At 42.5% G+C, this 72,089-nt stretch overlaps 3 protein-coding genes across 4 annotated transcripts; 2 read left to right on the forward strand and 1 right to left on the reverse strand.

Annotated features, from left to right (window-relative positions):
* Window positions 1–11,110: 11,110 nt before the first annotated feature.
* Window positions 11,111–13,727, forward strand: LOC115596769 (zinc finger MYM-type protein 1-like). Its single transcript, XM_030442177.1, has 3 exons — window positions 11,111–12,414; window positions 12,559–12,664; window positions 13,197–13,727. The coding sequence occupies exons 1-3, from the start codon at window positions 11,258–11,260 to the stop codon at window positions 13,725–13,727; spliced, it is 1,794 nt and encodes a 597-aa protein (XP_030298037.1). The 5' UTR covers window positions 11,111–11,257.
* Window positions 13,728–19,270: 5,543 nt separating this feature from the next.
* LOC115596935 (uncharacterized) lies at window positions 19,271–26,099 on the forward strand. 2 transcript variants are annotated; one of them, XM_030442417.1, is made up of 3 exons: window positions 19,277–19,353; window positions 19,426–19,490; window positions 23,868–26,099. In XM_030442417.1, exon 3 carries the CDS (start codon window positions 24,344–24,346, stop codon window positions 25,307–25,309), a length of 966 nt encoding a protein of 321 aa, XP_030298277.1. In that variant the 5' UTR covers window positions 19,277–19,353; window positions 19,426–19,490; window positions 23,868–24,343; the 3' UTR covers window positions 25,310–26,099. The 2 variants fall into 2 exon arrangements, with proteins under 2 accessions (XP_030298279.1, XP_030298277.1); XM_030442419.1 differs by lacking the exon at window positions 19,426–19,490 and having other exon boundaries at window positions 19,271–19,353.
* A 20,731-nt stretch (window positions 26,100–46,830) lies between these two features.
* On the reverse strand, window positions 46,831–49,197 carry LOC115596277 (piggyBac transposable element-derived protein 3-like). Its single transcript, XM_030441174.1, has 2 exons — window positions 49,080–49,197; window positions 46,831–48,443 (listed from the first exon to the last, which is right to left on the reverse strand). Exon 2 carries the CDS (start codon window positions 48,193–48,195, stop codon window positions 47,521–47,523), a length of 675 nt encoding a protein of 224 aa, XP_030297034.1. The 5' UTR covers window positions 48,196–48,443; window positions 49,080–49,197; the 3' UTR covers window positions 46,831–47,520.
* Window positions 49,198–72,089: the final 22,892 nt, after the last annotated feature.

Consider the following 72,089-nt stretch of genomic DNA (forward strand, 5'->3'; position numbering starts at 1 on the left):
AAAACATAGCCAAGTTGGCAAACCTTACATATTTCATGAAAATAACAAATCCCCCTGAAACAAATGATTACCTGTCCAACAGAAAGAGAGCAACCTCTGCATCACTTTTCAAGCCCTTCACATGCCCCAGTTGTCTCCACCGATCAAACGCCGCACCGATGTTGACTCGGTCCGACTTCTTTCTTTATCCAGAGCCTTTTTCTTCGCAGCCTTTTCTGCCTCAGGCTTTCTTTTCCTTGCCTTATTAGCGGGGTGAGCTGTTACAAGTAAGGCTGGCTACATTTTCTCTGTCATTGTAACCAAATGAACGTCTTCTCCTGCAACTCTGTATTTCTGCAGAGGAGTGTGCTGAATATTTCCAGCATCAGTGAAAAGTAACGTGTGCACGTGCGGAGGAGGGAGGGACAGAACGAGACATGAAGGCATCTGACCAATCCGTGCTGTCCGGGCCGGACTGCACGGATTGGTCAGATTTTTCTCAGTCCTGCAGCTGCCACAGAGGTCCGATTATTTTTGTTCCTTTTTCTGAATACATAATGTAGTGACTACTCTCAGGATAGCAGGATCATGTCACCCAGTATAACAAAATGTGTTTCTGAACAACATTACAGACCCTAGCTTTAAGCTAGCTGCTTACCAACACACCAGTCAGGAATCAAAACATCATAAAAATGACTCCAAACCACTAAAAATGTGTTTTGCATGTTCATAAAATATACACAAAACAATTGTGCAAACATATTCCGAAATTCAAGAACATAAATAATCATTTTGTACCTGAAATAGGGAAATATCTCTAGAGATGCTCAGACAACAGCTCATTAAGAATGAAGCATCGTGGTCTAGAGCTCCTCCTTCCAACCTCTGCAGGTGTGACTAATCAATCAAAAGCGCCATCTCTCATAAGGTGCAACAGGCTGATCAGAGATTAGCTTATCTGACAGGTAGGTATATTTATAAACTTTACAGTTTTTAACTGTATATTTTAAATAATACATTTAGCTGCTCTCAAGTGCAAAAATACTTTATAAAGTGATTATATGATTATTATTGTTATTATTATTAATGTTATTATTATTATTATTTACATGAGGTGCAATAGTGCATCAGACAATTACAAAAACATCAACATACAACAGCATACAGAAGGGCAACAGAGGTGATCAGTTCAGTCTCTGAGCGTTGAGGAGTCGTATGGCCTGGGGGAAGAAGCTGTTTTGTAGTCTGGTAGTGACAGACCATATACTACAGTACCTTCTGCCAGAAGGAAGGGGGGAGAACGTGACTCCGATGATCTTTTCGGCCTTCCTCACCACTCGCTGCAGGTTCTTATGGTCCAGTCTGGTGCAGTTTCCGAACCAGGCAGTGATGCAGCTACCCAGTAGGCTCTCAATAGTCCCTCTGTAGAAAGTGGTGAGAATGGGGGGTGGGAGGTGGGCTTTCCTCAGCCTTCTCAGGAAGTGGAGACGCTGCTGGGCTTTCTCCACGGTGGAGCCGGTGTTTAGGGACCAGGTTAAGTTCTCCGACAGGTGGACACAGAGGAATTTTGTGTTCTTCATGATCTCTACTGGGGAGCTAAGGATGTTCAGTGGCTCGTGGTCCCTCTGGGCTCTCCGGAAGTCAACAACCATCTCTTCGGTTTTGTCTATATTTAGGGATAGGTTGTTGACTTTGCACCAGGCTATCAGTTGTTCCACCTCCTCTCTGTATGATGACTCATCATTCTTGTCAACGAGACCCACCACGGTCATATCGTCGGCGAACTTGATGATGTGGTTTGAGTCGTGTAGTGCTGTGCAGTCATGGGTCGGGAGTGTGAACAGCAGTGGACTGAGCACACAGCCTTGAGGTGCCCCTGTGCTCAGTGTGGTGGTGCTGGAGGTGTTATTTCCGATCCGGACTGTCTGAGGTCTCCCCGTCAAAAAGTCCAGGATCCAGTTGCAGAGGGAGGTGTTCAGGCCCAGCAAGCTCAGCTTCCTAGTCAGGTGCATTGGGATGATTGTGTTGAATGCTGAACTGAAGTCTATGAGCAGCATTCTGATGTAAGTGCTAGGTGGAGGGTAGTGGTGATGGCGTCATCGGTGGATCGGTTGGTTTGATACGCGAACTGCAGGGGGTCTAGGGTGGGAGGCAGAATTTCTTTATGTGCCTCAGGATCAGTCTCTCAAAGCACTTCATGATGGTAGTGGTGAGTGCGATGGGGAGGTGGTCTTTGAGGCAGAACACAGGTGACTTTTGGGCACAGGGTTAATGGTGGTGGTTTTAAAGCATGATGGGATAGTGGCACTGCTCAGGGAGATGTTAAAGATGTCTGTGAGAACATCTGCCAGTTGGTCTCATCCTTTGAGCACACTCCCTGGAGTGTTGTCTGGGTCAGCAGCCTTATGCAGGTCAACTCTGCGCAGAGTCTTTCTGACCTCAGCCGTGGTCAGACGTAGCACTTGTTTGCCGAAAGGGTTCTTCCTTGCCACCCCATCGTTTTCTGCTTCAAACCGGCGTAGAACACATTCAGCACATCAGGCAGGGAGGCATCACTGTTACAGGCCGGTGTTGTTGTCCTGTAGTTTGTGATGGCTTAGATGCCCTGCCACAGCTGCCGTGTGTCTCTGCTGTCTCTGGAGTGGGACTGGATTTTCTGGGCATGCGCTAGTTTAGCATCCCTGATAGCCCGGGCCAGTGCTGCCCTCGCTGTGCTCAGAGCCTCCTTATCTCCTGCTCTGAAGGCTATGTCTCTGCCTCTCAGCAGTGCACGTACCTCTGCAGTCATCCATGGCTTTTGGTTGGAGCGTTTGGTGATGGTCTTTATGACAGTGATGTCAGCAATGCACTTACTCCTCCAGGTCAGTGGAGCAGTTGGTAGTTGCTGCCTCCCTAAACATTTGCCAGTCAGTGCACTCAAAACAGTCTGGCCAGGTCTTCATCTGTCTGTTAGCTGGTCTTGAACGTCTGATGAGCGGTCTGTATGCTGGGATCAGCCTAACGGAGATGTGGTATGAGTATCCAAGGTGGGGGCGGGGCTCAGCCAGGTATGCACCGGGTATGGTGCTGTAAACAAGGTCCAGCATGTTCGCTCCTCTCATTGCAAAATCTACATGTTGATGGAATTTTGGAAGCACAGCATTGAGATTTGCATGTTTGAAATCCCCGGCAACAATAATCAGTCCTTCTGGGTGTTTTTGTTTTCAAGATCACTGATGGCCCCGTACAGTGCGGCTAGTGTTAGCTCTTAGCCTGGCACGGACATCGGCTGTCTTACCCCTCTTCAGTCTTCTCTCCCACCGCTTTCAACGTCTCCTCACCCGGCCCTTGCCAGTAGGCGTGCTCTCGCTGTTTGTCTCTCTCGCCGCTTTTCTCTCCTCGCAAAGCGAGCCAAGAGCCTGAAGTCCATGTAATACCTCAGTTGGTAACAGCGCCGGGCAGTGTTTAAGTCCCAGAAGTAGACTGCGATAGTAGTCTTGTATCAGTGTGTTGCAGGTTAGCAGCCTCTTGAGTACCGTTGGTACATTTAAGACACATTATATAATTTAAATACACATAAATAATAATAATAATAATAATAATAATAATAATAATAATAAATAAATAACAATAAATAACACTGTTTTTTTGCTCTCGGGGGGTCGCAGCGAAAGGATCGCGCCGCCGCTGTTGCTGTTGTTCGTTTGCACTGTTTGTTTCTTGGGAAACGTTATTTCATTGCACCATGTACTGTGCCTATGGCTGGAATGACAATAAACCCCTCTTGAATCTTAAATCTTGAAATCTTGAATCTTGTTTTGACCTCTTTCACTGTCTGGCTGGATTTGCTCTATGCAGCTTGATGCAGCTGCTGTAGGCTTCCCTAAAAAACAGAATCGCTACATATACCCTGGAGCAGAGGGGAGATCTGCTTCTGAGACGCTGAAAGGCACATGGCAGAGCAGCCGCAATCAGCTCCAGTGGCCGAGTCGCACCTGTTACCTGAATCATATGGGCCCCCATTGGAATCTGAGGGTGAGGGCCCTGCGATGAGCTGGCGACTTGTCCAGGGTGTACCCTGCCCTCGCATAGAGCCAGCTGGGATCGGCACCAGCAAAAACCCCTGCGACCCCATAAAAGGGATAAAGCTGTTACAGCCATACATACATCTATCCATCCATACCTTCAGCCACAGTGTCAAGTGTCATTGCTGCAGATCAGGAGCAATTTGGGTTTCAGTATCTTGCTCAAGGACATTTCGACATGCAGCTCAGCCTGGAGCTGGGATTTGAACCAACGAACTTCTGATCACTAGCTGACCTGCTCTACCAGATGAGCTACAGCCGCCCGCTACCGTGGTGCCCTATCAAAATACAGATGATTCACAGAAAACTACAGAGGGTGGTACAAGTAGCACACAGAGACAAAATGACACATTAGGAAAACGAGAGCATTAATTAAGTAAAACATCAATCAGCAGTGTTAACCTGTTTTAGTGATGAGTCTTGAGGCATTCTTTCGAACTAGTGTAGTATCTGATCTAAATCTTAAAAGTCATGATAAGTAAGATTATTAAGGTATGTATATTTGTTGTTACACACCAATTATGTAATGTATTATTTTAAAACACATGCCCCAACCAAAAACTGAAAACTACACTGCATGAAAAGTGGGATTTTCGGCCCCGTAAACGTCCGGAAATCTCCCTAATTTTTGGCAGTTAACGACAATTTACAGGCTGTGAACGTGGCGTTTGTCTGTGCCGAAAATTGTTGGAAACGAACCATGACGTCAGTGGAGCTCCAGGAGGTGCGAACAGCTCCAATTTGCATATGAATAGCAGCGAAACCACGCCTGGCCAGAGAATGTGTGGGCTGGCTTGAATATCCTCACTAAGTATTGGATGAAACCACTACTCATAAACAAGCAAAATCGCTCGTGATTGGTCACCCTGGGTCATTATAAATGTAAACCCCAGTGAGAATTATATATATATATATATATATATATATATATATATATATACACATATATATATATATATATATACACATATATATATATATATTAGGGCCGGGACTTTAACGCGTTAATTACGATTAATTAATTACACAAAAAATAACGCATTAAAAAAATTAATGCATTTTAATCGCACTAATTTTCACTGGATGAGTTTCAGGGGTACCGATTATACTGGAGCACCAACAAACGTTCATGCATAGCGTTCATCGTTGGGCAGTAACGTCGCTACAAGTAGCGGTGTTACTAGTTTAACTACATTTCATAGTAGCGTGGTGGTAGCGTCGCTACTTTCTGAATGAAATAGCTTTTCAGTAGCTTAGCTCTTTTATTGACCAAGTAGCGCGGTAGCGTCCACACAAGCTACATTTTTATGAACACCTCTGAAGTTCAGCGCAGCGGAGCTTTCTGTTGCGGTCTGAAATGAAAGGATAAGTCGGTGATGCCACCGCCACACATGGCCGTGTATGTGGAGCCGACAGAAGCACTTCCGTATGACGGTGACATCACGGACTAATCCTTGCATACAACGTCTCTGCTGCACGGGAATACAGACAGGTTAGCTTCAGTGAGTTACGTTACTTGATGGAAAGATGGCAGAGGGTGAGGAGGACGGAGACGAGTTGATCCCGAGGGATGCAAAAGACAAACTTGAATAATAAACAAATACAGTAACAGAGAAACATTACTCTGAATTGGTACTTTTGTAATTTTTAACCAGCACAGGATACAGCAAAAATGCAATTTCTACAAAACCAAAGTATGGTGATTAGTCAAAATGATTAGCTTAAAATGTATGTAGATATAGCTACTACTACAGAGTGGGCCTAATAAAAATACCACTTTTGAAACTGCCATTTATATGAGACACTGGTTGATGGATAGAGTACTTTATTAATCTCAAAGGGAAATTAAAGTGTTACAGCCACTTGACATAAATCAAAATCCAAAAACAATGAGGTAGGTAAAAGAAACAAATACAATAAAAGGCTGAATTATATACAATAACTAAATAGACTAACTCAAATATCAAATATAAATTATAAAGCTGAAACTAGAAGACAAGAGAACCTTAACGAAAACTACAACTATAATATACTATTTGCTGTTTAATTATGTTAATATGCTACAGTGTAGGACACTGTCCATTAGTGTAAGTCAGGTGGATATTGCTGTGGTAGCAAGGTGAATGACTGTCCATGGATGTTAGAATTAAGTGTGCATTGATAGTTGAATAATAAAATATACAAAATAGTGAAAGCACAAATTATTGTTTAATAAACAATTGAACGTAACATTTTTGCCTGCTTATCTGTCTGATTGATAATTTTATTGATCACTGAGATAGCTTTGACTTGGAATGAAGTTGTTCCAATCTAAAAAAAAAATTGCTTTGATGTAGTTAAGCTACTTTTGCCATTTTGCTGTAGCTTAGCTTGCTACATTTCTCTGGGGAGTAGCTTTGGTGTAGTGAAGCTTCATTTAATGTAGAGTAACTTGTAGCTTAGCTCACTACTTTTTTCGAGTAGCTTGCCCAATACTGCGTTCATGACTTCAGACAACAACAATGAACGAAGAAGCAGATGAGACTGCTCTGGTTGGCCCCGTGGATGGGAAATTTTGTTTTAAAAAGCGGATGGATGGCAGCGTAGATAAGAGCACGGTTGTGTGCAAATTATGCAAGAAGGAGTTTGCGTATCACCGCAGCATATCAAGCCTCAGATATCACCTAAATGCTAAGCAACTATTTATTATGTTGTTGTTGCAACTGGCACTTTATGTTGAACTGTTTATTGTTTTGGCCAAGGTTATTTACAGAGAGTTGGACTGAAATTGATTTGTTTAGATCAGCTGTTGGTAAAGTCTGTTATGGCCTCTGAAGATAGATGTTTTCTAATAGTCAGGGTTTCCAATGTTCTGAATGTACATGAAAGTATTGTGTTTTACTTAAAAAACAAAGTGTTATAGTTTACAGAAGGTCTACCTATAGGCTACCTGAATCTCTGAAATGTATTCCTAAATAAGCTATTACTACACTTTATGGCAAAAATTGCACTGGTCTGTTGGTCTTAAAAAAAAAAACCCAAACAATGTTTTGTTGCTTAAGCTTCTGTATTCAGTCATTATTCAAGGGTATACTAAAATCCATGTGAAAAAAATTGCTTCTCTCTGTTCTCAGGTCAAATATTTATATGCGATTAAAATGCGATTAATTCGATTAATTTTTTTTAATCGAGTCCCGGCCCTAATATATATATATATATACACATATATTCACACATATATATATATATATATATATATATATATATATATACACATATATATATATACATATACACATATATATACACATATATATATATACACATATATATACACATATACACATATATATACATATACATATATATATACATATATATATATATATATATATATATATACATACACATATACATATATATATACACATATACACACATATATATACACATATACATATACACACATATACATATATATATATATATATATATACACATATACACATATATATATTTATTTATTATTCATTCATTTATATTTATGATATCATCAAGGACATGAATGAATTTACTGAGGAAAGGAACATTTGCCAGAAAGGTGTTATTTATTCAAAGAAAGAGTTTTATTAGCACAAACACAAACACACAGCATATACAAAGCATAATCTGCCCACACAACAAACGGGAAGCTCACAAGAGGCCCAAAATCCTGCAGCACCGCGAAGTGTCTGTTTTAGCAGACGTCTGTGGTGCTGCCCTGTACTTCGGGATCGCCTCTCATGTGACAGCAGTGTGGCACAGAGCTCGGTGAGCTCCCGGCTGCGAACGGACGGAGGTCGCACAATTCATCCAGACACCCGCCATCTTGTGCCGTCTTCCTCCTCAGACATCAGGTCCATGGCAGCGCACTTCCAAAGGTCCACCTCATCCTCAGCTAGCACACTGTCTCGCTTCCAGCTGCTGTAAAAATAATCAATAAGACGATCAGTACTGCGCGATGCACTGCGTGTGGACACAACACATCTATTATTAAATAGAATAATAGTCACATTGACCAAAGACGGATCCAATCTAATAAATCTTACCCTCCTTGTCCTCTATCGACTCCGAGCTGAACTCCTCACAGCGTCTGCCTGCGATGCAAGATCTGCTTGCTTGTTGTCCTGAGTACTGTCTCGTAATATGTCTTACAGGCAGCTGGAAAACAATTAAAAAGACTGGTATGAATAAAGAAACGTACGTCACAGTAAAATTAAACGAGGGAGAAAACAGTAACATTTACTTACAGACAATGACGTCATTAACGGCATCGTGTAAATCTGGACTTGCAGATGTGGCTCCGAGCTAACAGGAGGTCGCGGCCTTGTTATGAGGCGAGGTTAGTCTGTGAAAACAAAATGCTTGCAGCTATAAACCTCCGTGTCCCTCTGTGGCAGCGAAGCTCCGTCCGTCGGCGTCATTCTTTGTGGCGACCAGGTGTTGTGCCAGAAAACGACTGCTTGCCAAAAAACGACTGACCCCAACGGGAACGCCCATCGGGGGTGTTACTGCAGTCCACAGCATAACTGCGAGGATATGTTGTATTGAGAAGTAGGCTGTCATTCTGTCATACGCTACAACTTGTCTTTAAATTAACAATCATGAGATGAGTTTTGGTGGTATACTTTTATTGTCGTTGTTGTTTATGCTGCTGCTGCTGTTGTAAGATAAGGAAGCATGAGGCTGCCTGACAAGGTTACAGGGGGCAGTCACTTTTTGGCAAAGCCTTGCCAAAAAGTGTCTGCCCCTGTAACTCAGGAGCGCAAAGGGCAATATTCACAGAATTTTCTGGAGTTATAGTAGAGGGTAACAGGTGTATGTACAGTGAATTTGGTCAGTGTCACCCTTTGCGCTCCTGAGTTACAGGGGGCAGTCACTTTTTGGCAAAGCCTTGCCAAAAAGTGTCTGCCCCTGTAACTCAGGAGCGCAAAGGGCAATATTCACAGAATTTTCTGGAGTTATAGTAGAGGGTAACAGGTGTGTGTACAGTGAATTTGGTCAGTGTCACCCTTTGCACTCCTGAGTTACAGGGGCAGTCATTTTTTGGCAAGGCCTTGCCAAAAAGAGACTGCCCCCTGTAACTCAGGAGTGCAAAGGGCAATATTCACAAAATTTTCTGGAGTGATAATAGAGGGTAACAGGTGTATGCACACTGAATTTAGTCAGTGTCACCCTTTGCACTCCTGAGTTACACGGGGCAGTCACTTTTTGGCAAGGCCTTGCCGAAAAATGACTGCCCCTGTAACTCAGGAGTGGGCGTTCCCGTCGGGAGCAGTCATTTGCTGTGGAGAGACCAGTAACACCCCCGATGGGCGTTCCCGTTGGGGTCAACGGCAAAGCTCCTCCCGTCAGCGCAGGCCTCCTCTTGACAATGGCTAGGCCGCTAGCCTAGCTCCTGCTAGCTAGCTTAGCTTCTGCTAACTAGCTTAGCCGAACTTGATTCGTGTCCATTAAAACACAAACACAAACACTCCGACTGCGATGGAGAGTCCAACTCACACACTCACAGCACGTCGTCTGACAACAGTTTACAGTCTGTTAGTGGTAAAACACGACACTGACGACACACACAGGCCACTGTCAGCTGCTCCTTCTTCCTCGTAACTCACGCTCCGGTCTACCCGGAAGTGTAAAAACTCTTAAAGGTCATGAACTCTCACACGCAATAAGAATTACTTTTAAACTGCTTTTAAAACATTCAGAACCCATGAAATTATAGAAATACTTTTTTTTTATTTATTATTTTTTTTTACATTTTAATATCTTGGTTATCTCAAAATATTTCATGCAAATTTTAACTTCTTAACAACTGGCGTTTTATCTTTAACTTGTTCCCAGGAGAGAGAGAGAGAGAGAAAAGAATAAATAATCTTTTTTACATAACATTGGCCATTGCTAATGACATACACAGTAATAAATCTAGCATACTTTCATTAAATAAATCATTTCAAGCTAAAATATAAGGGTCTATCATTAGGCTATACTAAGCCTCATCTATTTATACCAGAGATTTTCTTAAAATGAAGTTAACACCTTTTAGAAAAAGGTCACCTGGGGTAAAACTCCCCCTGCAACCCTGATTTGCATTTGTATAGTTCACAGCATTTTCATTTACATGTTAAAGCCTCCCCTAGAATCAGGGGGAGGGGGGTCATGGGGGGACAACTGCCAATTTACGTCAGTTTTCAGTGTTGCCTGCAAATTGCCGCTTGCAGTCGCAAACCTGAAATTCCACGTCAATCTACAGTGCCGCATACTGACGAAAATCCCACTTTTCATGCAGTGCTACTTTCAACTTTACATTCTGTATTTCATGATCATATACGTTTCAGGTTGTTTAAACTGTATAATGTACTGACCAGTGGCGGCTGGTCTATAGAGGGCGCTCGGGCGCCGCCCCACCCCTCCCCCATGAGAAGAATCACATAAATGATCTTTGAAAAAAATATGAAAAGTATAAAAAATATATTAATGAGCACGGAAATATTATATAGTTATTGAGTAAAATGTATAATCTGCAATAAAATATTAGATTAAAAATGTTCTACGTTGTCTGAAGTTACTGACTGGTGACGTATTTCCGGTTTGGGGCGCAAAAATTTGCGCTCCGTTTGCCCATTGACTCTCGTTATAAGTTACACATGCGCATTCACTCCTCCTCAATACAACAGATAGGAGCATGTTCGGGCGCAATTAAATGCGCCCCAAAGCATTACCGACCCCAACGCGACAGGGGGCAGTGGAGTGACACGCCCCATCACTTGACAGGCAGCAGCGCGCCGGCCACTCACTCGGGTCGTGACACCAGCGTGCATCGCGCAAGACGACCCATGATGTCGGCAGCAGGAGTTATGGAGAAGGAAAATTCCGTTAAATCACTGAAAACAACACCATTCAGCAGGAAATCACCAGAAGAGAAGCTCAGAGTCATAGAGCTTGGACCTGACCAGCCGGACATTAAAATCCAGCAACAATCCAAAGACAGAGGACGAGATTACACCCGCTCATTTTCAAGGAGCTGGTTCAGCAAGAAGGATTGGCTAACAGCATGCCCTGAAGCTAATGCTTTATTTTGCTTTCCCTGCCTCCTTTTTCAGACGTCAGGATCAGACCCAGCATGGATTCAGACAGGTGTGTCTGATTTAAAGCACTTCTCTGAAAAAGGAAAAAAGCATGAACAAACTAGGGTCCACATGGAAAATGCTTTGAAACTAGCCATGTTTGGTCGAGTCAACATTGGTGAGCAGCTTAATGAAGGCTACAGATTAGGGATCCGTAAGCATAATGAGGAGGTGGACAAAAACAGGCACATATTGTATAAAATAATAGACTGTGTCAAGTTCTGTGGTGCATTTGAGCTAGCTCTGCGGGGCCATGATGAAAGTGAAAGCTCTGAAAACCCTGGTGTTTTTAAAGGATTGGTGGATTTTGTAGCATCACTGGATTCTGTTCTACAGGAGCATCTGCAGACTGCTACTGTTTTTAAGGGAACATCTAAAACAGTACAGAATGAACTCCTTGACTGCATGTTCTCAGTTCTGAGAGAGCACATCATCGACGAGATCAGGAGTGCAGACTTTGTCTCTATCCAGGCTGATGAAACGATGGACATCTCCACTCAGTGTCAGCTGGTGCTAGTGATCCGCTATATTGATAAAGCCCATAATGTGCAAGAGAGGTTTTTTGAGTTTATTCCTCTCCAGAGTGCCACAGCTGATTCCATCGCCACAGCACTTTTGGATAGGTTAAGCTCCATTCTCCCTGATGACAAGAAGAGCAAGCTCATTTCCCAGGCATATGATGGTGCAAGTGTTATGAGAGGAGCCACCGGTGGTGTGCAGAAGAAGGTACAAGATGTGTATATGAATGCACACTATGTCCACTGTTATGCTCACCAGCTTAACCTCATCATGCAGCAGGTGACATCTCACATCCCAGTAGTGAATCAGTTCTTCTCTGACCTGGCTGGATTCTCCGGATTTTTTTCAAGATCTCCAAAGAGAACCAGTGTGCTTGATAGAGTGGTGGCACACAGACTTCCAAGAGCAAGCACAGTGAGATGGAACTTCCATATCCGTGCCGTGAACACTGTGTTTGAGCACAAAGATGACCTCATCCAGTGTTTTGAAACCATCAGGGACTCAGGGGAGTTTGAGCCTACCACTGTGCGGGAAGCTGGAGGGTTTGTGAGGCTACTGGAGGATGATACTTTCAGCTTCTTCCTGAAACTTTTTCATCACATCATGCCTCATGTGGACATTCTCTTCAGCCAGCTCCAGAAGCGGACCATCGACTCAGTCTTTGTCCAGAGAATCATGCAGCAGTTCACAGACAACATGCAAATGATCAGGTAAATTAATATGTATGTTGTGCTGTGTAATATTGATATTGTGTTAATGTCAATGATGCTTAAACAACTCTGATATACTATGATATATTCCTGGTTATTTTACCAGGCAATTAAAGCTTAACTTTTCTCTCTGGCTCTGTTCAGAGATTCCATCCCTAATCTCTGTGGAGAACACAGTGCATCTCAGCAGCAGCTGGCCAAGAAACGCCGCACACAGGGCCCAGGTGAACTTCAGAGGATAGCTGCAGAGGTGAGATAGAAGCTAAATGTTTTTGGTTTGTTTTTCACAATCATAGTGCTCTATTCTGCCCCATATAATTATGGGGGAATTAAGTTTATGTTCCTTTGCTCTGTCCCTATCATAGGGTGTCTGCAGGTCCTCTAAAAGTCATTAAATTGTCTTAAATTTGAAATTGTGAAGTTTAGTTGCCACAAATATTTTATCAAATTTCATTTACCCATCTTTTCATTTCTTTCAGTCAAAATAAGTCAAGCTCTTTTGTGTGAAAGTCCTTTAAACCTACCACTGAAACTAATACTGTATTTATACTTTATACTTCCACTTACCTGTTAGTAAGATATAGATTAACCTAACTTACTCTGATAACCATATTCCTCCATAAATCCTACTTCTGCATGGGACCACACACATAGTACATACCTTTATACTTACCTGCAATTCTTGAATAAAATAGAAGAGAGAGAGAGAGAGAGAGAGAGAGAGAGAGAGAGACTTATATCCATCTCCATATTGTTTTAAATTGGTGCTTTCATTTTTTTAGGTTTGTGACACTATCTTGGGCCATGCGAAAGAGAGGTTCTCCTTCACCAAACACCTGATCAGTGCTACACTGCTGCAGGGAGACAAATTCCAGCAGTACAACAGCCAGTTCCCTGAAGCAGCTCTGAACACCACCGTGGAGGCTTACCCACTGCTGAATAAGAACAAGCTGAAAACTGAACTGTCTCTTATCTACAGCAATGAAGAATTCAAGAACTGTAGTGGAGCTTTGGCTCTGTACCAGCTCTTCATGGAGAGCAATCTTCAGGACACCTTTTCAGAGACTGTGGCTCTGCTGAAGATCCTTATCACAACTCCCATGACTACAGCTGAGTCTGAGCGGTGCTTCTCCACACTGAAGAGAATAAAGACCTTCCTCAGAAACACAATGTCACAGGATCGTCTTAATGCACTGGCCATGCTCTCTAATGAGAAGAAACTGATCAAAGACATCCATGACTTTAACCATAGAGTCACTGAGAAATTTGCATCTCTCAAGGAGAGAAGGGCAAAATTGATGTACAGAAAGTAAACATTGTCAACATTGTTGTGCTCATAAGGCAGTGGAGCACAACAAGCCTCCATTTCTCCTCTGTCTTTCCGTTTCATGAAATCTTTTTTTTTTCTTTTTATACTTTCTTTTTTACTTTTTCATAACACAAACAAGAGGTCGTGTACATACATTCAGTCACATTGAGTGATGCATCCTTTTCTTTCTGCAATCTCAAAATGAAAGTTATATGTTCCATACTGTATGCATCCTGTGATGTCATGTATCATATTTTTCCATTGGTTCAGGGTGGGAGGTTCTCTAAGAAGCCAGCATGTGGTTATTGTTTTTTTACGTGCTGCCATGAGGATCTTTAATAAATATGTCCCTGTTATGCAGATCCTTTGATATATTCCCCAAGTAAAATGAAATTCAAGTAAAGTCAATGTCAAATCCCCAAATCCTCTTTGTTGTAGCCTGTACTTGAGTCCAGAAAGGTTGTAAGGCGGGGCGTTTCAGTAAATCTTATACGTATATTTATGATTTTGGTATAGCCCCCCCTGGAAAAAAAAGCACCAGCCGCCACTGGTACTGACTAATAACTCTTAATACATTTACTATTATTGAATCCCATTGTTTCATTACAAGTTCTCTTTCAAAATAGAAATCTTAAGATATGAATGGGAAGTATTGTTCTTAGGACTGTATTACACAATCTTTTGACTCAAACATATTTATTCATATAACCAGTGTGCGAACTATACCGCGGCTTTCAGCTGGCACACTTACATTTGGGGAGAGACGCTTGCGTGTGCCTCAGAGCAAGGACTTACTCAAAACACATCCATTGTTCAGGTTCAGGTACGAACACTGTGACACTACTGTCAGTTATCACAAGTTCTTCTGAGCTGTGAAGAACTCAACTAGCCCTGTAAATCGGCACACAACAGTAGACACACATGTAATCTGTATGTACTGTCTAGAGCTTGAATTCAGCTCTGTATGCTACTGCTGTAATATGTTTTGTCAAAGGTCATAACAAAAGAAGTTGAAAAAAAAAAAAAAAGAAAAGAAAATGTAAAATGCAAATGACAAGAAAAGATCAGGATGAAGATTTTATCCTGTGGGTAATGGGGGCGGGACTTGATAAGCTTTGGCTTCTCCCGCTTTTCCCTTTCGGCCATGTGTGTTGTATTATTTGAACAATGATGAAATGTGATGTTTATGAATTGACATGCCCGAAATAAACAACATAAATAAATAAATAAATAAAATTATTCCAAGCCTGTACATCTCACTTGCCTTATGTCAGCACATATAAGCACATATCACAACCAACCTCCACACATGCATTGATTCTGAATCAAATCTAAATCAAAACCAAAACATGCCAGTCTGGCTACAAGTAATCAAGTCTGCATCAATATGCGCCAAATAACCTCTGAAATACTATAACATGCATCAACAAACCAATCAATAGCCTCTTTCACACTGCCGTTTGCATGCGGGGATCCTGCGCCAATTCTCCGCACCCTCCTCTGTGTGAAAGTTTCAGATGCGGAGAGGGGGGGAATTTCGCTCCGGCGCTGATCCGCCTCTGGAGGTAGTATCAGGGCCGCATTATTTGTGAGCCGTCCCAGTGTGAACGGATAATCCGGAGGCGCGGAGCGAGGGCGTGTCAGTTGTGCAGTCTGATAACTGCACAGGTCCTTCACTCAACTAAATACAGAGAAATGCCCCAGAAAGCAACTTTACAGGACCGAACAACAGTAACGTAGTAACTGTAACTGTCTTTGGCAACTTATATGAGGAAAACAAATACCACAGCTGTACGTGGAGAAGCGTCTGTCCTCCCACCCGTCCTCCCGACTCTTCCTCATATTTCTGCTCAAAAAACAGCATCTGTCATCGGCAAAAAACTTTAACTCACCAAGTGTTTGTGACGAAAATAAATCACCACGACCGCCAGCTCTCCGGACCGAGACCGAGACTTCAGGGAACTTTCCCCCAGAAAACAGCCTCTGTCCCCTCGAGTGAGTGATGGTGATTATGTATAATTATGTAATTTGGCACGAAAAACCTAACTCCTTCACTTTCCAGGATGTTTGGTGGGTCAGGATCTCAATCACTACACATTATAACAGCATACATATGATTATAAACTGTCTGCGGGTTTGGATTAACAGGGGGAACACCTGGGGAGACACCTACGTCATCAACATGACGTGTACCGTCACGCCTCTTTAGGAGCCGCAGCGCCGGCTTTCTGTGTGAATTACAGACGTGAAGGCGGAGATGCTTCGCTCTGTGTCAATCACCATCGGCGGAGAATTGGCGAACCACCGCTCCGGAGATAATGCGAAGACGCTGTGTATGAAGGGCTAATGACACCACAGACGCATGACTCATTGGTCTTAATAAAAAACGGCCAGGCTGCCTACAAGAGATCCAATCCTCAGCAACATCCTATACAACAAAGCGCTAACAATTAATAAAACAGTTTATACAGATTAGCCCTCACCTTAATAGAAGCGACCACACAGGCCTGGGATCAGCTTCCTTTGCTGTTGGTCCAGAAGCCCATGATTTGGACAGGTGATGACCTGATTTAATCCAGGATGTGATGAAGGGTGCTAGGTTGAATCTCCCCATAGGAGGTCCATTGAGATCCACAAAAAGGAGCGATGAGAGGCTGTTTCTATTGTGGGTCTTGCTGTCAGTGTCATTGAGGGCAGAAAACCCCCCCTCACATACTGATGAGGTGGGGAGTTATGTCCTGCTTGCTGTACAAAGCTTTTCCAATGTTTTGCCTAGTGCTTTATGTCGTAACTTCCAGTCGTGGAACTCATCCACTGCCTCTCTGCTGACTCGCCAAGTTTTTTAGCTAGTGTCCGTACTTCATTTTCTCCATTTAGGATCAATGCGGTGCGCTCCTGGCCAGAAGTGATTATCCAGGGGTTTTAACATGTGGACAAGGTCTGATTTTGGCATTTAAGGCCGTCAATCACAGATTGATAAAACTGACTGATTTTCCCCCTGCCCTCAACAAGTTGAACATCTTTAAACAGGTCCAGGGATGTGCGCTGTTCAGCCTTCAGTGTGGATTTACCGCCACTCTCTTTCATGGCTGTCAGTACATCAGTAGTCTGCTGAATCTGGCTAGTGGCATCCACTAGTGACATGTCTCTCCGCTGAAGTTTCAATGAGAGGCGCTGCAGCTCACGGAATATGTCTTTCATGCAACCTAGGCCCATTAAAAACCCGGAGTGTTTGAGATGTTTGTGTAGCCCCAGGAATTTCTTCTTCTCGGTGTCGTTGCGAGATGTATCCTCGCTTGCTGTCTTGAAGTGGTGCGCTAATGCAGGGTAGTTATTCCAGACTGCTTTTACAGTTTTAAAACTACTCGCCACCCACCTGATAGTGAATACCTGCCCAATTCTCAAAATTTGCATATTGAGATCTGCAGCTGCTTCCTTGAGCAATCGGATGTTCTTTGTGGACTGGTGATGCATAGTGTACAGCTTGGCGATGAAAAACTTGAGTCATGGAAAGCCAATTCAAGGTGCTGGACCAGGCAATGTATGGAGTGAATGTTTGGGAAGTCACGTTTAAGCTTTGCAATCAGTCCAGTGGTTTTGCCGGTGAGAACTGCAGCACCATCTGTGGTGATGCTAATGAGATTGTTCCCGAAAAACTCATCATCTAATCCTGCTTGGCGCAAATTCTGTCTCAAACTGTTGTAAATAGATTTCGCATCTGTGCCTTGTGTCAGTTCTGTAATGTCTAAAAATGCATTGTCCACGTCTCCTTTCCCACTCACATCGCACCATACATCTATGATGTATGCGCTTCTGTGCACCGTGCTCTCAATGGTTATGCTGATTTTTGAATGTATCTCTTTTATGTTTGAGACTAAATTCATCTGCATATGCTGTGCAATATGGCCTATAATTTCAGCACATGACTTTTCTGATTTATGCAGAGTGCCTACTTTTGCGCCATTGAGCTCCTGTAGTTTCAACCTCTTAAACCCTAGGCCTCTGGCTCAGGCCTCTGCGCGAAAATGACATGCCCATAATGAATAGAGTATATCTCTGCAACTACATGGTCTATATGAATAATCTTGGTATCATAATAAAGGTAACACTTGAGAGATTTCAAAAAAGAAAGATGTAACCATTAGTATAGATGTTACTAGGTCAGAGTAAATGAAGATGGAACACAGCATAAATTAAAGTTTTCATTTCTGCCTAACAAAACTGTACACTTTTAGAGTGAATATCCCATTTGAAACATGCAGTTGCAGCCTAAAACCTCAAGCAAATCATAGCAAAAAATCTGAACATTACCTGTGCCAAGACTGATGCAAACAAATTAAAGCTGAGCAAATTTAGAGAGGTTTTAGTAGAGACATTTTTACGGCAGAAATTAGCCATTTAGGCACACTCATCTAAATACTGTTCTAAAAATAGTTTTGGCTTTGTTTTGAAAAATCAACCAAACCTATTATATATATATATATATATATATATATATATATATATATATATATATATATATATTTTCCCATTCAAAGAAACCATACGAAGGAGCTGGTTTAACTGCAACTGGAGCAGATTTAATAATATAGTGTATGTATATATGTAAAAAAAAAATGATGTAGAAAGTGTTCTGCTGTGCCCTCTGTGTTTTGGTGCGTAATGGGGGCGGAGCTGTCAATCACCCACAACAGGTTAGACTTAGCGACATTTTGGGAATCCATTGGTCAATTTGGATGATTGACACCTCTATCAAACTGTCAGAGCCAATAGAATCAAGGTGCAGTCCCCAAATCCATGATAACACTACTAATCCGCGAAACACAAGGAGGCAAATACACTGCAAGGGCCCTACCTAATTTACATTATACGTGTCCTCCTGAAACCGAAACTACGGAAGCCGAGAACGGCCATGGATTTTTCTTATTTTAAATGCACTGTTATCTCGTGATAACGACTTATTATCTCGTAATCTCGATAGAACAAAGGTTGCTTTCTTGTGATAACAACTTATTATCTCGTTATCTCGATTTAACAAAGATTGTTTTCTTGTGATAACAAATTAATTATTTTGTTAACTCGATATAACAAAGATTGTTTTCTCGTGATAACAATATAATTAAGTGTGTGTGTGTGTGTGTGTGTGTTTGTGTGTGAGAGAGAATGAGTCAGTCAGTGTAACAACTGTAAATGACCTTTAATGTGATTATTGTTTATAAGAACATCTTGTTTTCATTTAGTTTACTGATATTCTTTGAAGCCAGGTTAATTATTTCATAAATTATTTTTAGAGGCTAAATGTGGGGCTTTTATTTCGAAAGCGTCTCGCTGTGAACCGAGAACACTGTGTTCTTGTGAATCGTATGTGTCTGCGTGTTGGAAGTGTGCCTGTGTGATGGGGAAACCAGCGTTTCCTCATGTTAATCAGGCTGCTGGCTCTTGAACACACCCTGGTGTTCAGGCCAACCCCTCTGTCCAACCCCTTCCTGATTAGTCTGAGGGCATTTAAGGCACCTGTGGCCTCATTGCTGTCTTTGTCTCTCCCTGGTTATTGTGTGGGCTCCTCTGTCTGAGCTGCTCTCTCCCTCCTGCCTGGTCGTACTGGTGTCTGCATCAATTAGTGAATGACGGTATGTTGTTAAAAGCTGATACATGAGGTGCCTGTGAAATGGTACTAACAAACTTGAATTCTTCTTTTATAGTTTGCCTCCAATGATGTGGATGCTCATTGATAAGCGTGGGTTAGCCCGTACACCTTTTAATAATGGTATGTAATTTTAATTAAGCAGGATAACTGAAATGCCACTTGCTTTAGTACTAACTCAACCTTTTCTGAATTTATAGGTCATTATCAGCTGCTGTTTTGCTATTCTTTAGTTTTGCCTTCATTGATTTGTTTTTGTTCATTTTAGGCTGGACCAACTGGTGTGTTTTTAATTGTTTGTAGTAAAATTTATTTTGCCCTTTTTTTCCTTTTAGTGGCATTAGTCAGCTTATAGAGGAGGCTAGGCACATTAGAGTGGTTCCCTCACTGTTTGTAGTGTTAAAGTTTACCGGGACACAGTTTGCAGTGATGCACAGTTTGGAGTGATTGACGATTGCCGTGAGCACGCGTGGTGGGTAAGTTGTTGCACTCCTGGAACACCTGCTTAAGTAGGCTGCCTCCCTTTAGCTGGCTTCTGTCCACTCTTTTGTTGGTTTTGGAATGTGTTTCAATAAGACACCATTTTACTGTGTTTACAAAAAGAATACTTAAATAAAATTGTTATATTTCCATAATTTGATTCATTTTCCCTGAGTTATTAACCCCCTTCTCCACAGATTTTCATTTATTCATGATTTCACTTCAATTAATACATTTTCCTTTTACTTTGAAAGCACATCTCTGTCTTATCTCAGTCAAACAAACTTGTGTTGTCCAATATGTAACTGAGGTCTTGTCAGATTCCATAAGATATTTCCTGGGGTGAAATTCCCCAGCTGGCGTTGTCAGGCAGTCAGATTTTGGTGACCTCCAACCTACACTCTCACCTCGCCACACCTGCATGGTTTTTGCTGAATGTGATGAAAATGATTTAATTAGCACCTGGCTGATAAAGGGCACAAGCACTTATGGTGTGTCTGAAGGTATGTTCCAGTGTACAAGGTTCCTGTAATAAACACCTTGGACCATCAGTTAGAGAGTCTGACCATCATCCGGCCGGGCATGCACTGGTTCACTTACATTGCGCCGCTGATATAGCTGAAGCCTTGCTAACCGTCCTCTTAGATTACGCACTTTAATGTGTATATTATCTGTGATAGTAAGGCATAATGCTATTTCAGCCTGTGTCAGGCCTTGATTGAAAAGATATGTGACACGGTGATCAATATGCTCCTGCTTCTCTGACATTGCTACAGTGAATGATGTTTCCTGCAATGATTTAATATACTACACTAATGTTTTGTTTTCTTGAGATCCCAAATTAATTATCCCATTATCTCGGGAAAACGGAGGAAATAAAATATATGAATGCATGGCCGTTCTCGGCTTCCATACAAAACCTTTCCTGAACTGTCAGGAATCATTTCAAAGTGACACAGACACATTGGATTAGCCGGTGGAGCGGTGTAATGCACTCGAACACAATTTATAATCACAAAACAGCCAATGTAACACATAATTCATGAATATGTCTTTATAAAGTGATGTTTATTTTTGCTCTTCTTCGGCTGCTGTTTCAGTGAGTTTGGGGCGTAGAGTGGATGAGACTTATACCATTGGAATTTGTAGAGTCCCAGCTTTGATATCACATGCTGTTAGTGTGCTTTTTCTACGTGCTCATTTAGTTGCCTGGTGTCAGAATTGTGTTTCGATTAGGTGAAAATGGTTATCATGACTATTTAGCCGAGCTTCTTCCCGTTAAGTGGGTGTGCTGCATATGTTGCTACATGGTTAGCATGCTCTTATAGGTCGTATGCAACATGCGCAGCTGCCCCCCGTACCGGGGCACCCGGGTTGAGGAGGTTAAAGGAGGGAGCTTTTTATAAGCCAGCCTTTCCTTGGCCACCATATAGGCCATTTCTTCATTTAACTTGGACTTTATCTCAAGTACTCTGTTTGGCAGAACCTCCTTTCTCTTGGTTTTTGTGACTTCAACAACCTTTTTGTGAGCTATGCTATCGCGATGCTAATAGATTTTTTTTACGCAACCCTTTTTGTGTGTGGCTGCTTACATCTCCGTTAATCCACTCTTTTGACAAGTGTGTGCCAATTACCTTTTCAGAAAGCAGAAGAGTTTTTGTTTTCTTTGCAAATTGTTCATCCTAAGTTTCCATCCTTAACAAACAGCCAGGTGTTGCCAGACTTCCATTCTCTCCACTGCTGGCTGGTCCAGTTAGCCGGGAGAGAGAGGCAGGTGGAGTCACCGTCATCAGTGGCCTCTGAGCTGTCGTTAACTCAATCTCCAGCCTCTGTCGGCTCGTCCTGTATCATGGTCACCCCAGGCCCAGCTGTTTTGCGGGCTTTCACCGGCAGCTGTCCCCGCAGGTGCAGCCGTGGTGTCAGTTGTCCTCAAGCTAGCATCTGCTTAAGAACTTGCTTCTTGCTGCTCCTCAGAGTCATTCGTCTTTGACTTCTTTGTAAATCCGAAATTTGCAAGTAGGTTTCCCTGTTTACTTTTAGACATGATGACTGCAAAACATGGCAGTAAATATTATTCAGCACCGAAATTGAGCAGGTCCTGCGGCTCCAGCGCAAATGGTCCAGCTTGGGTCCTTTCCGATGTCTGATTTAAAGTGACGTTTAAGACATAGCGCCCCCACGCTTCAATGGTGAGGACAAGAATTGCATGCAGGCTGGCATATTTATTAAAGTGAAATAGTGATGAATCACCCTCATGCACAAATCATAAAAATAGCTAATTTTACACATGATCCATGATTATGACCATCCACGAAAAGCGGAGATGAGATCCAGTGGCTCCCGAACCAGATCCCCTCCGGCCCGTGGCTGCGCCTAGAAATTCTGTCCATAAAAATAATGAACAGAACCGGTGACAAAGGGCAGCCCTGCCGGAGTCCAACATGCACTGGGAACAGGTCTGACTTACTGCCGGCAATGCGAACCAAGCTCCTGCTCTGGTCGTACAGGGACCGTACAGCCCTTAACAGAGGGCCTCCGACCCCGTACTCCTGGAGCACCTCCCACAGAATGCCACGAGGGACACGGTCGAATGCCTTCTCCAAGTTCACAAAACACATGTGGACTGGTTGGGCAAACTCCCATGAACCCTCGAGCACCCTGCAGAGGGTATAAAGCTGGTCCAGTGTTCCACGGCCAGGACGAAAACCACATTGTTCCTCCTGAATCCGAGGTTCGACTATCGGCCGAATTCTCCTCTCCAGTACCCTGGAATAGACTTTCCCAGGGAGGTTGAGGAGTGTGATCCCCCGATAGTTGGAACACACCCTCCGGTCCCCCTTTTTAAATAGGGGGACCACCACCCCGGTCTGCCAGTCCAGAGGCACTGTCCCGGACTGCCACGCGACGCTGCAGAGACGTGTCGCCAAGACAGCCCCAAAACATCCAGAGACTTGAGGTACTCAGGGCGGATCTCATCCACCTCCGGTGCTTTGCCACCGAGGAGCTTCCGGACTACCTCAGTGACTTCGGCTTGGGTGATGGATGGGTCAACCTCTGAGTCCCCAGCCTCTGCTTCCTCTATGGAAGGCGTGTCAGTGGGATTGAGGAGATCCTCGAAGTATTCCTTCCACCGCCCGACGATATCCCCAGTCGAGGTCAACAGCTCCCCACCTCCACTGTAAACAGTGTTGGTGGAGGACTGCTTCGCCCTCCTGAGGCGCCGGATGGTTTGCTAGAATTTCTTCGAGGCCGACCGGTAGTCCTCCTCCATGGCCTCCCCGAACTCTTCCCAGACCCGAGTTTTTGCTTCTGAGACTACCCGTGCTGCCGCACGCTTGGCCTGCCGGTACCCGTCAGCCTCCAGGTAACACTGTCGCTGCCCACGTGGGCGTTGAAGTCCCCCAGGAGAACGACGGAGTCCCCGGTTGGAGCACTCTCCAGTACCCCTCCCAGGGACTCCAAGAAGGCCGGGTACTCTGCACCGCTGTTCGGCCCATAAGCCGAGACAACGGTGAGAGTCCTATCCCTGACCCAAAGGCGCAGGGAAACGACTCTCTCGTTCACCGGGAAGAACTCCAACACATGGCGAGTGGTGAGCCCACGGGAGGGCGGGCCCACGTTGCTCGTTCGGGCTGCGCCCGGCCAGGTCCCATGGGCACAGACCTGGCCACCAGGCGCTCGCCTGCGAGCCCCAACCCCAGGCCTGGCTCCAGGGTGGGGCCCCGGTGACGCCGATCCGGGCGACGTGCGCGTCCTTGTTGTTCTTTCTGTCATTAGGGGCGAGTGAACCGATCTTAGTCTGACCTGTCACCTAGGACCTGTTTGCCTTGGGAGACCCTACCAGGGGCATTAAGCCCCGGACAACATAGCTCCTAGGATCATTCGGGTGCTCAAACCCCTCCACCACGATAAGGTGCCGGTTCAAGGAGGAGCTAATGGCCTTCTATCCTAGAATTTGTGTATAAACTTTTATCTGTAATGAATGATTGTTAATTGGACAATATGCTTCCTGTGTTTCAGGCAATATGTTGTTGGACGAAGGAATGTCAGACAGGGGAGGAGGAGGCTCAAAAATGAAATTAAACAACTAAAGGCCTTGTTGCTGAAGGAAAAGAAAAATACAAGAAGAGGTACTAGCGTTTGGGAGGGGGGAGAAAATCCCCACGTTCTACAGTGGATGCACTGCTGCTTCATCAAATAGTTAATAACACGATTAGGAAAAGATTGTTACTGCAGGAATCAATAATTGAAGAAATCAGAAATAAATACAAAAACACCAAAAAGGAACGAGAGAGGCAAATTATTGCAAAAACAACAATAGGAAAAATTATCAAGAAATACAGGCTACAGAGGGCTGCGCAGATGACTCTGGGCTTTTCAAAAAAGCGTGGTCAAAGACGAGATGGAGGGCTCATGACTTTTGAGAGAAAGGAAAGCAACAGATTGCCTGCTGATTGCAAGCAGAAAGTAAAGGCCTAAGAGACGACGTCAGTCGGATGACAACAGGACGGAAGCAAACAGTAACTCAAAAGAAAATTAAAAAACAGAAGCGTTTGCTAACCGACACAATTAAGAATCTGCACCAGAAGTTCCTGTCAGAAACTGAACATCAGGTCTCCTACTCTTGTTTCTGCACCTTAAGACCATTTTGGGTTGTGGTACCCACAGAGGCTGATCGTGAAACCTGTCAGTGCAGGACACATGAGAACTTACAGTTCATGGCCAACACCCTGTACATCCAAGGTCTGTCGGCAACAAAACACCTTGAGGAGATGGTAGACACAACAATTTGTGATCCTAAATCCAAACTCTGTGCATATGGTGAGTGTAAAGACTGTGTCAGCTCAACACACACACTGCTGAGACCTCCTACCAACACAGAGATAGCCCTTACTCAGTGGTCTCTGGAAGAGAATGCCAAATTGAATGATGGAGAGGTGTCCGGGAAAAGGTCAATAATAACTGTGAAGACAACTGTGATGACAACAGAGGATGCACTTGCAGGGGAATTTCACGACAGGCTATTCAGATTTAGGCGGCACATCTTTAATATCCGATGGCAGTACGGGGCCTACGGGAAACTGCAAGAAAATCTGAGAAACAATGAATGTCTGCTGCATGTAGATTTCAGTGAGAACTACTCCTGTAAGTATTCTCAAGAAATTCAAGCAGTCCATTTCGGAGGGTCACACCAGCAAGCAACCCTACATACTGGCGTACTGTACACTGCAGCTGATCAGTCACCAGCAACTTTCTGCTCTATCTCACCTTCCAGACGGCATGATCCTCCTGCTATATGGGCCCACCTTGACCCTGTGTTAGACATGGCGAGGGAAAGATACCCTCTTATCAATCACCTCCATGTCTTCAGCGATGGTCCAGCTACACAGTACAAACAAAAGGGCAACTTTTACCTGTTCCCAAAAGAGCCATTCAAAACAGGGTTTAAAGATATCAGCTAGAACTTCTTTGAGGCCAGCCACGGAAAGGAGGCTCCAGATGGTGTTGGGGGTACCCTTAAAAGATCCGCTGACACAATTGTCCGCCATGGAGGAGATATCGCCAACGCAGAAGCCCTGTTCCACAAGTTGAGGAACACGGGCACTTCAGCTGTTGAGAGGAAAGTAAAAGAAATGACTGATGCACCAACGCTTGTGCCTGTCAAAGGAACTATGAAAATCCACCAAGTCCTCAGTTTCTCTCCAGGAACAATTAAATATCGGGACATAACTTGCCTTTGCCAGGCAGACAAAGGTGTACTGGACTGTGCATGCTATGGTCTGAAGGAGGTGAGCCTGGGAGAAGAGGCAAGCCCACATCGCACTGAAGGACCGTCACGGCCTGAGAACATGACAAAAGATAACATTGGTCAGTGGTGCATTATCAACTACGATGGTGAGCCCTACCCAGGAATCATCCTGGAGGTTGAAGATGATATCAAAGTAAAATGCATGCACAAGAATGGAACCAAGAAGTTCTACTGGCCAAGTCCACGAGATGACATTACCTGGTACAGGGATGACCAGGTTGTGTGTCTCATGAAAGAGCCACAACCTTTGAATAAGGGGTCAGTTCAGCTGGAGAAGATTGTGTGGGATTTCCTTGGAAAACACTTAGGTTGCTGGTCTGTTGCATAGTTGTCTCTGTCTGTGTCTGTCTGTGTCCGTCTGTCTGTGTCTTTCTGTCTTGTTGCTGGTTGCTGGTCTGTTGCAAGTTCAGAGGTGAGAGGTGTGAGAAAAAATATTTGCTTCATGTTGGGTGTACAGTGGGGGGGGGGGGGGGGGGCTGTGTTCAAAGTTTCTTTAATGTAATATTTAGTTGTTCACTGGTGTGATGTCCACCCTGTTACTTCCTGTCCACCCTGTTTCTCCTCTGTCTCCTCCTTTTATGTTAATTAAATCAAATCAACAAATATAATGCATGTCTCTGTGGTTATTTGAAGGGAATGAGTTAGCAAAATGAAATTACTTAAAAATGGGGCCAAATTCCATTTATATTCCTTTTAAATCTTAAAGAAATGTGTTGAAATTACACTGTGTCTTAAAACTGAACATGTCTTCTTTAAATATAATGCTTGTTTATGAATACTTTCTTAAAATATCCTTGCAGGATGAAATAAGGGACATTGTAGCTCTTAGAAAATGGAAATATCACTATTACTGTGTATTCAAAACAGTTATTAATAGAAATGAGAATGTCCCGTAACAGGGTGGACATTTAGCCTACATCATGTGTGAAGAATTTGGTAAAAAATATTAAAGTATAATATCCTAAGCTGGACGAATACATTTTTCTTATGCTAATCTAACCAACTAATCAGAGAGTGGCATAAAAGTCACAGACATACAGCCTCAGGATCATATCCTGTCTGCCCCCTTTCAAGTGTCAATTTTCTTATGCTAAATGACAACCAAATTTCTCCAATTACAATAGCAATCTGATCAATATTTATATGCCACAAACGAGTCTCTGTATCACAGTCATGGTTACCCTCTACAGTCCCAAACTTTTACATCAGTCTGCATTGTTTTGTAGCGAAATGTCTTATTCAGATTTTCAAATATGTGCATGGTTTGAAATAAAACAAATCTACCTGCAATTTTTTATTTGATTATTTGTTTGCAAAAGTTAAAATGAAGCAATGCCTTCTGGGAATTTCAAGACTGAATCGAGTAGATCGCATCTGTGTGGTTGTTGGAAGTTGGAGATTGGAAGTTAGAAGTTGACTGTGATTAAGCTAGCAAAAACAATGAACCGAGGCATCAAGCGAAATAAGGGGGGAACGGAGGAAAAGACAGAGAAATCTAAGAGAGCGCTGTTGGCTGAAAAATGCTGCGAACTGACTGATTTGTTTTTAAAATCAAGTGCAGCTTCAGCTAACACTAGCGCTAATACTGCTAGCACTAATGTTAGCAACACAGCTGAGCCAGCACACCAGGGAGAAAGACAGGACAGTGAGGAATACTAACCAGGGGAAATGAGCAAGAGGAGGATGAAGAGGTAGACATGGATAAAGAATGATGGTTTTATTATGGAGCAGCTGGCTGATGATTTATGAATTTGTTTTATGCATTGGGGTTGTGCATTGATATGTCCATGTTCTGGTGCAGTTAAATCTATCTATCTAGCTATCAAAGGTGCGTGTGCACGTCGTGCGTCAAAAGTTCTCTCTGCCCCCCCCCGCGCGCCGGTGGGCCGCTGGTGGGCGGATATGCCAGGGCCGTTTTTTGTTCCCAGTCCGTCACTGTTCAGAACCCATGAAATTATATTTTAATGTCACACATTTTAAACAGAAATTATTTATACATTTCAATATCTCATTTATCTCAAAATATGTCATGCAAATTTTTACTTCTTAACAACTGGCGTTTTATATTTAACTTGGTCTCAGGAGAGAGAAAAAAAATAATAAATAACCTTTTTTACATAACATTGGCCATTGCTAATGACATACACAGTAATTAATTAAATAAATCAATTCAAGCTAAAATTTAAGAGTCTATAATTAGGCTATACTTAGCCTCATCTATTTATACCAGAGATTTTCTTAAAGTGAAGTTAATACCTTTTAGAAAAAGGTCACCTGGGGTAAAACTCCCCCTGCTACCCTGATTTGCATTTGTATAGCTCACACCATTTTCATTTACATGTTAAAGCCTCCCCTAGAATCAGGGGAAGGGGGGTCATGGGGGGACAACTGCCAAGCAAGGCCCATGTCAATTTCCGCCAATTTACATCAGTATTTGGTGTTGCCTGCAAATAGCCGTGAATTGTCGCAAACCTGAAATTACACAACAATTTACAGTGCGAAAATCCCACTTTTCATGCAGTGTTTATAATGGGTGTGTATTGCGTGAGCTAGAGTGTGTAACATCATCACTATAGTGGAGAGCAGCTGGAAGAACTGGAGAAAACATTCTCTTCAGCTTGATTTGGATCCCACGTCTTTTACTTCACATAGACAATATATACATGGAAAGGTAGGAAATCTTGTTGGCTTTCAGGTGATGGTCTTATTTCAGATGTAAGACTTACACTTTTGGCTATGGGAGCCCTGGAGCGACAAGCATTCAAGCAACTCCCCCATAAGCCGCAATGTTAATTTTGAGCCTAAGTTTCTGGAGGAGAACAGACAGTACCTGTTTTGTCTCTCTCTCTCTGCCGCCATCATTTTTAACTCTACAGAAATAAAAAATGACATCACAGAGTTCAGTAATGTCTCCTGTTACTCAATATATACATATTTCGGCGATAACCATTACATTTTCTTCAAAAACTGCAGGAGGTTGGGAGGCGTTTTCCCATTCATTCTTATGGGAACATTTTCAGCTTTGGCCCTGTTAATGCATAATCATATGTGCAGCCAGAGAAACTGTTCACCTTTTTAAGCTCTTTCAGCCCTGTTACTTTTCAGCTTTCATCATGCAGCACATCCCATTAATTAATCAGTACTTCTCTAACCTGGCTGGATCCTCCAGAGATCTACCAGGAGAACCAGTGTGCTTGATAGAGTGGTGGCACACAGACTCCCAAGAGCAATCACAGAAAGAAGGAACTTCCATATCTGTGCAGTGAACACTGTGTTTGAGCACAAATGTGACATCATGCAGTGTTTTGAAACCATCAGGGGATTTTGAGCCTACCACTCTGCGGGAAGCTGAAGGGTTTATGAGGCTACTGGACGATGATACTTTCAGCTTCTTCCTGAAACTATTTAATTGCATTATGCCTTATGTGGACATTTTCTTCAGCCAGCTCGAGAAGCGGACCATCAACTCATGCAGCAGTACACACACTTTTTCTGACTTCAGCGTACATTATTTAATACCAGCGGGAGCAGGCCACCAAGTTATAAAAGAACAGCTGCCTCATCGCAAGGTGTTGCGTGTAGAAGCCCCGACGGCAGCATGTCTCAGAAAGAGAAATAATTTGTGCTACTGTCGGGAAACGGGTCGGATGCAGTTTTAAGTACGACGGGTACGGGGGGGTGCGGATTTGCAAAATAAGACCCATGCAGGACTCTAGTGTACTACACGCGGTATTTGGCTAAGTCATAGTTTTGCCAAGACTAAAGCTTTTGTGCATTAACTTCTACCAGTGTTTCCCCCCTAACTCTGCTTTACTATGCCTCCAACGACCTCCCGTGCCGCAACCGAGCCGAGACCCCTCTCCAGTTCCACCCGCCCGGCGCTCCTCCGAGTGCCGACAGGACTGCCAGCTCTCCGGCGCCCCGGAGCGTGGCTTCCCCGTGCACACCCCCTCCTCCTCTGACTTTGTCCGTGTTACAATAAACACTCCTTGCATCCAGCTACAGCCTCCTGTCCGCTTCTGGGTCTCACCTGTGCTAAAGACACCTAACATTAACAGATCAAAACAGAGTAAACGGCAGCTATCCGATATCAGATCCACACTCCTGCCTATACACTAGAGCGCAGGTGCTTTATCTCTCTCTCCCTCAGAAAGTTGGCAAAGGTATGAGAGGTGAATTGACATCCATTGTTAGAAACCAGGTAGGTAGGATTTCCCTCATGGCCAAAGACAGTGGCCAAAAACTGAATGACAACTTCAGTAGTGACAGTTGGGGCAAATGCTACTTCAGGCCACTTACTATGATAATCAATAAGAGTTATGGCATAGCGACAGTCCCATGCAGCCTGGTAGAAAGGGCCTATAATGTCAATCCCCACTTTCTCCCATGGTCCATTTGGAAGATCCACAGGAATGAGTGGTGCAGGTGCAGTTTTTACAGTCTTGTCTGTATACTGGCATGACACACATGAAGCTATCATATTGTGTACGTAATTGTCCATTTGTGGCCACCAATATGGCTCACAAAGTCTCTGCTTTGCTCGTACAAGTCCTTGGTGTCCTTCATGTGCCAAATCTATCACTCTGGATCTGAGTGAAACTGGAACAATAAAGCGATCTGTGCCCCTCATGATAAGTGAGTCATCAATGGCCAGTTCATCCCTCAAATTGAAATATGGAGCAAGTTCAGGTGTCACATCCTTTCTGCATTTCGGCCAGCCTGTCTGTATCTGACCTCTTAGCTGCGTCAGTTCAGGGCATGTGTCACAGGCTGCAGCGAATTCTGGCAAAGAAACAGCATGTAAAGACTCCTGAAAGACAGCAGCAACCATGTCTGGTACCTCAGAAGCATCTCCTGTAGTGGGAGGTGGAAGTCTGGAAAGGCAGTCAGCCATCACATTTAGTTTGCCTGGATGGTAGGTGACATCGTACGTAAAACAAAGCAGTCTAGCCGACCATCTGGCAATTCTTAGTCCAGCGCGACCAGCACCTTTGGATGTGAGGAGAGATGTAAGTGCTTGGTGGTCAGTACGAAGCATGAAGTGGCGTCCCCACAGGTAGGTTCTCCACTTCTCCACCACCCAAACACATGCAAGAGCTTCACGTTCAATAGTAGAGTACTTTCTTTCAGCAGGCGAAAGAGTCCTGGAAGCAAAGGCAACAGTTCTCTCTGTGTTGTCTGGGTGGAGCTGAGTGAGTACAGCCCCCAGCCTGTGGTCAGACGCATCAGTGGTCACTTGAGTAGGCAGTTCGGGGTCATACAGTGCCAGAGCAGGACTCTCCAGTATCAGTCTTTTGATTTCAGCAAAGCTGGACTCCGCCTCCGCAGTCCAGGTGAACTTCAGGTCAGTAGAGTCCTTGAGAGTGACACGTAATGGTTCAACAATGGTAGCAAAGTCAAGAATGAACTTACTGCACCACGATGCAAGACCAAGGAAGGATCTCAGAGAGCATGTGTCATGTGGGACAGGCGCCTGAGCCACTGCGCTGACTCGATCTTTGTCCGGGTGGAGTCCATCTTTGGATATTGTGTGTCCTAGAAAAGACAAAGATGCCTGATTGAACTTACATTTATGCATATTCAACTTAAGTCCCGCCTCATTCAAGGCATGCAGCACCCTCCGTAAGTTGGCATCGTGATCCTGCTGGGTGGTACCATAACGTATGATATCGTCAAGGTAGGCTTGTACTCCTGGGAGGCCAGAGAGTATGGTAGACATCATTTTCTGGAATGTTGATGGAGCTGACGCAAGTCCAAATGGGACACGACAGAACCGGAAAAGGCCCTCGTGAGTGATAAATGCAGTTATATCACGGCTATCTGGGTGGAGCAACATTTGATGATATGCAGAGGCAAGGTCAATGGTGGAAAAGACAGTAGCCCCCCGCAGATTGGTGAGCAGTTCGTCCATGTGTGGTAAGGGGTAGCAGTCACGCACAATAGATTTGTTCGGCTCTCTAAGGTCAACACACAGGCGAGGCTTTCCTCCACCCCGTCTCTGGGTGACATCTATTGGAGAGACCCATGGAGAAGCATCAGTGTGCTCAATGATGCCCCCGTCTTGTAGATCTTGAAGCTCCTCAGTAACAGCCTGTCGTACTGAGAAAGGAAGCCTCCTCAGCTTCTGCTGAACTGGAATGGCATGTGGTTTCAGTTGTTTTTTGTGCACAAACCCTTTTGCACATCCAATTTCTTGTACCTGAGCCTCTGGAGCAGTTAGTGGCATTGCAATTGGGACTGTTGGCTTAGTGTCAGGGGAGCCCTTGGAATTTGCAGCAGGAATTACTTTGTTACCCTCAATACACATATGCAGAGCAACAAACAGATTTAACCCAAGCAAAGCAGCACCTGACTCAACAACCATAAATGAGCATTTAGCTGAATGTCCCTCATGAGTAACTGTGGCATGTAACTGCCCAATAACTGGTATTTTTCTCTTTTGAGTATGTACACAGTCACAGTAGACTTAGCAAGTTCACATGTAGAAAAGAGATTCTGGTACATGCTCACAGGAAGAATAGAAACAGATGAACCTGTATCAACAACGAGCTCAACATCATGCGAATGTTCATCAGCATCAACATGTACAGTACACTGGATTTTATCCTGCACAGCATTGTCCATGTAAAGCACAGTCAGTTCATTTATCTGTACCTCACGCACCTCTTTTTGACCAGACCGACAAACTTTGGCAAAATGTCCCATTTTTCCACATGAATTGCATGTGGCTTTGGCTGCAGGGCATGATGGTTTATTAGCCAAGTGGCTAGTAGATCCACAGCGATAGCAGAAGCGACGTTTACCGGCATTTGGAGCTGTATCAGGTGCGGCCCTCTGGGCCGTTTTCTTCTTTTCCCGCGGCCGGTTGTTCCGCGGCTGTGATTGTATGGCTCTCACCGGTGTAGCAGCAGCAGCAGCAGTGTTGTCAGAAAGGACGTCGGCGTTGCGTAGTCCGGTCTCGATCTGCAAGGCTAATGTAGTAGCCTTCGCCAGGGTCAGGTCCGATTCCAGCAACAGTCTGTCCCGTATGCGTGTATTGGCAACACGCTCAATCAGTTGATCATGAAGCATCTGCTCCTCCATATCCCCAAACTCACAAGCAGCAGCGAGTTGGCGTAGTGCAGCCAGAAACTCATTTACCGTCTCACCAGGTCTCTGTGCCCAATGACGAAATTTGTGATGTTCTGCAATCACGTTGACTTTGGGAACAAAGTGCTTTTTCAGTCCCTCCACAGCCGAAGCCTAACTATCACCTGTATCCGGCAGAGCATAAAACAGTCTTTGTCCCTCTGTGCCAAGTGCATGGAGATGAACGGTGCGTTTTCTGGTATCAGGCCAGCTATCCCCGGTAGCATCGATAACGAGCATGAAGTTTTCAAACATCTTCAACCACGTAGTAAAAGCGATAGCAGGTTCGCCTGGGCAAGGCATGAAAGGTGCAGGTAAAGGCATGGAAACGGCCATCCTCGTCGCCAAAATGTGGTGTTAAGTATTATTTGTAGGAAAAGATTAGCCAGGAAGCTTCTTCATTCTTGCCCGCTTTATTCACTCTTCTTCTGCCCAACTCTTACAACCACAACTACTGTGCCACTCATATTCCTGCAGCGCCCTCTATGTTCACATCTGCATAGCACAACACAACACGATGGCCTCACAGTAGAATTTTATTTTTGCTTTTGGGATTTAATCAAAGATCATCTCTTATTAATGTATAATGAATGCATAGACAAACAAGAAATGACAACAACCATGAAGCAAGGACTGATAACCTTGATTCCTAAGCCAGGAAAAGATCCTTTAATAATAGAAAACTAGAGACCTGTTTCACTCTCAAATATAGACTATAAAATCTTAGCACAAGTTTATGCTAAACGACTAAAAAAGAATTTAGAAAGGAATATAAGTGAAAACCAAAATGGCTTTATGGCAAATCGTCATATTAGCTCCAATGTCAGATTAGTATTGGATCTAATTGATTATTCAGATTATATAAACTCCAAAGCATTGATGGTCTTTCTTGACTTCTACAAGGCATTTGATTCAATTGAACACTCCTTCATTATACAAACCCTGCAAATTCTTGGTTATGGAGATAAATTTATTAATAACATTGCCATGTTTTATAAAGACATAAATAGTTTGGTTATTCTATATCCCAAAATGTCTCAAAGATTTCTTGTTTCAAGAGGTGTACACCAAGGTTGCCCTATTTCCTGTTTTTTATTTTTGGTTGTTGCCGAACTTCTATTTTTAAATATTTTGTGCAACCCAAATATTCAAGGCTTAACAATCTTCAATTGAGAAGTTAAGATTTCACAGCTGGCCGATGACACGGTTTTATTTCTCAAGGATAAATCGCAGATACAGACTGCACTACAAGTGATGAATTTTCAGAAGCCTCAGGTCTGCCACGATCAAGTGTGAGTAAGTAAGATCTTAAGATCTTATAATTTAGTCATGGCCTGTGACGAACGAATTATAGTTTATGCTGCTGTAGCGTTTGTTGCCTAAGCTCAATGTTCTGGAGAGCTAAGAGACTGGCAGTAGCTGTATAACGTTAAGACTATCATGTTAAGGGCTTTTGGACTTGTGTTTCGTTGTTTGCTCTCGCCATTCTGTTTTGTGTCAGAAGTTCATCTTGAAATGGGACCAGCGCGGCATGCAGCCATGAAGAACTGGACTTTGCCGGTCATAAGTGAAGGTATTCGGAGGAGCCGGCGGATGTCGGATATGACCGAGATGGATCGGAAATGGCCGGAGTTGGCCGAAAGCATTTGATTGACAGGCCTTGTGATGCATATGTGCGTCCCCTGCTGTCACCGCCAGGTGGTAGCACAAATGTTTTTCTTATCCCTTTTTTTTTGGTTTTGTTTTTTGTTTTTGTTTTTTGTTCTTCCTGTGACTTTATAATATTTATCTTTTTGATGGTATGGATACTAACTACCCATATTATCTGTTTGAGATATCATATCATATCCCTGTTCTTTATGTAATATTCTATGTGAAAAACACAGGCGATGTAGGAACATCAGCTTAGTGGAAATTGGGCTGAGTTAAATAACTGACTGCACTCGACCTTGCGGACTCAGGAACATCATAGCCGCATCTGAAGTAAGGTTAAGAGGCCCTAGCAAGGGTTCCTCTTCTGAAGTTGGGGTCTCCACTTTTCTCTTTATCTTGAGTCCCATCTATTTGTTCATGGGAGACTGTGTGTATATAGTTGTGTTCAGGTGTTTGTTTCAGGGGTTTGGGAGACAGCGCAGCAATTTGAGTTTCTTTATTCTGTTTTTTTCTGGTCACAAGGTATGGAGCATGGAGGGAATTAGATTATGGATAGTATGATACATACAGACTTAAGGCAATGACCGAACCTTGCTATATTTAATTTTTTTCAGTTGTCATGACTAATTCTACACTTAAGGTATGTACATGGAATATTAGAGGCATACATCATCCTGTGAAAAGGAAAAAAATATTGACATATCTAAAAAAAGAAGGGGTTGATATAGCACTTCTTCTCGGCAGAAGCCATTAGAATCCACTCCACTGTTCATGGCATATCGGCATTTGTATGCTGATGATGTTAAATTAGCCAAACTACAGCTGCCATTGAGTCAGGGAGGATTGGCACTTTCCAACATCACCCAGGATGACAGGCACTTGAGCAGGCACACCACCAGGGGGGTCTCTTACAACCAACACTCCACAGTGGGGCATCAATTTGCCACAAAGTTGTACCTCTAGCTCCAAGTAGCCGATATAATGGATTGCCAGACTGTTAGTGGCTCTAAGCTGCAGCCGGTGACATGATTGGAGGCACTCCTGGCCCCAAGGCTCTACACGAGCAAATGACCAGGCTGATTGCAGCGCCTGCATAGCATGGGGCCAGGTGGATGACTGCGCTGATGAGAGTTCTGCAACAGGGCAATGCTTTCAGTGAGCTTGTTGAGGCCCTCCTACACGGCTGTACTTCCTCCTTCCACTAACTCACCCCCATACCTGTTTTTCCCCTAAAAACAGGACACTTCTTATCACGGGGCACAAACACCAGCCTCTCTGTTACAGGGACACTGGAAGTAGAAGGGTCAGTAGGTGGCACAAAAGAGGTAGACGGTACAGCACTAGGGCCAGCCTGTTCCTGTCACAAGCGCTCATTATCAGCCTTTAACTGTGCAACCAAATCTCTAAGTTCCTGTGACTCTTCCTCCATGGCTACAGTGAAACTCAAACACCCGCAAACCCTAACCCGCAATCTCACCAAAACTAGCACGAAGATCCACTGGAAACCACTGCTGCTTTGTCTTTTTTAGTTCTCCTAGGTGCCTACAAGAAAAACAACATTAGCGCACCAGAAAAAAACAAAAAACAAAATTAGGGCACAAAAGGAAACAAACAGTAAGGATAATAATAAAACAAAGGAACACACGTCTCTGCCTTTATAGAGTAGATCCTGTCGACAACGCCAGATTGTGGCAGGGCAAAGGCTCTTAATATCAATCTTAGGTTGCTCAACAACGCCATCTCGGGAATTGTACCCAAGGATTTATTTTACAGTGATCAAAAACACAGGTTTGTTCCACTCAACAGGCCAGACACGTGGTTCCCAGTTACAAAAATACTTTATAAATAAAATATATATTCTCACAAAATTGGCATTCATACACAATAATGAAAAAAAGGGAGCCTAATCAGGGGCTGAGGCCTACTGGTGGGGGAAAGAGCTAGTGAAGGGGGAAGGGGACTCAAAGAAAAATAACTTATAGAAAAAGGGATCACCCAGACACACGTGGCAGTCACACACTGAAATCACCAAAATCCAAAGGAGCACAGCACACAAGAGAGAGGGACACCACCACCCACGTCACCAGCACCACCACTATAGGGCTGGGTATCACCAGGTACCTCGCGATACAATACTATCACAATATTTTGCCCACGATAACGATAATATCACGATACAGCGATTCTGCGATAATCGATATATTGCAAGAAATTTCATCCACGATACATCACAATATCTGTGTCACTGAAGAAATTATGAATTTATTGACTGCACTGAATCCATTTCACAGGAATTACAAAACATTGTCAATCCATTTCACATGAAATAAACAAAGAGTATATTGCACAGTGTCTCTTCTTAACACACACACTGACTTCAACTATCATTAAATATCTATATGTGTGGGTTTCAGAGCTACTTAAACCATTTTTTAAATTTTATTTGGTTGTATACCTATGTTTGAATAAAGATAAAGCTGTCCTCCGAAGAGGGGTGGGCCAAAAAAAAAATATATATATTTTTTACATTTTTAAATTTTTTAATATCGATATTTGGCACCAGTGTATCGATAACGTACCTCAAGATGAAATATCGCGATATATCGTAGTATCGATATTTTGGCACACGCCTACACCACTAGCCTGCAGCCAATGAGAAGGAGAAAAAAAGGAATTTATAATGGAAATAATTAACCCAAAACACAATAATTTACACAAAATAAAGCAAGGAACAGTTCACAAAACAAGCTAAACACAATAGCCTAAACTAAATTTACTTAAGCAATAACATAATAAAGAAAACACAAGTCATCCAAAAATAAGGGATTAACTCTTCACAATCATTCAGTTAAAATAAAAGAAATACATAGGTTAAAAGTTCGATGTCAGTAGTGCACCAGGCAAGCCGGTTGTGGCCAAAAGCCAGAAGACAGCAGCACCACCAAGCCAAGGGAGCAATCAGTCACTGCCAGAGGCAAAGCCTGACAAATCAGGAGACAACGTCATGTATCAAAGCAGCAGAGACAACGTTGTGCATGAAAACAGCAAAGACAACGTCATGCATAAATGTGGTAGAGACAAAGCAGCCGCAGCGACAAAACAGCGGCAGAGACAAAACAGCAGCAGTCCCAATCAGCTGGCGGTGGTCACATGATTTGCCACCTGTGGATTTCGGCCAGCTGATGAGCGTTCCAAGACAATAAACATAAAATTAGCATGGCTAAGCTACATGTATCGAGTTTTTGAGAGCTAGATTTAAGGCAGCATACCTGTTTTTAAAGTCAAACCTGCACAGGGAGAGGGAGGGAGTGAGAGACCCACACTGCAGCGGACATCTACCTGCGACCACACTAGCATTAGCTACAGACTAGCATTCAGTGAAACGCAGAGAGAAAGAGGACACTTACCACCGCCCGAGAGAACCAGGCATCAAACGGAGCACGGAGTATGGAGCACTCGGTCGCTGCTCTGCAGTGAAAACACACAGGCTTTAAGCATCAGTGTTGGGCACGTTACTTTTAAAAAGTAATTAGTAATAGTTACTTCTCCCAAAAAGTAACTGAGTTAGTAACGGAATTACTCCACCATAAAAGTAATTAGTTACCAGGAAAAGTAACTGTTGCGTTATTTCTTCCCCCTTTTGAGCTCGGCAGTCATTTTAGCGTACTCGGCATCTACATATGTATTTAGAAAATGTATTTCTGCATGGTGGACCGGCACCTGCTCTCCCCGATATTTTGCCAATGAGTGCTCTGAAGGAGTCTGAGTCAACTGTTGAGAACGGGAGCAAGTTCTCAACAACATACCTGTCTATCATTGCATTCAGTTCAGTCTGTGTCACAAGTTTTTGTGAAGCTGTTAGCGGAGCTCACGTTAGCCACACCTGGCCTGCTATCATCATCAACAGCATCAGCATGTGTAATTAATTAATCGTAATTAACGCGTTAGTCCCGGCCCTAGTGTAAACCGAACATTGCCACTGATTGGCTTAAGAACTCTCACTCAACATTAGAGAGCCAATCATCATCACTTATGTGGTTGTCTCGCCCCTCCCTCCTCCCTCACCGGAGGAAAGAAATCAGCTCTGCAGCTCCGGTGGCTGAGAGCCGAGTCGGATGACAACAGCTTCAATGATCAGCTTCAGTTTGTAACGCGCCACATTTAATAGTCGTAACGGTAACGGCGTTGTAACGATGGAAATAGTAATTAGTTAGATTACCCGTTACTGAAAAAAAGTAACGCCGTTAGTAACGCCGTTTACTCCTCCCAGGCGATTTCACCGATTTGCACCAAACTTTGCATACAGCATCTGTGGACTCTCCTGACAAAAACATATTAAAAGATATTCCAATTAAATAACAGCTTCCTGTACATTTTGCTCAAAACACAAAGTGTTGCATATCTCCTCATTGGTTCGTCCGAATGACATGAAACCCAGGTGACCCCATGAGCAACTAAAAGCTCTGTGAAAAATTATAAACTTCATTTTTCCAACTCCTCCTAGGCCATTTGACCCATTTGCAACAAACTTTGCAAGTACGATCTGTGGACAGAACTTATCAAAAGCTTTCACCTACGTCACACCTGGTGGCACGCTCCATTTTCATGCTTTGCCATAAAACCATCAACTCATTATAACTTCCACATACAATTTGCCATCTACTCCAAATTGCTCAAACATGTAGAGGGTTTTGCCCTGAATGCATCTACATGACCCTGACGGCAGCATGCCCAGACGCACGTGGACTGCGAGGGCCAGTTCATCGCTGCTTGAAGCTTTAATTATTATTGTTGCTGCATTTTCTTTTTCATCACATGTGTCATGTGTAAAAGTGCTTTAAAAGTGCTTTACTTTTTTTTTTTCTTTTTTTTCCACTGTATATTGTATATTTCGGATGTATATATTTCTTTATAACACTGTTGGCATTCTGTGGACAGCAAGGGAAGAATATCATTGCATAACTGAGAACATGTTTCTTTACTGTGCATATGACAATAAACACTTTGAATCTTTGAATCTGTGCAGGACCACACACAACCTGTTAGATTCTAGTAAATTAAAATGTTATCAGACCCATATATCAACTTGTATGTATTCTCCTGTGTTGTTAAATATGACATCATCATCAACCTCCATTTTACATGAATGTAAACTAACTTACAAGCAGTGGCGTGCACAGACTTTTTGAAGGGCAGGGGCGAAAAGAAGGGCACTTAAGCGCGCATTTTGGCTCCCAAGAGGACACTTTAGCGCGTGTTTTGGCTCCCAAGAGGGCAGTTTATCATGTTTTAACCAGCCAAGGGGGCAGTTTAGTGTGTTTTGCCAACCAAGAGGGCACTTTAGCATGCTTTTTTGGCTCTCAGGAGGGCACTTTAGCGCGCGTTTTGGCTCTCAGGAGGGCACTTTAGCGTGCGTTTGGTTCTCAGGAGGGCACTTTAGCGCGCGTTTTTTAACAATCGGGCCACGAGGGGGGGTGACTGCCCCCCCTGCCCCCCCCTTGTGCACATCACTGCTTACAAGACAATTGCTTTCAAGCTTGATCCTACCGGCATTTACACTGTCAGCGCTTCACATCTGTACAGGTGTCATTGCAAGAATCCTCACATCCTGCTTACAAGAAATGTTTGTGTTGTTGATAGTCTACATAAATAATTCAGTGACTAAAATTTTTAAAACATTTTGTCTGTTATCAAATAAAACCTTCAAAATCAGACATCAGCCGTGGGTCTTTCAGTTGGTGGAATGGAACTGAGGCACCTGGCTCTAAACTGTTCATTAACTGTGTTTGCATGCATTTGGGCAAGTCGGGATCAAGTCAGACACAAATCTAACTTGCATGCTTCGTGTGATGATCACCGGCGATCAGTTCTGCACAGGCCTTGCTCATCCCAAACAACAATAAGGAACAGAGAGCTGTAGCTAATTCCAGCAGGTTTCACAGTTGTCTATTAAATACATTCCAAAAGCTGGGACCATTTAATATCCAGAAATGTCCTATAATATAAAGTACCGCTGACGATCTGAGTCATAGTTAAACAGTTAACTTTTTTTCTGTAAAAATATTCCCATTTCTCATTGCTTAAACTAATTTGATTTTTCACATTTTTGCTGAACTGCCTTTGCTCTCTGGAGCATTTGAAATTGATTAAGATTGGGTTTGGAAGGCATCGTTTGGCACATGACGATTTGCTTAAAATTAAAAATTGAGACCACAAACAAAAAGTGTTGTCTGGTCCTTCGATTTACTGCATCTGATATGTTAACTATAGACATAACAGTAATTACTGACAGTTGTATATTGACTTTCACTACAATATTTTGAATCAAGGTCGACTTACAAGCTTTTTAGTCATACTCAAAACACAGTAACATTTATTGCATACAGTTATGACACAGGGCAGGGTACTACTACTATTACTAGGGTACAGTGTTGGGGAGTAACGAATTACATGTAACGACGTTACGTAATTTAATTACAAAATGTACGTAATTGTAATCCGTTACATTACTGGGAGAAAATATGTAATTAAATTACAGTTGCTTTTGGAAATTTCAATGATTACAACTTAAGTTACATTTGAAAAATCGCCGCAAAAGCTTGGATTTATCAAATAGTTTTTTGCCCCCCTGGATTCATGTTTGTTTTTAGTTATTTTCATATCAACATCCTCCTGCCAAAACTGACGCTTGTGATTGGCTCTGTCTGGTCATGTGCCATTCGACTCAACCTACAAACCGCACGGCAGCAGTCAGACTCAGCAGCAACAGTGTCGGCGGCGCACAAGATGTTCCTGGGCTGGAAATACAAAAAACACTTCATACAGACAGAAGCCAGGCTTCCCTGTATTACAAAGGTAGCTCTCTTTTAACCCGGCTAGATCACCATGGTAACTTATGCTTAGCTCATAACCTGGCCCCGACCAGGTTCTGTTCAGAGTTTAATCATAAAATCGGCTGTAAAAGCGCCGCTGTTTCACTATTTAACTCATTTACAACTGGCGTCACCTTTACTTTGAAAGTCCAGTGGAGCTGGATCAGAACATTTGTACGGAGGGAGAGATCGCGCTGATCCGCTGCTGTTGACTTTCTCTCTGAGCGTCTCCGCCTACAGATGTTCAGCTGAGGGGATACGCTGCTCAGCTGTTGATCCGACTCGCGTCAGGAGGTCATTTATTAGATTACTTTTATATACAGTCAGTCACCACTGAAAGAAGTTGTGCGCTCGCAGCAGGACAGATAATTTAACTTAATGTGGCCATGAATAAATTAATTGTTTCGCCTGTTATGTGTTGCCCAAACGCAAATCTTGAGTAGTCTACTCTGTTTTCTCACATTTAAAAAGGTCTTTGTACAGAGACAACATGAGATTTGCTTGTAGCTACAGCACCTAAAAAACCCACTGTAACCTATTTTCATACGCACACCAGCCTCGCTTTCAATAAAACACACAATGGCATTTTATAATTGCGATCAGTGAAATATATGAAAACAATATAAAACACAGTTTAACACAACAGTTGTTGTTGCTCTAAAGCTTCATATTTAAAAGCAGCTCAATGTAGAGCTGTCAGAAATTAAAATCAGCCTCCTCTTGTCATATTTGCAGCAACAATGTTGCTTCAGGCTGTGATCAGGCTTTTTTGTATCGCTCATACTCTCTCAATTAAAACAACCTGCTCCTCTTGGCTGAAATCAGCCCGTTGTCGCTCCATTTAGTGAGGAAGTGAGCCTCCTTTGCAGCACAGGCCTAAGGTCAGACTCATAATATATGGTTGAACCTTTGAACTGAAAGGTTTATCACACGAAAGGTCTTAAAATGTGAAAATGGTTAGCAGTTGAGAGATTTCATTCAAAATAAAGAAAAGTAATCATAATGTAATCAAATGTAATTAGTTACATTACTTTGAGAAAGTAATTGAAATAGTTACACTACTATTACATTTTCAACAGAGTAACTTGTAATTGTAACCAACTACATTTCCAAAGTAATCTTTCCAACACTGCTAGGGTACTACTAAGAGAATGTTAGGAAACACAACCGCAACACACAACATTTAATAGCCTACTTAATAGGGATGCTGCTGGATTCAGTTTTCAATTTTCAATTAAGCCTACACTTACTGGTAGCTGGGATCTTCTGAGACAGAGGTCTGGCACAGCATGATTCAGCAGGGAGACACCAGTACATTTACTTGCTTTCTAATGCCATCTACTGGAGAAAAACAAATATGCACTTTCCTCTGCACAGCCTCTTTTAGATCTACAAGCAGTATGGTCACCAACACACCAATCACCAACCCGCAGAGTCACTATTTGACAACCTTTCAATACTGTATATAACTACACATGAAAAAAGAATGTATATCTGCTTACAACCACATTATAGTTTGTGATAAATGATTTAATTCATGTTCATATGCTGCTTGCGAATGGGTAACAAGGGTACCTAAAGTCAATTATTACTCCATGGATTATTGGATCTCCCCTCCTGTCACAGACACAGAGAGACAGAGACAAGATAACAAAACAAAGAGATTTTTGTTTATTTTTTTGTCATCTTCTGTAGGCATTGAAAAATGAAAATGTCTGTGTGATTTTCTCTTTTAATGGATTAACTTATAAAACCATAACCATAAAAAGAAGTTGTATTCCTTCTTTTCTATAATTTTGTTTAGTACCGTTTGTAAAACTTTTATGAAATTCAAATTTAAGGTAAACTACTATGAATCATAGATAATAACCACAATCACAGCGGTTACAGGAGTCATTCCAGTATTGGAGGACATATGGGCTTTGGATTTTCAAAGAATTAACCTTCTATTTGACAATTTTCTTTTACATATTCATCAATAATAGGCATTAAACTATAACAAGCTTTACTGGCTCATCTCAGGCATAAAAGGATTTTTTTTGTATTACATGTTTCATTTGATATTTGTGCAACCCTGTTACCAACACTCAGTAACAGGGTTGCAAATACATGCTAATTTGAGCTTTTTCTCACAAATCTATGCTAGCTGTTTAGCTAGCTGGTAGCATTTACCATGATCCATTTACCCTAACCATAACCCTAACCCCCATTAACCACAAGTCGAAAAAAAGTCACCGACAGACTTACTGGCCCCCTAGAGGCAAAAAACCTAACCTAATTTCAGGGGCCTCACATCCACAGATGAGCAGATCGGGATACCATGGATGGGGGACCAGAACAGACGACGGGAGAGGCTGCAACACAGAGAAGCAGAGAACTTAGATGCCCTCAGGCATCACAGGAGCCTGGAAAACTGAAGAAGTTTGTTTGTTATCATCACTTTGCCCAGTCTGAGATGCAATAAAGCCTTTCTTTGACAACAGTGTATGCATGTGTACTTACCTGTATTGCTGTGCATTGTTTCGCCACAACAAAAAGAAAAACAAGAAGAAAACAAAATTGATAAAATATTTACCTGTCTTGAACTCCAGGGTGGCAATCAGGAGGTACTTCACAACTTCAACCAGCAGGGGTCCTTCTTTAATATTACTGAGTGTTTCTTATCTTCTATCCTGCCCTCCAAACGCCCAACAGCCTACTATATGCAGGCATCCCTGTTGCCAGTGCAACAAAGCCACACTGTAGTAACTTAACATCAATTCACCTCTTACCTAACTTACATAAGTAAACAAGTAAAGTTTTTTTTTTTTAAGTATTTATATTATTCTGGAAATATGCATAACAGGGTTGCGTGAGGTAAAGTGAGACATTCAAGCAAGGCTTACAATGTAATAAAAATATGAAAATATAAGAGAGGACATACCTTTGCTCTACCCATGCTGTTGGGAAACTGTTTGAAAATGTCACTTCCAGTCTATCATTTGGCTGGCCCTTTTCTTCTTCTTTTACCATGCTAAAAAGTTTAAGGTAACAGGGTTGCATGCAAGTTGTGGGACACGAGTTTCTTGCATAATAATACTTATTTAAAACATTATGTTTTATTAAAAAGATGTTTCCCCATCTACAAGAAACATCTATGAACAAAACTATACAAAAGAAAGTAGATTTAAATGTCATTTTGACTGTTTTAATTAGAGATTAATTTGGTGGGGCACTGTTTAGCTCAGTTGGCAGAGCACATGTCCCATGTGCGGAGTCTCTGCAGCGGACCCAGGTTTGACTCCCGGCCTGGGTCCCTTTGCTGCGTGTCACTCCCCCTCTCTCTCTCCCTATTTCCTGTCATATCTTCAGCTGTTCTATCAATAAAGCCCTAAAAGGCCAAAAGAAAAAAAAAAAAAAAAGAGATTAATTTGGTAACAAAGGCTGTGGGACAAGAGAAAAATACCATATTAGGGCGGCTTTTGGAAAAGGAGGAATATTACGCCTCTGTTTTAGAATGACAGGCCGGCACATTGCCGTCCTTACCTTGGAGCAAATGTGCCACCTTTTCTATCTAAAAAGGGCTAATGAGAAATGACGCCACCTCCAGAGGGAGGAGGACTGATTCTTTCCTCTGTACATCCCAATGTATTTTAAAATTCTCCTTACTGTACACATACTGATCAGAATGTCCTCCACCATTCTGATTTTGTAATAAAAGCAAAATCTTGCCCTGTCTCAGCCCAAGCATCAAATAATATATATGAGATATAATAATAATATAAATGATCACATTATAATTATCATATTCCTACAATAAAGTTTTCACTTTAAAGCGTAGGTGTTATCTTCTTATTTTCTTTCCTGGCTGTATAATGACATTATGACATGAATAACAAAAAAAATCCCCCAATGACCCTCTATTGAATCTTTATTCACATGTGTAAGAGCAGAAATATTAGAGCCGTCCACTTTTGATCAGATCATACAGAATTGATGATAATACCAGGTGGGAACAGGGACATTGTCCCTGTAATATATGGGGCCATACACAAATGCTGTGGTGATCAGGTTTCTGATGTGGAGGCGGAGTGATACTAGTGTGGTGAGATCAGAAGTAGGATGCATGCATGTAATACTGAAGTCGGAGGTCCATTAAGTTATGAAGGTTCTGTTATATGGAGTCAGTCTCTGGATATTTTCTCCCTCTCAAAGTCATACAGTCAGCCATCAAGACATATAAAGTCATTACATGCCAGCTGGGTAACGTAAGCTGGCTGGTGGCTGGACATTCAGATGGATCTGTTCAGATTACCATCTCCATTGCTACTCAGCAGCAATTTGGCAAGGATGTGCAGACTGTGAGAAGGAAAAGAAAAAAAATCCATCTTACTGCATGCACCAGGAAAGGAGGCTTTTTAACTTTACAATATGCTAATCATCGACCAGGATGAAGAAGAGACTGTGGACATTTTAGCAGCTTTCAGAGCCTATTAAAAATACAGTGTTTGAGAGACATCAGTTTACTACTAATAGCAGTAAAAGTAGAACTTAATCAAATCATGTAAATAAGATATAATAACAATATAAATGATCACGTTATAATGTGAAACTTATCACGTTAGTAAAATAAACTTTTCAGGTTATAACGTGAGTGTTTTGGGGTTTTTTTCGTTGTGGAGCAGCAACATACTTCTGTCCCTCAGAAAATCACATGACTGGAGACAAGATTGTGTTTAGCATGTATGACCCATGCCTGAAAGAGAGACTTTTAAGAGAACATAATCTCATACTAGAGAAAGCCATATACACCTGCATAACTGCTGAAATTGCTAATAATAAGCCCAAATACAAGCAATGAATGCAGCTGCACTGGAGAAAACTGAACATTCAGTGCACACAAAAAACAAAAGGACAGTCAACAGAGACAAACGACACACACTGCCGGTCCAACATACGCATAGCACAGGCAAAAAGGCATGCAGAAAATGTGGAAAATCTCACCACCAGAAATCAGAACCATCATGCAATGATGTGTGGGTCAGTCAAAGCACAGAATGGAAAGACAGTACATGATGTTTCACCAGAACAGATCGATCAGCTAAAGTCTGAAGTGGAGAAGTACTGGTATACTAAAGTTAACGTTGCCTACAAAAATCCTTTTTCATGCGGGGTGGGGGGAGATTTCACAGTATAATGTTCACTGTAGCAGAACAGAGCCTTATTATATTCTGTTCTGTTCTTCTCTAGCCGTATGTTTTTGCTCAATTGCTCTCTGATCGATGGCCAATCATTGCATGCAGGCATGCCTAAAGACAGGTCGTGGTCCTCTTGGCTCTGTTGCTGTAAGCACACCTCACTTCTGGTGCACCTGACGTCCGCTGTTGTAGCAGGTATGAGAGCAGTCTGTAATGTTTGTGTCTTAGTTTATCGGTTTTGATTGCGTGGTGTTAAAACCTGTTATATAGGATTTTTTAGATGCCTCTGGTCCTTCTCCACTCCCTCAGATGTGGAAATCGTGGAAAGTACCATAAAATTACAATTTTTGACCAAAAACTCATTTTATTTAATGCAACACTCAACAAATCCATCTCATAATCAACCAAAACAAACAAACAAACATTTATGCAGTAAAAACATTGTATAATTTCAACAGTTATCTAAAATGTCTGGTAATGAGAACCTGGAATCTGGAACCCGTCTCAATGAAGTACATTCACTCATTTTGTTTCATTCAATTCAGTTGTTTTTTTTGTTTCATTTAATCTGATTTCATTCATTTGATTTCATTTGATTTCATTTAATGCCTTGTGAAAGTCAACAAAGCAGTTCCTCTCTGCAGTGAAGCAGAGGAAAACTGTGCACTTGGAGCACCTGCTCCTCACGATGCCCTTGCATCCTGGCACTTTGCACCTGCCCTTCTCAGGTGAATACATGGGCCAGTGGTCGGTGCGGTCTCTGCGCACAGGATCTGGTGGGACAAAGCTTTGGGGCCCTCTTTTGTTTTTCTCCACCACCACAGCATGTGAAAGTCTCCCCTTCCTCTTGTTGCTGACCTTGTTCTCCATGCACAAGCATGAGGCCACTTGGATTTTGTCCAACAGTGGGAGCTGGACATTCTCAGGCAACTGGGACTGGCAGTCTCTCCTGTAAAGAAGCCACGCCTGTACCAGGGTCAGGTCGAGCGTATGGAACACGATGCGGTGGTACCATTGGACCTGATGTTGGTGCGCTAGAGGGCGATCAAAGAATCCAAAAGATCCACTCCCCCCATGCTCTTATTGCAGACTGCTACTACACTGGGGCGTGAGACACGGATAATCTCTTTCTCTTTTTTGTCCCATCTTAGGACTTGTGTGGTGGGGTTTGCTGCTACAAATGTGCTCAGGAGGGTAACAGGACGGTTGTCAAACCATTTGACAGCAAAGAGGTTCACACCATTGTGACTGGCCATCTTCTCTTCCTGTGTTCCCCGTCCTTTTGCTTTCATGGCCTGGTCATCCATAAATGTGCAGCCTGCAAGACGGTACACAATGCCATGTTGGTCTGCTAGGATGAAGATCTTGTAGCCCCAGCGCTTTGGCTTCATCGGTATATACTGCTTCAGTTGGCTCTTCCTCTTGAATGGCACCATCTGCTCATCAACACACAGCATTCCATCCATGGGTATGCCCCTGAAGCTGTCATTGAGGAAGTTGAGGAGTGGTCTCACTTTGAACAGTTTATCGCCCCCTGGTACCTGGTTGTTGTTGTCAGCAAAGTGGAGATTTCTCTTGATGTTTTCCCATCTATTTAAACTCATGGTTCTTGCAACCATCTCCACCCTTGTTTGTGTGTTCCAGTACAACCTGGGTTTTGGCAAGACATGGATAGACATGCAGAAACACACTCCAATGAACTGCTCCATTTCTGCCACAGTAACACTGAGGGGTCTGGTGACATCACACTGCAACGCATATAGATTAGTTTGCCTGACAACTTCTTCTGTTATTTCTCTGTGGAAAAGGTGGTGGAAATTATCCACTGGTTCTGATACTCCAGAAGGCTCTGGGAGGGAGCCTCTCCATTGTGGCACAGGTGGAATGGTTTTCTTTGTCTGCCACTTAAGGTTTTTCGCTTTATGGAACTCTGGTATGTCATCCCTCCCTGCTTCACCTGTCAACAACAAAGATTTGTATTTTAAATAACAAATGGAAAGCGTGATGAAACATTTAGTTACTTTTTGTCACTCAGGAACAGAAGCTAACTTACTCTCACAGACATACTCCTACACACATTCACACAAACATGCACACACTCCTGATGATGAACTGTCTAGTACCTCTACCTGCTTCCTCTGGCTCTGTGTCTGTGTCTGTCTCTGACTCTGAGCTTCCCCTGCTCTCATCCAGCTTAACATCAACCTCATTGTCCTCATCACTCTCCACCAGCTCATCCTCACTTTCCTCTAGTGGAACAGCTAATTCTGCTCTGTTCTCTCTCCCTCTCCCATAGAAGTAGCTGGGATGCATCTTTTATGGAGGAAATGGGATAATATGTTACAAATACCTTAAATCACAAACTATAAACAATATAGTGTTTTTACCTTTAAAATATAAGCAAAGGTTGTAAACATAGTCTCAGGGTAGGTTCATGCTATGTAAGTCAAAGGGACTCCTTTATGTTGAATGCACCAGGAATTTTCCATATTTGCATACTGTTGCCATATGGCAACAAATGCATTTTAGCATATTACAAAAAACTATTACATCAAAACTGAATTAAATGTTTAAAAAAATAAAGTTTACTTACCCCAGAAAGCAATTTCAATTTTTTATTTGATGAAAATTTTCAAAAATTCTGAATAAAAGACAATCTTCGGGAGCCCCACACAATGATGTTTACATGTCAAATGTCCATGAGCAAAAGGGACTGGCAAACAGGATATCCTGGTCATGTGACCTCATAAATGTTATGTCCTTCAAAGTAAAAGCCCCCTTTTCACACCTAACTGTAAAAACAAAAAATGTATATCATAGCTTGAGTATTTGTATGAGTATTTCTCTAAACCAATTCAACCACTTCAGAGCGTCCTGAACACAAACGTTATTATAACTGCCTGGACTGAAGGGAGCTGCCGGCAGGGAAAGTTCTGTACTGACAAACGGAGGACTGGATCCCACCTGAAGTCAGGCGCAGGTGGAGAAAAATGGACGCTCCATCAAATAAGTGAGTACGGCGTTTTTAACCATTTGCTCAATTCTAAAAGCCTAAGTTGACTTTTATGATCTAAATCCTGTGTGGTAGAAAGTCATTTTTCCATGTAAATCCTGTGAGGTTTTGACTGTGTGAGTTAATAAGGGTCCGCGTGAGAGATGCCTTTCCATATAAATCTGTGTGTTCATTGATATTTGAGTTAACGGGCTCAATGAGGAGCGCCTTTTTATTTCCCATGTAAAACATTACAGTATAACATTATATGAGGACCCACTACAATAAAATTGGCATATGAGTGATAAAAATATACAAAATAAGTATAAGGAATAAACTGTGTTGTGCCATTCAGTGACTAGTATACAGATTCTATGCTATAAGGGTGCGTTCCTCAGAACAAATGTGTCATACAAATCACCTGGCTGAATAAGTTGCTCAAAGTTAGAGTGTGCTTTGATGAGATCCAACCATACACTGTATGGAAAGATCAGTGTGATTGTGAAGTTTTTTGTGAATGATAGGCCCATTGAAAGTTTGAGCAAATCTGTCCAAGTGAGTCACTGAAATTATAAATTCTAGATGACCCTCTTTCAGGTCCTGCTAAAATAATGGCAGAAAAATGGGGGGAAACGGTTGTTAAGAATGTTCCACTTTGGCACCATATAACTCAGGGGGTGTTTCCAATAAAGGTACATTAAGCACGGACTGTTTAGAAAGGTGTAAATATTGGAAGAAAAGAAAAAGAACGTAGGGAAGAAAGGTATTGACTGGCAAGCTTTCCAAAAGTGGGAGAGAGACACAGAAATTAAAGAAGCAAAATCATTAGCAGGATTAATGATAAAACAGAAAGCAGAAGAGAAAGAAGAGGAAGAAGTAGAAGAAGAAGGTTCGTGTAAGAGTAATGGGTACAATAAGCGTAGGGAAAGAGAAAGACATCTGCCTCCTCCATATGGACTTTCCAACATTTCAGTCCGGCCGTTAACACCTCCTCCAAAAGAGGGAGTCACTGCAGCCCCTGCAGCCAAGTCTACTCAGAGTGACACTAACACAGTGGGGGGAGGGGATAACATATACCCTGACCTTTCAGCCCTCGCTCTGTCCCCCATCACAGAACCAGCTAACTCTGCCTGTCCAAAAAAGACTTTCTCCCCAGTGACAACATCTTCTGACTACTGTTTGCAGAGTCAAGGGGACAAAAGGAATGTGCACCAGATGCCTATGATGATGTTCCCTAACCCCCAGCTACAACCAACGAGGGATGGTGCAAATGCCCACTGGGATCCAGAGGTGCTGGTATACAGGCCATGGCAGCCAGATGAACTAAAGGAGGCTGCAGAGACATTACCAGACCCACAAAAAACACCGGAGGTGAGAAATGGATTACAGCAATGCAACAATTATTGTCCATGTATGAACCAACCCTGAAAGAAGTGGAACACATGTTTTGCACGTGGAAAGAAATCAAACAGATTTGGATATTAAACAAACAAAGAAACTTCAATCTGCTCAGATGATGTATTACCAGAGAGGTAACTCGCAGAAACCAGGACAAAAACGTCAGTCCCATCAGAACAACAGTGGCATGAGGGGCAGAGGATGGAGGCGAGCTGGGCCACACAGATCATTTCAGAGGAGGTACTATGACACTGACAGACGCAAGATAAAGTGCTACAGGTGTGAAGGCTTTGGACATTTGTCACATGATTGCGCTACCCCCAACTCATATAGAGGAGAGAGGAGGGAGTCAAGAAGATCCTGGCCACATGCTGACCCATATCAAGGAGAGGGGGAGGAGTCAAGGGATCCTGGTCCACTGCAGGGAATCTCAGTTCAGGCCCCAGGATTCCCCTTGATGCAGCCATAGGACATGGAGGAGGCAGGTCAGAGCAGTGAGCTGCACATAGACACGCACACACAATTACATACACATGATAACACAGACAAACCTGTTGTAACGTATCAGCAATGTGTACAGTTAACACTATCACTCAAAAAACTGATTCAAGCCCTTCTTTGATGTGACACATTTAATTGTTGTTTGATTTACTCAAAACAATTCCATTGAAAACTTATTCATGTACATTTAATTGAGATAACATGATAGTTACACATTGACATTCACGAACTCAAAACAAATGAGTTTCATTTGAATTGGGACCGGCCATTGCGCATATGTGAGGCAACACGCTCCAACTGTTTCTCCCGGTCTTCTTCGCTTCCTTCTTCTCGGATTCGGCCATCTTCTGTTGACACTGCTGCGAGATACTATTGTGCGGAGACACCCAAAGCTGTTTTCCACTATTTTCCACTCAATGGTGAGTACTTTATTTTGTTGTATTTATAAAGCTTACTGTTAACGAACCGTGAAGCGGGACAAGTTTTACCGTCAGTAAAGTCGGACATTGCGGGCTAGCTAGCTAAGATACAGGAGGGAGAATAAAGTTGAGTAAGTGTCTGTGGTTACTCTGACTTGTGTTACAACCATCATTTCTGGAAAAAGTGTACATGAATATGTATTGTGACCTCTTGCAAGAAATTAACCTGTTTTGGCAGACCTCCTCTCCCCTCCCCCACTCACGGACACAATCCGCACACTAGGCGGATTCAGTCACGTCCTTGACTTTCAAGTTAGATCTTCATGGCTTATAAAAGACCAATTACTGGTGCAAACTTATCAAAAATCGCCGTTTTGAATGCAGTGTGTGTGATTTACGTGATATCTACAGTGTATGGTTGCAGGTGAGGCTGCATTTTGGATTAAATATCTAATTCTGCATATTAAGTAGCCATGTGCTTCTGTTTGTTTGAGAAATGAAGGAAGATTGAGTGTGATTGATGGACAGATGAAAGACATCATCAGATGAGATACATTTCATTTGATTAAATATAAATATCATATGCAGGCTGATGGGAGGAGGTCAGTGTTTGAAAACCTTCCATGCTCTTACTAATCTCAAACCTACCTACTGCAGATATAATTTTAAGATAAGATGATGAGTCTTTGTCTCCCTTGGGAGAAATTCATTTTGGACAGACAAGAGACAGTCCAATTCCTGCACCACCATCACAACCAGATGTCTTTGTCACCCATGTTTTAGTGCGATGAAATCAACATAAGGAGAGAGTGCATCCTGCAAAGCCTTGTGGTCTACGTCAATGAAGACCCGGATGTGTTTTTCAAAGAATATTTGGTAAGTTAATACATTTCTTTCTCATGTAGTGTAATTGTTACCCATACGTATAACTAATGTAATCATGCAACATAAAGAACACTGTAATTCACCTTTTTTCTACATTTCTTGCATTTACTGACTTCTGGCACCTCCATTTTGCCTGTCAAGACATTACTGCAACTTAGTGACACATAGTAGTCACTGTATACACTGTGAATTATACAAAGATACACCTGACACACGCAGACACACCTACCTTTATAAGTAGGGATGGATTTGGGTTCTCATTCTTGAGTTTTGCTAAATATTTTCTGTGTTAGATTCAAAAGGGATCACTGCAATTGCATAGCTTTACAACTGAAGAATGTTAGCCATAAAGCTGTTAACATACCGCTCTCTCGCACTGCTATAGCCTTGGCTTTGACAGCCGCAGTTTCAGGCAATGCTGGAGCTGAAGTTGATTGGGCTCAGTCCACTGCCATCCATGTTGTGTGCCTCAGATTCTGGAGGTGAAAATGCCTCCACCTCTGGGGAGCAGTCTGTGAAATAGTTGACGTGAGAGTCTCTGTCGCCATCCATTTCTCTTTTATCTGTCGTTGACTAACTTCTTTGTCACACATCTACGCTCCACGCTGTTTCTGCTCCTCCCTCCTTGTTCTGTCAGTCTCTGCCTACTTTTTAAGCATTTTTCAAAAACATCCAGCAGGTGAAGTTAGGTTCTGATTAGTTAATTACTCTTTGATTTTTGAGAATAGTCTAAATCAGGGCTTCATTTAAAATGCAAAATGCTATGAACACCATATAGACTCCAGGGGGGGTATTACAGAAAGGAGGTTGAGCAAACTCTGAGCCTAACCCTGAACTCTGAGTTGACTTACTCTGTGAAGTGAAACTCAGAGTTTTCAGTTCCAGAACAGCTGATCTGAGTTAGTTCAGGCGACTCTCAGTATGTTAACTCTGAGTTGCGCTCATGCCTGACGACTAGTAAAAATTATTGCAATTGCATTGCAGAAAAATTATTTCTGCTTCAACATGATCGTGTTGAGAAGGTTCACATAGTCAGTTACCATGGTGACTGACACAGAGTTTCAGTTACCTGTCATTCTAGAACGGAAAACCCAGAGTTTCCCTCATCTCAGGATTCACTTACGCTGAGTTGTCACAAAACCCGCTCTCTGGAATACCCCTCTGGAAACAACACTGATGTGTGCATCCAGCGATTCTATGAAAACCTGACACACCTTCATCACTACCAATGGCCAGATATCTTAGGTCAATTGTTGTAGGCTACGGTCGTCTTAGAATTGGCACCTGTTTTTTGATCAAGACAACTGATGAACTGTTGCATTTATATTTTGTATATGGTTTTCTGTTTGTTATTTAGCATTTTAATTAAATTTGTTTTCTGTGTTTGTGTTGTTCAGCCCACTGCTGTTGAGGATGCAGAGAAGGACAACACTACCACAGTCATTGGCATTTACACAATCCGAAGAGACGGACATGAGGAGCGTGAGGACATGTGTAGTTTCTGGGCTTCTCCTCTCAAAGGTGTCGGCGTTTAGTTTGATCATAAATGATTCTGCGAAGGCAAGGCTGGGTGGAATGATGAAGCAATCTTTATTAAAACAGAATCTAGCACCTTGAGTCCGGATCAGAAGCGGCCGCTTTCTGATATTATCAAATCTGTGGACAAAACAATGCCAAAGTGCTTTGCCCTCTGCTCCATCAAAACCTCAGCCTTTGCTCTTAGGAGGTTTACCATGTGTCACCCCTCTTCTTTTCTCCCTGCACCGGCCTTTAGAGAGCCTTTTCCAGTAAACACCCACTTCTTCTAATTGGTCATTTTGGCATATCATCCAATAGACTAAAAGAGGAGTTGACCTGTCTCTCTGCTCTTCTCCCATAACTCGTCTGACCTGGCTGAGGTCAACTGTAGGTCTTGTCCCCAAAATGACCCAAATGGGTTCCCCATCCTTCTACGGGAACATAAACGTTTGGGCATCTCCCACCATTTGGCGTGCAGGCCAACCTCAGGTTTTAGAACTTTATGATGGCCTGCCATCTGCTAACCTTTAGCACTCACCCAGTTGAAAAACCACTCTAGGACCCCTGGAGCTGTGAGCCTCACTCTGTCTGCACTCTGTAACTCACATGAGGAGAAAAAATTAGTCATCATTCAATCTACACTAAGTAAACACAAGAATCAGAATGTGTTGCCATCCAGATACCTCACATGCAAGTTGTGATTGAGGGCATTAAAGTCCTCAACAACCTTGGAAGTGTCACCACGGGCTTCACGAGCTTCATCATGCTATTCGGGCTCATTTATGCCCTTGATCTGGCCTTTCCCGAAAATCTGAAGTACACCTTCGAGTTCTTCCCGAAGATCATAATGAACCCGGATGGACACAAGCTGAATTTAAAAATACAGCAGCTGAAAATAAAGCTCTTTTCATAAGGGACTCAGACTTTCCACTTTGCAATTTATAGGAAAACCAATGTATTCTGAACTGGTAGTACCTTGCCTTAGCCTTTGTAAATTTTGAAATTGTATTGTTGTGTTCCAAGTACTGGTAACTAGTTTTAAAGTCAGCAGAGTAATTTATTTTCTTTTCTAAAATGTGATAGACAATGCCCTGTGTTCATCACAGAGAAAAAACTTAAGAGAAGAGAATAAATCCAAGCTCTAGGTCAAGTTTAAAGTCCTTTTATATATCAGTTGTATAGCTATAGAGTATATCAGCTTGGTGGAAATATTTCCATTCTTTGAACTGCTTCTATGTGTGAATGTGTTATAAAAAATGTTCATGGTTGATCCCAACTTGTCACAACTTGCCTTAGCTTTGCTACCTGAAACAGATATCTGTGCTTGTAAAGGCAGTTTTTCTGTGTATTGACACAAGTGATCACACAATGATGTTGTTGAGTTAAAAGATCACTGTCATCAATCCGTTGATGAGTTTCATGTGAAAGTTCAACATATATATATATGTATATATATATATATATATATATGTATATGTGTACATTTGGATGTGTATCAGTTTTAAATAAAAACACATCAACCAGATTTGGTGTTATGTGTGTCTGAAATGGGGGTCAAATGAAAGAATGGAGGAATTTTGCCCTATTTTATTTTAGACTAATTACATTAATTTGAGTTGAACAAATGTAAATCAGTTTAGGTCAATTAATGTAATTATTTTAATTTGACTGTATTTGATAAAAATGAGTTTAACCAACAAAATGTTATCATGTTACAGGGAGATACTTAAATTTAGTTGGAGCTACATTAATTTAATGGAAAACCTGCCCAAAATGTATTTGTGTTCATCCAAGTTGGGAGTTATTTTTTTGAGTGAGACTCCAAAACACCCTAGTTTGATTCTTAAAGTACAAGGTGTTAATGTAACATTCCTCGTGGACTCAGGAGCAGAGGTCTCCGTAATCCAATCTAAAATTGTCCCTAATGCCCCTAGAACAACTAAAGTCCTAAAAACAATAGGAGCATCAGGCATTCCAGGATTTGAACCAATATCTGAACCACTAACAGTATGGTTTGGGGATTACAAAGGAGAACATCCTTTTCTCCTCTTTGATGTGTGCCCTGTTCATTTACTGGGCCGAGACTTCATGTGTGCTCTAAGCATTGAAGTACACTGTGATCCTGCAGGTATCAAATTAACATGCGCTACTGCTGGTCTATACCCATTTTGCATTTCTAAGAGTGATTATCAATACTCTTGGGACCTTGTAAACCCTTGTGATATAGATAAGATATTGTGTATGATACCTCCAGTGTCAGAGTCTCCTGACTGTCTGCAATGTGTGTTACATGTTTCATCAGGTGCTAGAAATTACACCTATGAAGAAATTTGGAATGAAGCACGAGAAACTGACACCATAAAAATAGAAAAAAATCTTCATGGGATCAGAGTTTGCAGCTGCATCTGTTTGCGTTTCTGAGTCTCAACAAAAGCTATTCATGACACTTGGCTCTGTGCCTTACATCATTTTAGCTAAAAGTTCTGACATTAACTGGATGACCATAAAGCAGCTTCAGAGACTTTGGATTGGAAAAACAGACCAGATGGTAGCTTATACTCTGATTCACTAAAGATTGCATCCTATCCAGTAGATATCATGGCAGCAGTGTCACACTGTTCACACACACACACAGACAGCAGAAATACAACTTCTGCCATTGACCACTGAGCAAGAAGAAATGCTTTCAACTGTACCTGATAAATTATGGGCTAAAAACATGTTTGATTTTGGAAACATAAAAGACGCAAGCCCTGTGATCGTCTACTCGTAATCAACGTTTACACCATGTAAAAGACAGTACCCACTCAGCCCTGAAGCTGTTAAAGGTATTGCTCCGGTTATACAGCCACTCATAGAAAAAGGTGCCGTAGTTGAATGCCCTAATTCACCATGTAACACCCCCATCCTTCCTGTAAAGAAACCAAATGGGGGTGGAGACCAGTGCAAGACCTTAGGGTAATTAATGAAGCAGTTCAACACCCAGCTCCAACTGTACCAAATGTTACAACAATGATGTCACAGGTTCCAGAAAATTCATGTTGGTTTACTGTCATTGATTTAGCAAATGCATATTTTAGCATTCCTGTTCATCCTGACTCACAGTTCTGGTTTGCTTTCACTTTTAATGGAAAAAGGTATACTTGGACAAGAATGCCACAGGGTTTTGCCTCTGGTCCCACTCTCTTTGCTGCAGCTGTAGCTGAAAACCTGTCGCATTGGTGGCCAACGTGTGGCAGTACACTGGTACAGTATTTTGATGACCTTTTAATCTGTTTTCAAACAAAACAAGATTGTCAAACTGACACAGTGTCTCTGCTCTGCTTCCTGGCAGAAAATGGTCATAAGGTATCAAAAGACAAGCTGCAGTTTGTTGCACAATCAGTGTGTTATCTTGGCCATATCATAACACCAGAAGGTCGTAAATTGGGTCCAGACTGCATCCAAGCAATTTTGGATGTTCCAAACCTCTAACAAAAAAAATAAATTATGTCCTTCTTGGGCTTAGTAGGCTATTGCTGTCCATGGATTCGTGATTTTGCAGAGATCTCCCAACCCCTATATGACATCACACATGGGGGTAGACATTTGGCCATGACTGACTTTTTTACTTGGACTCCTGACGCAGAGAAAACTTTTACTGACTAAAAACAAGCTTTATCGAATTCCCCTTGCCTAGGGCTACTAGACACTACCAAACCTTTTAATCTTTTTGTTTCTGAACGTAATGGTTTTATGACAGTAGTTCTTACTCAGTCACATGGGGACAAACAACTACCAGTGGGATACTTTTTAATAAGGATTTCCACAACAGAGGGGCTGACATTGTTGCTATGTGCCTTCTTTCTGTACATATCCCACATGCTGTCCACTCTCTTATCTTCTTATCTTCAACTTCAAGGTGATTAAAACCATCATGTCATGTTACGGATATGTCCGTTCATCAATGAACTGATTATATGGGGGTGGGGCTACTTATTCATGAATGAAATGTTTGTTAACGTGCAGTCATGCAGTCAGTGTCTGTTAAAGAAATTAAAATGAAAGATAAAGAGCAATCATGATTCTGTCTTCACTGAATTCTGATGTCTTGCAAAAGTTGGTGCCGAAACCCGGGAAAATGAAGAAATGAAATGAAAACACGAAAGTCTATTAGTTTGCAAGACAAAAACGAAGACAGAAAAAGACACACAATAGCTGAAAGTGACCATCAGAGAAAAAAAGATCTACAATCCGGGCATCTGTGTCAAAGGTACTGAGTAAAATTGATAAAGAACTTGGTAAAGAAAAAAGTGATTCTGACATTCTTGAGGAGTGGATGGAACAGCTATTGATAAAAGAGGAATGTTTGGACTTCATGGACAGAGAAGTAGAGAAGGAACAAAGACTGAGGACTTGGAAGAAGAAGAAGAAGTGACACGGAGAAAGACGAAGATAAACAGCGCGATAAGGAGCACAAGATTCAGCTCAAGGAGATGTCTCTGTAGTGTCTTATGGAGCAGACCCCATGCGCCATATGAATGTGAAACTGCCTAAACTTGTAATTGATAAATATGATGGGGATTTCAGCCAGTGGCAGCATTTTTGGGGACAGTATGAGGTGGCAGTGCATAACAATTCCAACCTGACAAAACCAGATAAATGCAGCTATTTAAGATCATATCTTACGGGCACAGCCGCTAATGTTGTTGCAGGATTCCCATTGACTAAAGGCAATTATGATAATGCGATCCTAAAGCTGCGTAACCGATTTGGCAGAAAAGGATTTGGTTATTAATGCACATATGACCAAACTTCTCAATCTTAATCCTGTGAAAAATGCTACTGATATCAAATCCCTCCGACATTTATATGATAACTGTGAAATACAGATCTGTAGTCTGGCTTCTATGGGAGTCGTTTCAGACACTTATGGTAGTCTGCTGTGTCCCATTCTTATGAAACTAATACCTGAGGAGATGACCTTGGAGTTTAGAGGACAAGTGGAGGAGGATGATGTATGGAAGGTTGATGAACTGATGACCTTCATACAGAAGGAGGTGAAAAGCCAAGAGCGCACTGTCAACCAGACCAGGAGCGCAAAGGAGCGCACAAGTAAGGAACGTGAAAAAGAAACACACGGCGCATGGGAAATGCGCACAAAACGACACAATACAATGACAGCATCTAAGCTTTATACTTTGAATCAGATGGACAGACAATTTTGTTTTTTCTGTGAGAAATATGACCACAAGTCTTAACAGTGCAATGCGATGCCTGTGCCTGAAAAGCGAGAAAAGTTGAAAAAACTAGGAGGATGCTTTGTGTGTTTTGGAACCAGACATGTTGCCAAGGATTGTCGAACCAGAGGCATTTCTTGTGAAAAATGCAACCGACGTCATCATAAAGCCCTCTGCACCTATGGACAGGAAGCACCCATGGTAACTTAGCCGACAGATGCCATGATTTCAGTGTCTCCCAGTGAATCTAAACGAGAGACAGTTCTCCTTCAGACTGCTACTGTCTGGATAGAAACTCGAGTATAGAGGCAACTAACCTGCTGTCTGTTGGATGGAGGCAGTCAGCATAGTTTTGTGTGTGAAGATATCTCCCGTGCGTTAAATCTCCCCAAAATAGGTGAAGAGACTCTGAAACTACATACATTTTGCTCCGGTGAACCAAAACACATCACCTGTAATAAAGTAAAATTAAGATTGAGTGATATCAGAAATGGCCAAAGTATAGATCTAGTTGTACTAGAAACACGTAGAGTGTGCTCTTCCATCATGAAGGTAGCGGGAGAAGAAATACGCAGAGAACTGGAGCGTAAAGGCATGCAACCAGCTGATACAGCAGTGAGTGGAATGGAGACGCAGGAGTCGGGAGTATTGATTGGAGGTGATCATTACTGGGAAATTGAATCACTGAATCACTGGTTGCTCTGGACAGTAAGTTTGGATGGCTCATACAAGGAACTGTATCTGTGCTAAATGTTGCCTCAGAAATAGAACCAGCCGATGTTGGAACTCTGCATGTGAGTGTGGGATTGGAAGAACAAATAAACCTCACACTGTGCTCCTTCTGGGAAACTGAATCCATCGGGATTGTAACGGAAAAAGAATCCAAGAAAAGTGATGAGGAGACGATGCAGTTTTTTGAACAGTCTCTCTTGTTCAAAGGAGGAAGGTATGAGGTGAGCTTACCTTGGAAAAATGAAAATAATGATTTGCATTCCAACTATGATGTAGCCAAGAAGCGTTTTGATCAGCTCATTAAGAAGTTTAAATCTAATGTGCCACTTTATGATCAATATAATGAAGTCATACGGGATTATGTGAAACAGGGCATTGTGGAACGTGTTAAAAATGACAACCAAACAGACAACCGCCTGTATTATCTCCCTCACAGAGCCGTCATTAAAGAGGAACATTTAACCACTAAGCTCCGAGTAGTGTTTGATGCTTCTTCACATGCTACAGGTTGTCTGTTGTTAAATGACTGCTTAATGAAAGGCCCAAATCTCAACCCTGATTTACTCAGTATATTGTTAAAGTTCAGACAACACAAAGTGGCATTTATGGCTGATATAACAAAAGCTTTTTTGCAAATCGCTATTCAAGAGCAAAACATGGATGTATTAAGATATCTCTGGTGTGACCACTTGCCTAAACCACATGAAGAAGTAAAAGTATGCATTATGCGCATGATCAGAGAAGCATCCCCCAGTCCGTTTCTTTTGGCAGAAACCATTAGACATCACTTGATGAAATATCCAAACCTATATTCTGATGTGAAATCTACATTGGACAAGTGTTTGTATGTAGATGACCTGATTTGTAGTGCACCCAGTGTACAAACAGCTGTCAACTTAACCAAACAAGCCAAAACTATATTACAAGATGCAGGAATGAATCTGTGCAAATAGAGCACAAACTCTGGAGAGCTAAAACAGCTGTGGAATGAAACAATGGAAGACACAATAAGTGGAAATGTTGAAGTGAAAAACACTGTGTTAAAAGTTCTTGGATTGACATGGAGAACGGAGCAGGGTGACTTTGTCTTTGATCTGAGGAATCTGATGGATTTTTTTGAAGGATAAAAGATACACAAAAAGAGGCATGTTACAAGCTGCTGCACGTGTATTCGATCCTATTGGTTTTTTTTCTCCTTTTACCATCAGAGTGGTGTGTCTTTTTCAGAAAAGGTGGGAACGCGGACTTGAATGGGATGACAAGCTTCCAGAGGACCTTCTGAAGCTGTGGAATCAGTGGTGCACAGAGTTGCTTGACATCAGAAATATAACTATCTCCAGATGTTATTATGCAGCACTCAAGGACGAGGACACACCTGTGAAAAGAGAAATACGCGTTTTCAGTGATGCCAGCGAAAATGCATACTATGCTGCTGTGTATCTACAAATCGTTCCAGAAGATGGTGAGTGTACAGTAACTCTTATAACATCTAAAACCAGAGTAGCGCCCCTTAAGAGAGTTACGTTACCCAGACTTGAACTACTAGGCGCTCTAATTGGAGCTACATTTGTACACTATACATTATCACACATCTTGATATGGAAAAGAGCCAAGTAAAACTGTGGACTGACTCTATGATTACTTTGCACTGGATCAAGAGTTCTGCAAAACAGTTGAAACCCTTTGTGGAAAACAGAGTCAGAGAGATACAGAGCTTAACCGGACCTACACAGTGAACCACTGCAGTGGAAGTGAAAATCCAGCAGATGTTGCAACACGTGGAATAAGTGTCAACAAATTAAGAGAGAATTCACTGTGGTGGACAGGTCCAATGTGGCTCAAAGAAAGAGAAATGAATTACTGTGGAAATGACTGTGAGCAACCTGCAAATGATGATGCTATAAAAAAAAAAAAAAAAAAAAAATTTGTCTGTTGTGAAATCAACAAGTATGACAAATTCTGAAAATTCAACAAAAAGTGAGTTACTGGAGTTGAAAAACTATAGTGACCTCTACCGAGTGTTACGTGTAACTGCTTGGGTCAGAAGATTGATTCACAATGCCAGAATTAATCCAAAACGCGCTGGAGCATTGTCAACTGAGGAAATATCTGAAGCAGAGTTTCATTGGATTCAAGCAACACAGAAACAAAGTTTCCTTGAAGAAATTTCTCTGTTACAAAGAGGTAAAGAAATAAATTCCCAGTCTCAAATTCAGTCTCTCAGCCCTTTTTTGGATGATAAAGGCATACTAAGAGTGGGGGGCAGATTACACATGACCAACTGGAACTTTGAACAAAAGCATCCCTGTATTCTTCCTGCAAATGCAACATTTTCTGAGCTGACAGTCAAAAAATGTCACCAACAAGTGATGCATTCTGTCCTCCAAGACACCCTTAATCAAGTGTGAGAGAGATTCTGGATAATAAAGGGAAGACAAATGACGAAAAGAATTGTACATGCATGTCTAATCTGTCATAAATACAAATTAAAACCAGCTCAACAGATTTCAGCTCCCTTACCTGTACAGCACATTCGAAGAAGCGCCTCCCTTTGAAATTACAGGAGTAGATTTTGCTGGACCTTTGTATTGTCGATCTCAAGACAAAGTTTATATTGCACTTTTCACCTTTTCACTAGAGCTATTCATTTAGAATTAGTGACTGATATGACTACTGAAAAGTTTCTACTGGCATTTAGATGTTTTGTGTCACGCAGAGGACTCTGTAAAACTATATATATATATATATATATATATATATATATATATATATATATATATAGCAGCTGCAGGTTGTCCTCATCTACCGCCCTCCAAAAGCCTCCTCCACCTTCCTGTCTGAGCTGTCTGAGCTACTCACCTCCATCTGCTCTATGTCTACATCTACACTCCTGCTTGGTGATTTCAACATCCATGTTGCTGCCCCTTTGCCTCTGAATTCCTGTCACTCCTGGATTGTTTCAACATCACTCAGCATGTTAAAGGTCCTACTCATGTCAAAGGCCACACACTGGATCTGGTGTGCTCCACTGGTGCAGCTCCCTCCCATCTACAATGCCTGGACCTCGCCGTTTCTGACCACTATGCTGTCCTCTTCACTGTTCCTGTCCCTGTGCTCAAGCAGCGCATAAGTCGAAACATCACATACGGGAACATCAAGACAGTGATAGGGCTGCAGCTATCGATTCTTTTTGTAATCGATTAATCTAGCACTTTATCGATTGATTAATCGATTTTTTTTTTTTTTTGCGTTTTTAAACAACCAAAACAAATAATGCCTAACGAAAATGATGTGGCTGTAAAATGATCAAGCATTTCTCAAAAAAACAGAGGTATTCATTCCAACTCCAACATTTGGCTCCAAAACTAAGCCCATTTATTAAGTGCCAGTGCCAATAATTAAACAACAATACAGTTAAATGAACTTACTGTAAAACATGTATAACATGTAAAACTGTAAATACAAACTTAAATAGAAAGGCCATTTGGCCTTGGTTTTGTTTTCTTAATACAACATTACAAAAAAAGGATTGCACCTTCTGCAAATTACCCACCTGAGAACAAAGAATGAATATAAAATATCAAGCCAAACAGGTACACAATGTGTACAATTTATAAAAAATAAATGTAAATAAAACAATTATAAATAAATAAAATAAATAAATTATAAATAAATCCAGTCCCCAAATCCATGATAGCCACACTAATCCGCCAATCACAAGGAGGCAAATACACTGTGTGGGAAGACTAGGGTCCTACCTACTCCACATTATACGTGTCCTCCTGGAACCGAAACTTATCCTGAACTGTCAGGAATCATTTCAAAGTGACACAGACACATTGGATTAGCCGGTGGAGGCGGTGTAATGCACTCAAACAGAGTTTATAATCACAAAACAGCCAATGTAGCACGTAATTCATGATCATGTCTGTATAAAGTAATGTTTATTTTTTCTCTTCTTCGGCGGCTGTTTCAGTGAGTTTTGGGCGCACAGTGATGAGACGCATACCGTTGAAATTTGTAGAGTCCCAGCTTTCATATGACATGCTGTATGTAGCGTTAGCATGAAGTAGCGTAATCGCTAACACCAATTTTTCGGACATGAGCCAATAGCGTATTTTTTCTACGTGCTCCTTTAGTTGCTTGGTGTCGGAATTGAGTTTCGATTAGGTGAAAATGATTATCATGAGCGTTTAGCCGAGCTTCTTCCCGTTAAGTGGGTGTGCTGCATTAATATGTTGCTACATGGTTAGCATGCTCTTATAGGGTGTATAACGCTGGTGTGCTTCCTGAACAGGGTCCGTGTGGAACAATGAGGACCTTGATAGTGCGCGTCATAGGAATAGGAACGAGGCTTCGAGGCAGAGTTTTTGCCTCGAGGAATTTTTATAATCGAGTTAATCGAGTAACTCGATGAATTGTTTCAGCCCTAGACAGTGAACACTCTGGCCCTGACCAACATCCTGGAAACCCACCTGGCCTCTGATCCCCTCGACTCCTCACTGGATGGACTGGTGGCCCACTATAATGCTTCTGTCTCCTGGGGTCTTGACTCCCTTTCCCCTCTTAAAACCCAGACTGTGTCTTTTACCCATTCTGCCCCCTGGTTCACCATTGAACTCCGCACCCTTAAGACTACTGGTCGCCGCCTGGAGAGGCTCTATAAAAGATCTGGCCTCACCGTCCACCATGAAGCCTACAAAGACCACGTTAGGTCTTATAAAGAAGCTCTCTCCAAGGCTAAAACAAACTACTACACCACTCTCATTGGAGACCAGCAAAATAACCCCAAAATGTTATTCTCCACCATTAACCGGCTCCTTAGCCCTCTCGATGTCCCCCAGCTTTCTGGTGCCCCTGACCTCTGTTTCAAGTTCCTGGACTTCTTCCAGGAAAAGGTGGCTACCATTCACCAGCAACTCCTGGCATCTGCCACCACCCTACCACATACATCTCTGACACAGATAGCTGATCCTCCCACTGTTCACCTGCCCCAGTGCTCTCTCTCCTCCTTCTCTCCTGTGGACTCTATTTCTGTAGGTAAGTTAGTCTCCCAGGCAAAAGCCTCCACCTGCTCTCTGGACCCCATGCCAACAACTCTGGTGAAGTCTTCACTGCCCTGCACTATGCCCCCTCATAATGGAAATTATCAACTCATCCCTAGAATCTGGCATTGTACCGTCCACCTTCAAAACAGCTTCAGTTACCCCCATCCTTACATAACTACCGGCCAATCTCCAACCTTCCTTTCCTTAGCAAAATACTGGAAAGAGCAGTTGCTGCCCAACTCCAGCAGCACATGTCAAACCATGAGCTCTATGAACCCCTTCAGTCTGGCTTCAGGGCACAATCTCCCACACCATCCTCCTGACCCGCCTATCTGACTACCTTGGTCTCACTGGTACAGCACTCTCCTGGTTCCAGTCCTATTTAACAAACAGGAAACAGTCACCATTGGAGACTCCAGTTCCACCCCAACTCCAGTCAACCAGGGCGTGCGTCAAGGCTCTGTGCTTGGACCCCTCCTCTTCACTATCTACATGCTTCCCCTTGGTCAGATAATTCGCAAACATGGTCTCAACTTCCATTCTTATGCTGATGATACTCAATTATATCTCTGCACCAAACCATCCACCCAGCTACCCCCACAGTCACTTGTTAACTGCTTACATGACTTAAAACTCTGGATGACATCAAATCTACTCAAATTAAACACCAATAAAACAGAGCTTATGGTTGTGGCTTCCAAGGCGCTGCTCCAGAAGGCTGGAGATCTTCTCCTGGACGTGAGAGAGACATATAATGCACTTCTTGTCAAAGTGACAGGTCTATTGTTCTCTATTGTTTTCTGTGGACCAATGAGATTGCAGTATTTTGGTTAAGCCCCTCCCCTTCTAACCAATGAGAGTGGTGCTGTGTCATAAGTCCCGCCTCCCTTCTAACCAATGCGAGTGGTGCTGTGTCATAAGTCCCGCCTCCCCTTCTAACCAATGAGAGGAAGTGATGTCACTAGTCCTGCCTCCGGTGTTTTTGACCAATGAGAGGTTGTTGCATCATAAGTCCCTCCTCCGTTGTTTTGGGCCAATGAGAGGAAGCGATGTCACTAGTCCTGCCTCCGGTGTTTGTGGCCAGTGAGAGGGTGTTGTGTCATAAGTCCGTCCTCCGGTGTTTTAGGCCAATAAGAGTAAGCGATGTCATTTTATCTCTTGACCAATGAGTTGAAGGAGTGAAGGGAGAGGCGCCTATATTAAAAAAAGTTATAGTCTAATCAACGTTTTTTTTTTAAAGCGTGATAAATGTTAGATTGTCAATGAGTAAAAAATAAAAATGGCTACAAGACGCGTTGCAACTCAGACAGTGGCAAAAGAGGTTAAACAAGAAAACAAACAGGAAAACAATCAACCGGCCAGGAAGGAGCACCAGGCTGAGGCAGAGTGTGGAGATTCTACAATTCTGCATTGGAAACAGAAACTGTTAAAAAGACATGCAGAAACACCCATGGAGGCTTTAGAGAAAGAAGAAGAAAAATCTCATACAACTGATGCTACAAGCAAGGATTCGACAACAACAGAGCGTTGGAAACTGGATCTTGCAAGACAAGAGAGCGTGGTGCTCTCTGAAACACCTGTGACATGCTTTCGAGAAGTATGGGGAGCTCCAAAGAAGCGTGTATTACATCTGCGACGCGTTCAGAAACCCCCTCCAATACTTCTCCATAATGAATGGTCGCTGCCGGACGGTGGTTCATGGGGCTACGCATTCAACTACAGCGGAAACGAAGCTTGTTTTTACCAGCTTCAAAAAGGGGAGAGTTATAACCCTTCTGGGGTTAAGGCCATGCTTTCCTCTACAGATTGGTCTGTCTTGTGCTTATTGGGTTCTACAGTTTTGAAACCAGAAGCCTCTCAAGATGAAGAGCATGATTCAGAGGAAAGAAAAAGAGCCGGGAAAAGAATAGTGTCCAGCATGGTGTGGGAAACCAAAAATTCAGCCTCTAGTAGATGGTACTTTAGAGCTACCCATCAGTCGTGCACGGTGGGAGAGAAGATCGCGGAGGATTTTGTCCTGGAGTATTTCAGCAGCGAATGCGGTGTATTTCAGACAGCACTGCGTATTCCTCTTGAGGAATGGGTGAAAGTGATGGAGGAATATGGGGAGAAGATCAAACTTTTGTATGTCACCAGTAGAGCCTTTCAGGATATTCTGTGGGTGAAAAGGGTTTTGTAGACACGCCCTTCTTCTCTACATCAGCCAATCAAGAGTCCCTCCTCCTCCCACTCCTCCCACTCTTCCTCCTTTCTCCTCCTCTTCCAGAGACAGCTCCACCCCCCTAAGTGTTTAAAAGACACAGGATTTTGCATGTGATTTAGTTTTCGTACTTCTTCTTCTCTGGTTGCCTCAAGATGACCTTTCAGGAAAAGCCGGTTCCGTCTCCTGCTCCTTCACCACCTCCTTCATCACCACCTCCTTCACCACCACCTCCTTCACCTCCTCCTCTCGACTATGGTTTAAAACCGTCCTTGGCGGGAAGACCAGCAGGACCACCGGGTACGCCGTGTAAAACTTTGCGTACAGCTTCACCACAACGCAGGGTTAGTGGTCCTTTTCCAGAGTGTCGCAAGAAACTGTTTCAATCTTTATCGGCTCCAGCAAATCTGTACCCTTCTTGTTCTTGTTCACTATTCACCATTCAGGAAGAGAACGACTTTCAACCATCGCAGCTACCTCCATCACCAGCACCGGCTCCAGCACCTGCACAATCACCGGCATCACCAACACCGTCACCCTCTCCCGAGCAACGAGAGGTCGACTCTGAGGACGGATCAGATGGGAAAGAGGACGTGACTGACGGGCATCTGTCAGCCATTCTCATGAACACGGTCAAATCCGTGGTGGTGTACGTGCTGGACCATGTTCTGGGGGTATATTGAAGGGAGATATGCAACGGCTGTGTGGTGAGTCATCCTAGCCAGCTCCAGCACCCGTGTCTGACGGAAGATCCTGAATACTTCTACCTGTCACACTTTGACCCTGTAAACAAAAGACTCTGGAAAACTACGCTCATCCTCGCCATCTCGAGCGTTCTGGCGTCACGGGCCGTTTATGTCTCTGACTGGAGGATCCACGGGCTCGTGGAGGCCTTTCTGTATGATCTGAAATTTGCTACTCGCATTCAAGAGAAAATCAAAACGGTGCTCGACACACTGGTTGGCAGCAACTCTGTCAAACACGGCATGTTAAAACAGGCCCTTGAGATTTGGGAAGACGGACTACCGGAGGATGAGGATGACATTTTGATAGTACATTTCTAACACCAATGGTCATCTTAACAAGTTAAAAAAAAAATGGGGAATTTTCCTCAAAGAATGCTGGCCTGTGTAGAAGAACATATTGATCGTTGTTCGTTTAGTCTCTGTTTTGAATCATGTAATCAAAAACAAAACAAATTGCTCTCAAAACAGAGAGGTTGAGGTTGTTCAAATGGAAAAGTTGTTGGAGTTGGCTCGATCTTACTCTGTACAGACACCTTGGGAAACACTTGTAGACAGAACTTTAACGTTAGCTGAAGAGTGTATACTTTCATTAACATTTAATAAAATCATTAGAGAGACAAACGCCACACACACAGGGCATCTATTTACCCTGTATGCTTTGTTTGTAGATGTAGTAAGTCAACGTGCACAAAACAACATCCAAACAGATGTCTCTGCAGAATTGTGGAAAATACATAATATTCTCAGAGAGACTTTGGATAGCTGTGTACTGAGGAGAGCCTTAGCTCTCATTCAGTCAGGTTAATTGTTTTTAATTGTGTTATTTGTTCTTTGCTCTTACAGCTTCTGTTAAGTAGATTTTATAGCTTTATTAGTTTCTGTTTTACTTATAATGTGTAGAATTGTATTTTTATCTTATAACTTTTTAGCTAAAAAATGTTTTTTGGATCTTTTGTTCATTTTATTAAAAATGTGAATAAAAACATAAATTACCGAACATGTCCGATGTTTTTTTTATAAACTCTGGAGAAGCGTGGGATAAACATGTCTGAGAAACGTGTAATGAAAAAAGTGTATTACAACCCCTCTCACCCGGGGAGTTTTGGAGGGGTATATAGACTACACAAGGCTGTGCAGGACGAAACTGGTAAAAAAGTAAAGATTGAAAAAATCAAAGAATTCCTCTCAGAGCAGGACACTTACACTCTCTATAAACCGGCCAGAGTACATTTTACCCGGAATAGAGTGTTTGTCCCTCGACCTCTGGTTCAATTCCAGGCAGATTTATGCGATATGCAGGGTTTGGTGAAACACAATGACGGTTATAATTATCTTTTGACCGTAATAGATGTATTTTCAAAAAAGGCTTATGTAAGGGCATTAAAGAGAAAATCAGCCCCTGAGGTTGTCAGGGCCTTTGAATCTGTTTTGATAGAGAGTCAGAGCCCTGAAAAGTTGCAGACGGATGCTGGTAAAGAGTTTTTAAACAAAAATTTCAAGAGACTGATGAAGAAACACGGCGTTACTCATTTTGCCACAGGTAGCGATCTAAAAGCCTCGGTGGTGGAGAGATTTAACCGTACGTTGAAAACAAGAATGTGGAGGTATTTCACTGCCAAAAATACACGCAGGTACTTGGACGTGTTGCAGGATCTGGTTAAAAGTTACAACAACAGCTACCACAAGAGTATAAAAATGACCCCTGCTGAGGTCACGGTTGAAAATACACCTCTGGTTTTTCAAAACCTGTACGGTTCTTTTCCTCTCCGTTACAAGGAAAAGTTTAAGCTTAATTTTAATCAGGGGGATCTGGTGAGAATATCTAAACTGAGAGGTGTGTTTGATAAAAAGTACGAGCAGAGCTTTTCCGATGAGCTGTTTACCATATCTGAAGGCATTCCTCGTCTGCCACCTTTTTACAAACTCAAAGATTTTGATGGGGAGCCTATACAGGGGACTTTTTACGAAGAAGAGTTGCAAAAAGTACAGATAGCTCCCGACAAGCTCTACCAAGTGGAAGAAATTTTAGCCAGGAGAGTCGTGCGAGGCGAAAAGCAGGCGTTGGTACAGTGGAAAAATTGGCCTGAAAAGTTTAACAGCTGGGTCAAAGTCAAGGATCTGAAAAACGCATAAAACTGTTTCTCGGCCACCCCTCATCCATCACTCGGTTACTACAAGTACTCCATCATGGATCACCGGACCAAGGAGGGTTTTTACATCACCCTCCCCTCTAACGCCAGCCTCAACGTGTTTAAAAATAACACGGCCTCCAGATTTCAGGTGGATTTAGCCCAACATATAAATTTAGAGGGTCCCTGGCAGGTAGCCTTGACGGAAATCTCCTATCCTCATACCTGGTTTAACATACCTATAGACAAGGGGTTCTTTGAATGGAGAATACAACCTCACGAGAGCGACACATTAGAACCCGTGGTCAATCGTCAAAGGATTAGAGGAGGTTATTACAGCGAGCTGGGTCAATTTAGAAAAGAGATGAACGCCTTTCTAAAAAAAATTGGATCGGATGTACAGATGGGCTATGTGAACATTCAAAAAAGATATGAATATTACGCTGGGGGCGTATATCAGCTGCGTTTTTTTGCACCTGTGGCGTACATTCTGGGGGTAAATCCTGGGGAATGGATTCTTTTCGACGAAAGGTTAGCTACTCACCCGGCGGATATAAAGGCTGGGTTCTATCACCTCTTTTGTTACAGTGGCATAGTAAAGCATCAGGTGGTGGGTGACGCTTACGCTCCTCTCCTGAGAATCGTTGATGTGAAAGGCACATACGGGGACGTGATTACCCAGCATTTTAACCCACCCTACTATCTACCTGTGGCAAAAAACCACATTGAAAATATTTCCGTCGAGATTAAAACGGATCAAAATCAACCAATTGACTTCACCTTCGGCAAGACGGTGGTAAAATTACATTTTAGACCCGTCTCTTCTCAGCGATAAAAATGATGCATCAGACTCTCGACCCTCACCGGTTTGTGAGTTATTATGAAAATCAGGCGGGAGGAGCCCTCCCTGGTTTTTATGGAGCCCCCGTAATGTACGGGAGAGGCATAGGCTCTATATTTTCGAGATTATTTCGTTTTGTATCGCCTCTGGTTAAGAAAGGTTTTGCCATTGCTAAACCCCATTTGAAAACAGCGGCAAAAAACATAGCCTCGCAGGCCGTCTCCCATGCCATGAGTAGAATAGCGGGAGATTCTCAAGAAGGCTCCGGAGGTATTATGGTGTTGGCCAGAAGACCTAGAAAGAGACCCCCAGGGGACCGCGTTTTATCATCGTCTAAAAAACACAAACGCGGTGCAAAGAAAAAAAGACCTAGGCTCCGGAGACATATTCTAATAAAAAAAGTTTTTTAGAAAAAGGACTAACAAACAAAAAAAAAGAAAAAAGAAAAAATGGCTTTATTGCATCACAAATCGGCAGAGTGCAGCATGGCGGAGTTGGATTTATTTTCAGCTCCCATGACGCAGCTGTCTATCGACGAAAAACTCTACACAGAGGTAATGCCTCTTGCGGCCATTACAGATACAGGCCCTATAGAGTTTTTTATACCTGGGGATGGTGAAAAATATTTGGATTTAAACGACACCCTGCTCCACCTCAGGGTGCAAATTACCAACGCCGACGGCACAAACCTGGCAGTCAACGCACCTGTAGGTCTAATCAATTATCCTCTAAATACAATCTTTAGCCAATGCGATATTATTCTGGGGGACAGACTGATATCACAGTCCAGTGCCACTCATCCTTACAGGGCCATGATCGAAACCCTGCTCAACTTTTCAGGGGCCTGTCTACAAACACAGTTTAGCTCCGGACTATTTTACAAAGACACCGCCGGTTCTATAGACTCTGTGGTAACCGTCAACAGTCCCAACCGCGATCTAACTCAAAGAGCTGGTTTTACCTCAGAATCCAAAG

This window comes from Sparus aurata, chromosome 15, assembly GCF_900880675.1.
Source record: "Sparus aurata chromosome 15, fSpaAur1.1, whole genome shotgun sequence".
NCBI classification, from domain to species: domain Eukaryota; kingdom Metazoa; phylum Chordata; class Actinopteri; order Spariformes; family Sparidae; genus Sparus; species Sparus aurata.

What these genes read in the sequence shown, in the direction of transcription:
- LOC115596769 (XM_030442177.1), top strand. Translation starts at nt 11,258, where the DNA reads ATGGAAAATGCTTTGAAACTAGCCATGTTTGGTCGAGTCAACATTGGT. An exon ending in GACAACATGCAAATGATCAG is followed by an intron (nt 12,415 to 12,558) that starts GTAAATTAATAT and finishes GGCTCTGTTCAG; the next exon opens with AGATTCCATCCCTAATCTCT. An exon ending in TTCAGAGGATAGCTGCAGAG is followed by an intron (nt 12,665 to 13,196) that starts GTGAGATAGAAG and finishes TCATTTTTTTAG; the next exon opens with GTTTGTGACACTATCTTGGG.
- LOC115596935 (XM_030442419.1), top strand. Translation starts at nt 24,344, where the DNA reads ATGACAACAGGACGGAAGCAAACAGTAACTCAAAAGAAAATTAAAAAA.
- LOC115596277 (XM_030441174.1), bottom strand. Translation starts at nt 48,195, where the DNA reads ATGGAGCAGTTCATTGGAGTGTGTTTCTGCATGTCTATCCATGTCTTG.